General features: G+C 48.7%; 1 protein-coding gene across 1 annotated transcript; it reads right to left on the reverse strand.

Moving 5' to 3' along the window:
• Nucleotides 1-18284: 18284 nt before the first annotated feature.
• On the reverse strand, nt 18285-42039 carry LOC119954433 (C-X-C chemokine receptor type 5-like). Its single transcript, XM_038779642.1, is given in 4 exon segments — nt 18285-19469; nt 19472-20219; nt 21818-21832; nt 41919-42039. Coding segments are annotated over 4 exon segments (1125 nt in total). The 5' UTR covers nt 41955-42039; the 3' UTR covers nt 18285-19143.
• Between the last annotated feature and the right edge of the window lie 27647 nt (nt 42040-69686).

Raw genomic sequence — 69686 nt, forward strand, 5'->3', positions numbered from 1 at the left:
CAGTTCGTGCACACGCTGTCAGTTCGTGCACACGCTGTCAGTTCCTACACGCTGTCAGTTCGTGCACACGCTGTCAGTTCCTACACGCTGTCAGTTCCTACACGCTGTCAGTTCCTACACGCTGTCAGTTCCTACACGCTGTCAGTTCGTACACACACTGTCAGTTTGTGCACACGCTGTCAGTTCGTGCACACGCTGTCAGTTCGTACACACGCTGTCAGTTCGTGCACACGCTGTCAGTTCGTACACACGCTGTCAGTTCGTGCACACGCTGTCAGTTCGTACACACGCTGTCAGTTCGTACACACGCTGTCAGTTTGTGCACACGCTGTCAGTTCGTACACACGCTGTCAATTTGTGCACACGCTGTCAGTTCGTACACACGCTGTCAGTTTGTGCACACGCTGTCAGTTCGTACACACGCTGTCAGTTTGTGCACACGCTGTCAGTTCGTACACACACTGTCAGTTTGTGCACACGCTGTCAGTTCGTGCACACGCTGTCAGTTCGTACACACGCTGTCAGTTCGTGCACACGCTGTCAGTTCGTACACACGCTGTCAGTTCGTGCACACGCTGCCAGTTCGTACACACGCTGTCAGTTCGTACACACGCTGTCAGTTCGTACACACGCTGTCAGTTTGTGCACACGCTGTCAGTTCGTACACACGCTGTCAGTTCGTGCACACGCTGTCAGTTTGTGCACACGCTGTCAGTTCGTGCATACGCTGTCAGTTTGTGCACACGCTGTCAGTTTGTGCACACGCTGTCAGTTCGTGCATACGCTGTCAGTTTGTACACACGCTGTCAGTTCGTACACACGCTGTCAGTTTGTGCACACGCTGTCAGTTCGTGCACACGCTGTCAGTTCGTGCACACGCTGTCAGTTCGTACACACGCTGTCAGTTCGTGCACACGCTGTCAGTTCGTACACACGCTGTCAGTTCCTACACGCTGTCAGTTCGTACACACGCTGTCAGTTCCTACACGCTGTCAGTTCGTACACACGCTGTCAGTTCCTACACGCTGTCAGTTCGTACACACGCTGTCAGTTCCTTGTACAACAATTTCACCCATGCCACAAACTTAGGCCCAATCCCAAATTTCTCCAACACTGCAAACTGATTGCTCCACTCCACTCTGTCAAACGCCTTCTCCGCGTCTAATGTCACCACCACCTCCAGCTCCCTTCCTTCTGCCGGAGAAAGCACCACATTCAGCAGCAGCCACACAGCTGCCTGCCCTGGACGAACCCCGTCTATCCACCCCGACCACCTTCGGGAGGCCAACTTCCAACCTCGGCATCAGCACCTTCACCGATATCTTAGCATCCACGTTCAGTAGAGAAATGGGCCTGTACGACCCACACTCCACCGGATCCTTCTCCTTTTTAAGTAACAGTGAGCTGGATGCCTGCCCCATCGTCTATGGCAATACTCCCCTCGCCATCGCATCCTCAAACATGTCTACCATTTGCAGTGCCACTTATCCTTGCAGTGTCTATAAAATTCCACTGGGAACCCATCCGGCCCCGCGCCTTACCCGACTGCATCTTCCCTATCGCTGCCTGCGCTTCTTCTGAAATATTAATTCTGCTTCCACAGATGCTGCCTGGCCTGTGGAGCAGGGTCATACCGCACAGACGCTGCCTGGCCTGTGGAGCAGTCATACCGCACAGACGCTGCCTGGCCTGTGGGGCAGGGTCATACCGCACAGATGCTGCCTGGCCTGTGGAGCAGGGTCATACCGCACAGACGCTGCCTGGCCTGTGGGGCAGTCATACCGCACAGACGCTGCCTGGCCTGTGGAGCAGGGTCATACCGCACAGACGCTGCCTGGCCTGTGGGGCAGGGTCATACCGCACAGACGCTGCCTGGCCTGTGGGGCAGGGTCATACCGCACAGATGCTGCCTGGCCTGTGGAGCAGGGTCATACCGCACAGATGCTGCCTGGCCTGTGGAGCAGGGTCATACCGCACAGACGCTGCCTGGCCTGTGGGGCAGTCATACCGCACAGATGCTGCCTGGCCTGTGGGGCAGTCATACCGCACAGACGCTGCCTGGCCTGTGGAGCAGGGTCATACCGCACAGATGCTGCCTGGCCTGTGGGGCAGGGTCATACCGCACAGACGCTGCCTGGCCTGTGGAGCAGTCATACCGCACAGACGCTGCCTGGCCTGTGGGGCAGGGTCATACCGCACAGACGCTGCCTGGCCTATGGAGCAGGGTCATACCGCACAGACGCTGCCTGGCCTGTGGAGCAGGGTCATACCGCACAGACGCTGCCTGGCCTGTGGGGCAGGGTCATACCGCACAGACGCTGCCTGGCCTGTGGGGCAGTCATACCGCACAGATGCTGCCTGGCCTGTGGAGCAGGGTCATACCGCACAGATGCTGCCTGGCCTGTGGGGCAGTCATACCGCAAAGATGCTGCCTGGCCTGTGGAGCAGGGTCATACCGCACAGATGCTGCCTGGCCTGTGGAGCAGGGTCATACCGCACAGATGCTGCCTGGCCTGTGGGGCAGGGTCATACCGCACAGATGCTGCCTGGCCTGTGGGGCAGGGTCATACCGCACAGACGCTGCCTGGCCTGTGGGGCAGGGTCATACCGCACAGACGCTGCCTGGCCTGTGGAGCAGGGTCATACCGCACAGACGCTGCCTGGCCTGTGGAGCAGGGTCATACCGCACAGACGCTGCCTGGCCTGTGGAGCAGGGTCATACCGCACAGACGCTGCCTGGCCTATGGGGCAGGGTCATACCGCACAGACGCTGCCTGGCCTGTGGCAGGGTCATACCGCACAGACGCTGCCTGGCCTGTGGAGCAGGGTCATACCGCACAGACGCTGCCTGGCCTGTGGAGCAGGGTCATACCGCACAGACGCTGCCTGGCCTGTGGAGCAGGGTCATACCGCACAGACGCTGCCTGGCCTGTGGGGCAGGGTCATACCGCACAGATGCTGCCTGGCCTGTGGAGCAGGGTCATACCGCACAGACGCTGCCTGGCCTGTGGAGCAGGGTCATACCGCACAGACGCTGCCTGGCCTGTGGGGCAGGGTCATACCGCACAGACGCTGCCTGGCCTGTGGGGCAGGGTCATACCGCACAGACGCTGCCTGGCCTGTGGGGCAGTCATACCGCACAGACGCTGCCTGGCCTGTGGGGCAGTCATACCGCACAGATGCTGCCTGGCCTGTGGAGCAGGGTCATACCGCACAGACGCTGCCTGGCCTGTGGGGCAGTCATACCGCACAGACGCTGCCTGGCCTGTGGAGCAGGGTCATACCGCACAGACGCTGCCTGGCCTGTGGGGCAGGGTCATACCGCACAGACGCTGCCTGGCCTGTGGGGCAGGGTCATACCGCACAGATGCTGCCTGGCCTGTGGAGCAGGGTCATACCGCACAGACGCTGCCTGGCCTGTGGGGCAGTCATACCGCACAGACGCTGCCTGGCCTGTGGGGCAGTCATACCGCACAGACGCTGCCTGGCCTGTGGGGCAGTCATACCGCACAGACGCTGCCTGGCCTGTGGGGCAGTCATACCGCACAGACGCTGCCTGGCCTGTGGAGCAGGGTCATACCGCACAGACGCTGCCTGGCCTGTGGAGCAGGGTCATACCGCACAGATGCTGCCTGGCCTGTGGAGCAGGGTCATACCGCACAGATGCTGCCTGGCCTGTGGGGCAGGGTCATACCGCACAGACGCTGCCTGGCCTGTGGAGCAGGGTCATACCGCACAGACGCTGCCTGGCCTGTGGAGCAGGGTCATACCGCACAGACGCTGCCTGGCCTGTGGGGCAGGGTCATACCGCACAGACGCTGCCTGGCCTGTGGGGCAGTCATACCGCACAGACGCTGCCTGGCCTGTGGGGCAGGGTCATACCGCACAGACGCTGCCTGGCCTGTGGAGCAGGGTCATACCGCACAGACGCTGCCTGGCCTGTGGAGCAGGGTCATACCGCACAGACGCTGCCTGGCCTGTGGGGCAGGGTCATACCGCACAGACGCTGCCTGGCCTGTGGGGCAGGGTCATACCGCACAGACGCTGCCTGGCCTGTGGGGCAGTCATACCGCACAGACGCTGCCTGGCCTGTGGGGCAGGGTCATACCGCACAGACGCTGCCTGGCCTGTGGAGCAGGGTCATACCGCACAGACGCTGCCTGGCCTGTGGGGCAGGGTCATACCGCACAGACGCTGCCTGGCCTGTGGGGCAGGGTCATACCGCACAGACGCTGCCTGGCCTGTGGGGCAGTCATACCGCACAGATGCTGCCTGGCCTATGGAGCAGGGTCATACCGCACAGACGCTGCCTGGCCTGTGGGGCAGTCATACCGCACAGACGCTGCCTGGCCTGTGGAGCCGGGTCATACCGCACAGACGCTGCCTGGCCTGTGGAGCAGGGTCATACCGCACAGACGCTGCCTGGCCTGTGGAGCAGGGTCACACCGCACAGATGCTGCCTGGCCTGTGGAGCAGGGTCATACCGCACAGAACGAGGCTCTTCGGCCCATTGAGTAGGTCCAGCATTTTTCTGTTATTTCAGATTCCCAACAGCCGGCGTGATTTGATGTTTTTCTGTGTTTAATCCTTCCAATAGCACGATTTAACTCAAGGTGTAACTCCAGAAACTGTTGGAAATTTACCATGTTACTGGAGCACTGTGTGCAGTTCTGGCCGCCACATTATAGGAAGGATGTGATTGTACTGGAGGGGGTGCAGAGGAGATTCACCAAAATGTCGCCTGCGATGGAAGAATTAAGTTATGAAGAGAGGTTGGATAGGCTGGGGTTGTATTCGCTGGAGCAGAGGGGTGACCTGATCGAGGTGGACACGATTATGAGGGGCATGGACAGGGTGGATAGGGAGCAGTTGTTCCCCTTAGTTGAAGGGTCAGTTACGAGGGGGACACAAGTTCAAGGTGAGGGGCAGATGGTTTAGGGGGGATTTGAGGGAAAACATTTTTCCCCAGAGGGTGGTGACGGTCTGGAACGCACGGCCAGGGAGGGGGGTAGAGGCAGGTGCCTCACATCCTTTAAAAAGTACCTGGATCAGCACTTGGCACGGCCTAACATTCACGGCTATGGGCCAAGTGCTGGCAAACGAGATCAGGTCGGCAGGTCAGATATTTTTAATGTGTTGGTGCAGAGCAATGGGCCAAAAGGCCTCTTCTGCACTGTGTGATTCTCTGTTCTGTGATTCTCAGTCTATCTGAGATGTGAAATTACAGTTTCATGTTTGGGGGGAGAGAGTTCTGACAAAGGATCCAGGTTCCAGAACGTGAATCAATCTTTCTCCTTTGCTGATCAGGCTGTTTTGCCACAGTGCTAGCTGGCAAAGTGTCCACCACAGGGGGATATACAGATCTCACATCTATTGCATACAAACAGCAACTTTCATTTGTATAGAACCTTTAATGTACTGAACATGCCCCAGGCACATTCCTGGACCATTCTCCAACAAGGTGAGCAAAACCCCGTCCAGAGCGGTGAGATTTGAGAAGTGTGTTAAAGGAGAGCGAGCCAGAGAAGACTTTGGCAATTTCACAGCTGCTGTTGGCCAACAGTGGAAGGATTAAAATCAGAGATATACAAGAGGGCAGAATGAGAGAGACCGCAGATTGATCAGAGGTTTGTCGGGCTGGGGGAGATTAGCGAGATAGGGAGGGGGTGTGACCTTGGAGGGATTTGATAACAAGGCTGCAAATTCTAAATTGGCCACATTGCCAGCGTGCAGCTTGTGAGGACTTGGTGCGGTTTTAGAAAGCAGTTTCAATTGATGACGATGACTGACTTCACAACAATGATGTGTTGGGCAGGTTAGCTCGACATGGACTGCACTCGATGCGGGGAAGTTAGAAACAGACGTCTAACACTTGAGAAGATCCAACACTGTTTTATTCAACTATAGAACTGCTATACATATTCAGCTGTGGGTCGACACTATACTGATCAGACTGGAGACCTAGTAGTAGCCTGACCAGACTTACTAGCTACCGCATGGTGTTTGCATTGGCTAGCTTGTGGACTCTGACTGTCTCAGTAGCTGGGTGCAGAGAGAGCGGGAAACCTAGTGCCCTCTGGCTTTATAGTGGTAGTGTCCTGTCTGGTGATTGGCTGCACTGTGCTGTGTGCTTACTGGTCATCCTGTGTGTCAATCACTGCCTGTCTGCATCTCATTATATACATGAGTGGATATTATGAGAAACAACACAGACATAAACAAAGAGAGATCAGATTAACACGGATCAGAGCATTCACGTTTTGGAAATCCTGAAAATAAAGGCAAGTGCCCAGTGTAACAAACACCTTCCGTTAAGTGTGCCACTGGACGAGAATGAGTCACATGGTGCTGCAGCTCCTGAATTACTCATTTGTTCATCTAGATTGTGTACATTAACATAAAACAAACTTCAATGGAAATCAAAATTGGGAGGGATGTTAAACTGCGTGCGGACTCACTCATTTTATTCTATCAGCCAAATACAAAATCTTTTTAAAAAATAAATTTAAAGTGCCCCCAATTCTTTTTTCAATTAAGGGACAATTTAGCGTGGCCAATCCACCTACCCTGCACATCTTTGGGTTGTCATGGTGAAACCCACGCAGACACGGGGAGAATGGGCAAACTCCATACGGACAGTGATCCGGGGCCGGGTTTGAACCTGGGACCTCGGCGCCATGAGACAGCAGTGCTAACCACTGTGCCACTGTGCTGCCAGATTCCCAACACCGTGAGGTAGCGATGCTAATCACTATGCCACTGTGCTGCTCGGACAAATTCCAAATCTCACCACTTGTTTGCGATCAGTTCTAGTTCAAAGTAACCTTTTCAGCCATCTGGGGTGGCTACTTACAAAGGATCCCGGAAAATATGGCCACCTGCAAAGGACCATGGGAAATATGGTCAACCCAGGACTCAGACGCTCAGAGTTTATCCATATTGGCAACTCAGATAACTAGACGCTATCAAAACCCCCACCTACTTTGCATTCTAATAGCCAATTTCCCCAGAACAAAAGACCTGTACTCAGGTTACAGAAACTGCCTCATCGGCGCCATTCCCTTTGCTCAGGGAGCCCAAAAAGCCAAGGTCAATGATTGTTCAGGACACGCCCCGCCATCAAGGCACCCGCCCCTTTATTGGCCAAAATCGAAGGCAGTAATTGAAGCCTGTCGAGTTATTGGGTCCAAACCTAAGGACCGCCCAAAAGGGCGTGAAAACCCAGAAGGATAAAGAGAGACTCTGCCATGTGTTCAGTCTCTCTCGGCCCCGGCCTACACCTAAAACCAAGAGTAGCATCACGAGCAGAAGACAAGTTCAAGACCAATGATCAGATGAGCCCAGCAGAAACAAAGTCACTTCTCTAAACCCAGCCACACCAGATCCGAACAAAGGCCTTGTTCCTCTGCATAAAGCCGGGTGGCTGAAGTTAAGTACAGGTTGTTGTAGTGTTAGGTGTAATTTAGCTTGGAGTGTTTTATGTTGCATGTCGAAGTAATTCTTGTGTGTAAATAAACTATCACTGAACTTGAACTAACTAACTGGTTGTTTGGTCTTTAATTGATATCCGGTAAAACCTTGTGGTGGTTCCATTTGATACCTGGCGACTCTGAAAAACAATATAGTCATTAATAACTGTCATATCAGTGTCCAGTTAAAAAGAGCAACATTATTGGCGTCTCCGGTGCCGATTGGCAACACCTTCCATGTGGTGTAGCTTCACGTTTCTGTGTCCATAACCATTGCAGCTTCATCGTGAGGGGCTGTAGCCATCCCCCCCCCCCCCCCCCCCCCCCCCCCCCCCCCCCCCCCCCTCGCCCCATCCTGGATTACGCAGAGTTTATGGTTAGCGAGATCGCTGAGCATTTTTTCACGAGGCAAGTGTGTGCCTGGAAATATCAAGCTTCCCTCAATTTTTATTGGGTCATTTAGCACAAAACCTGTCCCAGTTGGGTTATTTGTCAGGTTAAGTTGCTGGTTAACTGCTCAAGTTAAAGGTTTACTGTTACCACCTCTAGTTGGCTGCTTTATTTTTAGGTCAGGTTAGTGAAATGACTATTTCAGGAAGTGCCGGTCCTGTCACTCTTCTCCTGTAGTTTTTGTTATTAACCGCACAGTAACCGCATCTCAAAGGATGCGCACTGGTTGTAAATGGGACTTTGGGTAGCGACGTGTAGGTGGAGGTCACATGTTGGATGACTCCTGCTAGAGCTTACATTTTTTGGCCCTTTTAACCCAGATTTGGGGGGAAGTTTTATTCAATTGATTGCCAGGAAAGTTGCGGCAACTAAAGGATGTCGAAAAACCAGAAGAAAAATACGGGTTGAAAAGGTGTGAGCGATGGTCCGTCTGAGAGCTTGGGTTCGGTGTGGAGTTCTGCGGGACGAAAAATGGCGTGAGCAAGCTCTCTGGGAAAGACATTGATGGCAGTGCGGGAGTAAGGGGGGAGTGTTGAAGGGGTGGAGCGGCACAGCGACCAGTTTATCTCGATGGGAGAGGAGCTGTGGAGGGTGGAGAAGAGCAACAAAGGGCTGACAGCCAATGGAGGACCTGGAGAACAGGTCACGGCGGCAGAATCAGCTGATTCTGAGACTGCCTGTGGGGCTGGAGGGCCGGAGGCCAATGGAGTACTTTGCAGAGATGTTCGTCAAGTTGTTGGGGGAGGGGGAGGACCCCCTCCCCTATGAGCGCGATAGGGCTCACCAGCCACTCCAGCTCAAGCTAAAGCTGAATGAACCACCAAGAGGTGTGATGGTCTGCTTAATAGCAACCAGCTCAAGGAGACGGAGAAAGTTTTGAGAAGGACGAAGCAGAATTGTGAGTTGAGGTAGGAATATTTGTATATGCTCGAATCTCACAGCGGAGCTGGCAAGGTGGCAACTGGCCTTTGGTAGGCCGAAGGCAGCATTGTACAAGAGCACCGAGCGGTTTGGGGCTGTCTACCCAGTGAAGTTAAGAGTTACTCAGAACTGCAGGGACTGTTACTCTGAGACAGCGGAGGAGACATTTGTGAGGACTGAAGGACTTCATTTTTCTTAAAGTTGTGGTTGGGAGGGGATGGATTTGGGACATTGGGGATGGATTTGGGACATTGGAGATGGATTTGGGACATTGGAGATGCATTTGGGGCATTGGCGATGGATTTGGGACATTGGGGATGGATTTGGGACATTGGGGATGGATTTGGGGCATTGGGGATGGATTTGGGACATTGGGGATGGATTTGGGACATTGGGGTAAGATGTTGGAATTTGTTTGGGGTCGAATACGTTGAGCTGGAAGGACTGGGTGTGGGGCAGCCATTTTGGGCATGTGGACGGAGGGGGCTCGGGAAGGGGCCACCTTCCTAACAAACACAAGTTGTCTGGTGAACAGGAGCGAGGTGGGGGGAGGGGCCATGACTGTCAGTCGGAACCTGTGTGGACAGGTTTCCATGGGTCTGGGGGGGTGTGAATGGTGGGGGAATGGGGAGTAAGCGGAGAGAAGTGGTTTAGTGAGGAGGTGGCTGGGGGGTTTCTGGGAAGGGGTGTGGGGAGAGGGGTAGCTGGCTGATGGTGACTAGGGGTAGGGTAGCCGGAAACAGCGACCATGACTGAAAGGAGGGGGCGGGTGAGAGACCCACGATCTAAATGGTAACGTGGAGCGTGCGGGGTTTGGGTGGACCGGTGAAGCGAGCGAACTGACGTGGTGATGTTCCAGGAGACTCGCTTCAGGGCGAAGGGCCGGGTCAGGCTTCAGAAGGGCTGAGTGATTCAGGTGTTCCACTCAGACTTCGATAGCAGGGCCCGGGGGGAGAGGGGGGGAGCGATACCGGTCGCTAAGACAGTGAGGTTTCAGCTGGAGAAGGTGGTTGTGGGGGAGGGGGGGGGGGTGCGGTGAAGGTGTTGCTGCATTTATGAAGGTGGGGGAAATATCCGTTGTGGTTTCTGCATCCGCGGGGGAGGATGTATTCCTTATTTTCGCCAGAGCATAATGTACACTCAAGGATCGACTTATTTATTATGGTTGAAGTTGTTGTTGTCGGGAGTGGGAAGGTGGAATACTCGCCGATTGTTATTTCGGACAATGCTCCATATTTGATGGACGTGGGCCTGGAGAAGGAGTCTGTACAGAGGCCAGGAAGGAGGTTCGGATGTGGGGCTGCTTCCAGACCCGAAGGTGGGGAAGGTGATTGATGACAATGTGGGTTCAACAGGAACGGGGCGGTCTCACCATCGGTGGTTTGGGAGAAGTTGAAGGCCGTGGGAAGGGGTGAGATCATCTCAATGAAGATTTAGCTGGGCAGAGAGGCAAGCGAGGAGCGGCAGGGGCTGGTAGAGGAAATCCTGGAGCTGGATGGGAAATATGCGGAGGGTCCCACTCCGGAACTTCTGGATTTTTAGGGCATAGAAAGGAACTGCAGTTGTGTTTTGACCTTTAGTCTACGTGGAAAGTGGCATTGAGGCGGGTGGCATTGAGGCGGGTGGCATTGAGGCAGGTGGCATTGAGGCGGGTGGCATTGAGGCGGGTGGCATTGAGGCGGGTGGCATTGAGGCGGATGGCATTGAGGCGGGTGGCATTGAGGCGGGTGGCATTGAGGCAGGTGGCATTGAGGCGGGTGGCATTGAGGCGGGTGGCATTCGGCGGGTGACATTGAGGCGGGTGGCATTGAGGCAGATGGCATTGAGGCGGGTGGCATTGAGGCGGGTGGCATTGAGGCGGGTGGCATTGAGGCGGGTGGCATTGCGGCGGTGGCATTGAGGCGGGTGGCATTGAGGCGGGTGGCATTGCGGCGGTGGCATTGAGGCGGGTGGCATTGAGGCGGATGGCATTGAGGGGGGTGGCATTGAGGCGGGTGGCATTGAGGCGGGTGGCATTGAGGCGGGTGGCATTGAGGCGGATGGCATTGAGGGGGGTGGCATTGAGGCGGGTGGCATTGAGGCGGGTGAAGCGGGCAGTATATGAGGATGGGGAGAAGGCCAGTCACTTGTTGGTGGACCAGCAGGCGCTTTGCGAGAGATTGTTCAGACCCGGGATGGGGCAGGGGAGCTGGTGATGGCGCTCGAGCAGATAAAGAAAGCTTTTGAGGAGTTTTATAAAGAGTTTATAGGTCGGAGACCCCGTTAGAGGAGTCGGATATGAGGGATTTATTTGGGGGGGGGGGGGGGGTTGAAGTGTCCTTGAGTAGGAGAGGAAGAGAGGGCAGGACTGGAAGTGCCAGTGGGGATTGAGGAGTTTCAGGCGATGATAGAGAAGATGCAAATGGATAAGGCACTGGGGCTCGATGGGTCCCCACTGGAGTTTTGTAAAAAGGTTTTGAATAGGCTGGCGCCGCTGTTGGTGGGGATGTTTGAAGATACTGTGGCTAAGTGGGTGCTCCCAGAGACGATGGGACAGGATTCCATTGGATTGGATTTGTTTATTGTCATGTGTACCAAGGTACAGTGAAAGGTATTTTTTTGCAAGCAGCTCAACAGATCATTAAGTACATGGGAAGAAAAAGGAATAAAAGAAAATACATAATAGGGCAACACAGAGTACACAATGTAACTACATAAGCACCGGCATCGGGTGAAGCATACAGGGTGTGGTGTTAATGAGGTCAGTCCATAAGAGGGTCATTGAGTTGGTCATTGGGTCATTTACAGATGCACCATAGAAAGCATCCTATCGGGCTGCATCACAGCCTGGTATGGCAACTGCTCGGCCCAGGACCGCAAGAAACTTCAGAGAGTCGTGAACACAGCCCAGTCCATCACACAAACCTGCCTCCCATCCATTGATTCCATCTACACCTCCCGCTGCCTGGGAAAAGCGGGCAGCATAATCAAGGATCCCTCCCACCCGGCTTACTCACTTTTCCAACTTCTTCCATCGGTCAGGAGATTCAGAAGTCTGAGAACACGCACGAACAGACTCAAAAACAGCTTCTTCCCCGCTGTCACCAGACTCCTAAACGACCCTCTTATGGACTGACCTCATTAACACTACACCCTGTATGCTTCACCCGATGCCGGTGCCTATGTAGTTACATTGTATATCTTGTGTTGCCCTATTATGTATTTTCTTTCTTCCCTTTTCTTTCCATGTACTTAATGATCTGTTGAGCTTCTCGCAGAAAAATACTTTTCACTGTACCTCAGTACACGTGACAATAAACAAATCCAATCCAATGTAGGAGTCTGGCAAAACCTTTTTTGCCGAAAAGGTTTTCTAAGGTTGACTTCCTCGTTTGTCTGGGCAGCTAAGATAGCAAAGATTCAGAAGGTGGATCTGTAGTAAGGTGACAGCCAGGGTGTCTGGCCCTCCCAAACCTGATGTACTACTACTGGGCGGCCATCGCTGAGAAGGTGCGGGGTTGGAGACGGAGGCTTTGTGGGTGGGAATGGAGCCGGGCTCTTGTAAGGGGTCGGGGTTGCAGGCGCTGGTAACTGCGCCGCTCCCGTCTGCCCCAGGGAAATATTCGGGGATTCGGTGGTGGTGGCCATGTTGAAGATATGGAGGTCTTTAGGTATATGTAGGTGCGGGATTTTGCGAAGCAGGTTTTCCTGACTTTTCCGGTGGCACCGCCCTCCTCATTAGCGGGGATGGGACTGGGGCGGGGGCGGGGGGGGGGCGGGGATGGGGCGGGGGCAGGGGCGGGGTGGGGGGCGGGGGCAGGGGGGAAATCTCGGCAATCTATGGGAGGATTTTGGAACAGGATATGGCGGCATTGGAGGGGGTTAAGGCTATTTGGGAGATGTTGCTGGGGATGGGGCTGGAGGAGGGGTTGTAGCAGGAGGTGCTGCGGAGGGTGAATACATCAACCTCGTGCGCGAGGCTGGGCTGATGCAGGTAAAGATGGTACACAGAGCGCACCTGACGAAGTTGAGAATGAGCCAGTTGTTTGAGGGGGTGGAGGACGTTTGTGAACGGTGTGGGAGGGGTCGGGCCAATCATGTACATGCGTTCTGGTCCTGCCCAAAGTTGGAGAGATTCTGGAGGTTGTTTCTCAGCACCATGTCGATGACCCTGCATGTGGATTTGGAGCCCAGTCCCTTGGGGGCCATATTTGGGGTGTGGGACTTGCAGGCAGGAGTAGGGTAACTGTTTTAGCCTTCACCTCGCTGATTGCTTGCAGGAAGGTCCTGTCGGGGTGGAGCCCTGTGCCTCAGTATGGCTGGGGGACTTGATGGAGTTCCTGTACTTGGAGAAGGTTAAGTTCATTTTGAGGGGGGCGTATCTTCTATAAGAGATACGGGCTGGATTCTCCAATTTTCAGCCTATGTCCGGAGGAAGTGTCTGGTTTTCCGAGGAAAAGATTGGCGAGGCCCCAGCACCGAGCCTCTGACCGGTGAGGGGCTAGCAGGTGCGCCATGTAAAGCGCATGGCCTTCACGGCCGGAGAATGGCCGGGTCCGTGATCGCACATGCGCACAGCGGCGACCTGCAGCGGGGGCGCCGTACAACATGGCGCCGGCCGCACTCGGACCCGACTTCCAGATAGTGCCCCCCTGGACACCCCCACACCACCCCAGGCCACACCGCACCAGTCCCCCAGCCCTTGCCGAAGCCTCCCCGGTCAGCGGGACAGCCCCCCCTCCCCGACTGTGGCGGTGTTGGACACAGTCTGCAGCCGCCGCGACAAGTTTTTTTTTTTTTTTATAAATTTAGTGTACCCAATCATTTTTCCAATTAAGGGGCAATTTAGCGTGGCCAATCCACCTAGCTTGCACGTTTTTTTGGGTTGTGGGGGCGAAACCCACGCAAACACGGGGAGAATGTGCAAACTCCACACGGACAGTGACCCAGAGCCGGGATCGAACCTGGGACCTCCGCGACAAGTTGACGAAAACTGAGAACACACGTCTCCCGCGCCGTCAGGAACTGGGGCCATCGGGGGCAGAGCATCAGGGGAGGGCCTTCAGGTAACATCCTGAGGCCATCACGACGGCGGGCGGCGTACTCCCCAATTACGCCATTTCAGAGGGGGCGGAGCATCGGAAAACAGGCGCCATCCCTGATTGGGTCATAAACAGGGATTCTCCGCCCCAACGTCAATTACGATATCGACGTGGGCAACGGAGAATCCCGCCCAGGGCCTGTTCATATTGAACTTTAACTGTGATGGATTTAGGTTATTCCGGACCTGATAATACTTTATTAATAACCCGTGCTTTAGGTTAACCCACCAAAAGAGGGAAACCTGTTTCTCTGCTGAGACTCAGAGTGGATCTCACAAAGGGAGAATACTTTTCCTGGTCTCAGACAGTTAAACAGGATCTCAGTTACTTTTTATGGGAAAAGTTCAGATACGTCACTCATAACTAAATCGTTACCTGTATCGTCGTGGGTCCTGGTCATTTAGATTTACTAAATGAGTGTCTAGGATTTTAAACTTTGAGAGTGAGTCTACACAGTATAATTTTAATCAAAGTATTTTTATTGTAAAAATACCCCCAAAAGATACACACAGAATTGCAGAGTTAAAATATAAATTGATTAACAGTCTTTAGTTATCTATTAATAATATAAAATCATTAACAGTCCTATGTTATCTGCTGACACACTAACTTCTCTAAATAGAATGAGATATCTGAAACATGGAAAATCCTAAAGTATCTCCTATCAATTTCTTGAAACATTTCTAAGAAGTCAGACTAAAAAAATACTTACAAAAGCTGAGGCTTTGTCTGACGAGGCAAGCTTTTAAGAACAGAACTAACTCACAATCCCAAAGGGGAGTCAGAAAGGGATAACTTTCTGCTAAAATGCCTCTTCTTTATATACATGAAAATTCCCTCATCGGTCAAGGACGGCATCTGTTATCCTGTCACTGATTGTTGGTTAATTACCTATAGCCAAATGGCTAATTGGATGTATTATCATTAATACATCTTTTAATGGTCGTAGGGTCTGTGTAAATGTCAGGTGCCCTAAGATATATTGGCAAGGGGGACTCGTATCGAGGCCTGTCGTCTTTCAGTGTTGTCATATTCTTTAGATACCAAAACAGACACTTTTTGTGAGGGTGTTATTCTAACTGTCAAGAGGTATAGTTAGGGAAAGAGTTGTGTATCTATTTATCTGGAGAATTCCCTGTCCTTGTGTTTTGAATACTGATAGGTGCAGGAAGTAATCCCAAAGAATTTATGGTCTGTCATAGAACAGCCTTTGTATTTGTTTGTATTAATGAGCCTTTGAATCCAGCTTCGAGTTTCTCCCATCCGGTGGTAACCTCTACCTGATCTTTAGCTGAAATAGTTTTATTCCACATTGAATTAAAATGCTGTTTGTATTAATGCTTTATTTTAAACCATATTTTGCGGCGAACGTTATATTCATCACATAACGAGCAAGTTATCATCAGTTGCTGAGGTGGAGGGGGGGATGGGGGCGTTAGTTGTGAATTACTCATGTATGAAGATTGGGGGGAGGTTTTTTTGTTGTTGTTTTACTTGGTTGTGTTGTATATTTTAAATGTTTTTTTTCCAATTAAGGGAGAATTTAGCGTGGCCAATCCATCTACCCTGCACGTCACTGGATTGTGGGGGGTGAGACCCACGCAGACACGGGGAGAATGTGCAAACTCCACACGGACGGTGACCCGGGGCCGGGATCGATCCCGGATCCTCGACGCCGTGCTAACCGCTGTGTCATTGTTCCACCTCATATATTTAAAATGTTAAAAATCAAATAAAAATATTTTCCAACAAAAAAAGGTGCAAATGCGAGTTTGTGGCCTCTGGTGTCCAAACAGTAGAGAAAGAAGACAGAATCAACCAGACTCAATGAGGGAGTGCACTCTTTTATTGTCAAGTTACAAACAAAATCCAGCAATAACATGGCAAGAGTAAGTGGTTGCGTTTAAGTCACAGGAATCTGAGCGTTTTCTAAATTGCCAGCTGTTTGCAGTCGCACCATATTGTTCTCAATATCTAAATGACATTGAAAGTCGGAAGAAAGCGGTATGTCTTGGAGAGTGTTTCAGTTTCTGGTGATTCCAGACAACATTTTTGCTGCGGGCCATTCACTAAAAACCCAGCCACAGGAGGGTCTGGAGCCAGAGGCTTGCGTTTAGCTGCAGGGGAAGCTTATTTTCCACCAGTCAGTGCAGTTCCCAAAGCCAGGCTCAATCTTCATCACGATAGCCAATCCGCTCTCTGCCGTGAACATGCTCACAGAGAACTTACTGAAGCTTCAACCATTTTGAATACATTTTGGTGCAGTAATTAATTGTGGTCTTAAAGGTATCAGTATGTTCTGTGCTTTTTATAGCAGTTTTGTTTTCTGTAATCATTTAACAAAAGAACTTTCCCTTCAAATAGTAGGGCAGCAGGGTAGCATGGTGGTTAGCATAAATGCTTCACAGCTCCAGGGTCCCAGGTTCGATTCCCGGCTGGGTCACTGTCTGTGTGGAGTCTGCACGTCCTCCCCCTGTGTGCGTGGGTTTCCTCCGGGTGCTCCGGTTTCCTCCCACAGTCCAAAGATGTGCGGGTTAGGTGGATTGGCCATTCTAAATTGCCCGTAGTGTCCTAATAAAAGTAAGGTTAAGGGGGGGTTGTTGGGTTACGGGTATAGAGTGGATACGTGGGTTTGAGTAGGGTGATCATGGCTCGGCACAACATTGAGGGCCGAAGGGCCTGTTCTGTGCTGTACTGTTCTATGTTCTATGTACTGTTCTATGTTCTATGTAAATAGAGACTTACATAAAGTTTTTCCAGAATTTTCGGAAGTGTTCACTCCTAGTACCTCAACCAACTGGTTGATCTTAAACCCTTTTTCAAAAATGTTTTCCAATTAAGGAGCAATTGAGCGTGGCCGATCCACCTACCCTGCACATCTTTGTGTTGTGAGGCTTGAGACCCACACAAACATAGGGAGAATGTGCAAACTCCACACAGACAGTGACCCAGAGCCAGGATAGAACCCCGGTCCTCAGCACCCTGAGGAGTTCTTAAAATCTGACACTTGTCAATGACTCTGAACAGGCTGTTCAGCTGCACAAGCATCACATATAAAACATTAAATAGAGCTCAAGCTAATCTAACACCCCCACCACAGCTATTCCTTGTCAGGATGGCTGTAATTGCATTCAATCAGAGAAGTATTACTGCCTAACTGCAGAAACGTGGAGAATTTGGACAGGTTTTCTCACACCCAGCCATCGCACGGTGTCATGTCTGGGTTGTACATTCAATCCATTCCTCCACCCTGTGCAGGTTTCCAGTTTTGGAGACTAAAAGTCTCTTGAAGGACATGTTAATCTGGGAGGGGCTGCAGTGCAGATTCACGCTGAAGCTGAAAGAGTTCAATTATATTTGCTTAGCCCAGATTTCTCTGTCATGGAACATTGAGGTTATGGGAGATCGAATTAACGTGTTTAGATCATTTCAGGAGCTGATAGGGAAGATCAAGAGAAGCATTTTCACTGGTGAGGAGATACCAGGACAAGAATCTTAAAATGAGAGTTGGGATATTCAGGGCTGATGTCAGAAGCATTTCCTCACACAGCGGGGAGTGGAAATCAGGAACCCTCTCTCCAAAAGCTGCTGAGACTAGGGGATCAACTAAACATTTCTAATTTGTCATTGATAGATTTGTTGGCTAAGGATATTAAGGGTTACAAAACCAAGGTATGTAGATGGGATCGAGATACAGAACAACCGTGATCTAATCAAATGGTGGGATAGACTCGAGGGGCTGAATGGTCTACTCCTGTTTGGTGGTCGTAAAGAGAAGGTGCAGTCACTCCTGGGTCCCACTTGCACATCCTCCATGACCAGCCCTGAACACCCTTACTCATTTTGGGTGCTCCCTACAAGAGGAAACATCTCAAATCTCCTCACAATTATAAAGATCTCTGTTAGGTCACCTTTTCAGAGCCCCAGTCTGTTCAGGCATAACTTCTCATCCTAAATGTTTTTGTACCTGCTCCAGCGCCTGCTTGTCATCTAGAAACTAAAACTGTTCACGGTACTCATGATGTGGTCTAACCAAGGCTCGATACCATGAGAAAGTTCCGGAAATGGCTGGAGAAAATGGGAAATTGGTGCATAACATCAAATGATACTTCAGTCATGTCACTAAAACAGAGGATGACCAGAGACAGCTACTAGGTGGAGCAGGAGAGAGAGTGGGAGAGAAATCAATGATATATAATGCCCTGATGTGGAGATGCCGGCGTTGGACTGGGGTGAGCACAGTAACAAGTCTTACAACACCAGGTTAAAGTTCAACATGTTTGTTTCAAACACTAGCTTTCGGAGCGCTGAATTCACCTGAGGAAGGAGCAGGCCTCCGAAAGCTAGTGTTTGAAACAAACCTCTTGGACTTTAACCTGGCGTTGTAAGACTTCTTAATATAATGCCCTGACATAGTTGATTGTTGCAGAATGTGTAACAACACCACAAGACAGCCAGGTGGGGATTCATTGCAGTCAACTGTTTGGGACAAGGATGGACAATCCCGCATTTCTATTCCAAATAGTTTCCGAATCTGTATCGCCAGATCTGCCTGTTCCACTGCCTCATTTAGGCACTTAATTTTCTTTTTTTTTAAATAAATTTAGAATTACCCAATTCTTTTTTCCAATTAAGGGGCAATTTAGTGTGGCCAAACCACCTACTCTGCACATCTTTTGGGTTGTGCGGGTGAGACCCACACAGACACGGAGAGAATGTGCAAACTCCACATGGACAGTGACCCAGAGCTGGGATTGAACCCAGGTCCTCGGCACCTTGAGGCAGCAGTGCTAACCACTGCGCCACCCTGGCACTTAATCTTCAAGGAATATATATTCCTTTTTTTTTAATTTAGAGTACCTAATTATTTTTTTCCAATTAAAGAGCAATTTAGCGTGGCCAATCTACCTAACCTGCACATCTTTGGGTTGTGGGGGTGAAACCCACGCAAACACGGGGAGAATGTGCAAACTCCACACGGACAGTGACCCAGGGCCGGGATTCGAACCCGGGTCCTCAGCGCTGCAGTCCCAGTGCTAACCACTGTGCCACATGCCACCCATCAGGAATATATATTCCTGACATCTGAATGCACCGCTTCACACTGACTTATATTGAAATTAATTTGCCTGTCACACACCCAATTTGACATCTATGCTTTGCACCTCTATTTTATCAAGATCCTGGTTCCTGTCAAACGCTGGCTGAAATTAGCTCCGTGTTTAAACAGTAGACCAGGAAGTGGTATTTTCAGAAAGTGAAGGGGGGTTTCCGTTCTTCCCAGCACGTTTCAGATGAAAGTGGCTGTCCATGGTGGCTTGACTAATGCAGCCCATCTCCCTAAGAAGTTTCAAGACATCATTTCTGAATTTGACCCCGATGAACACATAAAGGACTGGATTCAGACAACTGTGGCTGAATCCGACACATTCTGACACCACAATGGTAAATGTCAGCTTTCCGTAGAAACCACAATCGGTACTGATCACATCGAGCATGCCTAATGTCTTGATGAGTATAGCCACGTTGTAGGGGGACCAACAGATGAAAACATTGCCGTGACCATCAGCACAACTTTGACAGCTTTGTGCCTCTCAAAGTTGTGCGTCTTGCACAGGGTTTTGACCACCTGGCTGTAGCAATAACACATGACAGCAAGTGGTAAAGAAAAGCCAATCCCGTGGTACAAAATCTGCTCTGCGATCAGCCAGTTGTTGGCCCTGATGTCATCGGATGGGTAGGTGCATTTGGTCTCATTCTGGGGAAATTCTTTCACCAGTCTATAGAAGATCAGGTTCGGGATTTGGAGGATCAAGCCTGTCACCCAGACAGCTGAGCACACTAGGTGGACATACTTGGCTTTGCGTTTTTTGTAAGTCTGAACAGCATGGACAATGGCAAGGTACCGGTCAAAGCTGATACACCCCAACAGCAGACTGTTGCAGAAGAAGTTGAGCTTGTGGATGGAACCTATCAATTTGCAAAGGAAGAGACTGAAGTGCCACTCAAAAATACTTTCAATGGCAAGAAAAGGCAGGATCAGGACAAGGAGCAGGTCGGCTATTGCCAGGTGCAGTAGGTAGTTGTCAGTTGGAGTCCTCGAATGCCTGTAACGCAGCAGGATCAGCATCACCACAACATTCCCAAAGGTCCCAAACAAGAAGACTAAGAAATAAACTGCGGGTATAATGACTTTCTGGAAATACCAGGGAGTTTCATTGTCTTCAGGGCAGTACGTTTCTTCATAATCAGCCGTGGTAGTATCATTGCCGGCCATATAGTTCTCAGGCCAATAATCCTGAAACAAAATTTGCAAAGATCAAAATGGCTTCAGAAACATTTGACTCATTTAATTGAAAACATGTTGTGATAAAATGGACAGCAGCCTGAATTTTAGGCCCGATAAAATTGGGCACTCTAAATTAAGAATTGGACATTTCAAATCAAATCACAGTCAGCTGCAGCACAGGTCTGATGGGAATTCGAACTTGGCCACGTTTGAATACGCTGAACACAGACAGACTGGCAGGACATGTCTGGACCTGCCTGTCAATCATTCATCAGGAGGTAATCTGTTCTATTCATCTGGATCGATTGTTTTGGGTTGCCCAAATAGAGCTAGACATTCTGGCACCCAGTTTTCCCGCCAGCACCATGTATGGAGGGAGGTTATGTGCAAACAATATACCGAGGAATGGGGTTGGGTGCTTGGTATCCGGCAGAGTTGCAATCAGCAACTCCATTGAGTTTTGCGAACCATGCCTCGAGACCTGATTGGCCGAGGGCCAGAGGACTTCCTGGCCAGACGGGAAGAGGGATATAATGATTGACCCCAGTGAAGACTCGCAGAGGCAGCAGAGAAGATTGGACAACCGACGAGAGACGAAAAGGAGCAGCGTGTGAGACCCACCTTCCCACACGAAGGCCTGGAAGAATCGAGACTCAGAGAATCAGACCTGCGGCTCGACTAGTCTGTTGGCTCGGGTAATATTAAGAATCTTGGGATCATTATCGGGTGGCACGGTAGCACAGTGGATAGCACTGTTGTTTCACAGCGCCAGAGACCTGGGTTCGATTCCCAGCTTGGATCACTCTCTGTGCGGAGTCTGCACGTTCTCCCCGTGTCTGCGTGGATTTCCTCCGGGTGCTCCGGTTTCCTCCCACAAGTCCCGAAAGACGTGCTGTTAGGTAATTTGGACATTCTGAATTCTCCCTCTGTGTACCCAACAGGCGCCGGAGTGTGGCGACTAGGGGATTTTCACAGTAACTTCATTGCAGTGTTAATGTAAGCCTACTTGTGACATAATAAAGATTATTATTTTTGTTTTTGGATAGTTTAAAAAGGGTAGCTGTTTTTACTGTTTGATAAATAAATTTGGTTGAATCATACACTTTTATTTGTCCTTTGTTCATCTCAAAGAAAGGCACCTGGACAAAATGTTGAAACAATAAAACTGGTCGAAGTGTCTGAGTTTTTACAGATCACGTCAATCTCACTCTTCCCACAAACTGTCACACTCCCTGGTGTCTGACTAATTAACTATTGAAGCAGCATTGATTGTCAAATCAGATAGCCTCCGATCTCCACTGTGTTGTGTTTAAGGAGAGGGGCAGTTACCTAGATTTCCCAGCACTGTCTGCTACTGAAACCTGTGAATGTGGGGAGGGGGGTGGTTAAGGTGAGGATAATGTTCAAATCCCAAACTTTGTCAAATTGACTGGAACGCCGGGTCTCCCATCACTAACCAAAGCTTCTCAATCTCTAAAATCAACTCTTTATTTCTCTTGCACGAATGTTGATGCACAAGACATTCCTTGGTGATTACACTGTGTATGATTTGTGGGGAAACGTCATCATTTCAAGTAAATGAAAAAAAAAATGTTGGAAATACTCACATCGTAATTCAATATCTGTGGAGAGAGAAACAGAAGTTGATAAACTTTCATCAAAACTATAAATCTCAATTTAGAAATTTTTAATTGACCCACCCCAGTCTTCGCAGCTTTCAGAGGGAGAGTGTTCTGAATTTCCAGTCTATTGTTTGATGAAACGATTCCTAACATTACCCCCGGAATGGCTGAGCTTTCATTTTAAGGTTATGCTCCCTTGTTCTGAGTCTCCCACCACAACAGGGGATGGTTCCTCCCTACTTGCCTTATCAAATCCCATTTTTAAAAGCTCAATTAGATCACCCCTTAATCTTCAACAGTCAGGGGAGAAGACGGGTATGTGGGCAGTTATCAAGAAATTGTGTGGGGGATGTGGAATGAATTTAACTGCACACTGTGGCGGAGGTGATACCACAGATTTGCAGTTTTGCAGATAGCAGTCACTAAGAATTCACACTGAGAGATACACAGACCTGGTTATCATCTGCTGTCTGCTGTGGCCTCAAAGAAGGCAGAGCCTTTAGCACAGTCCCAGGAGACTGAAAACAAATGTGCTCCAAAATAAAATTGATCAAACCAGAACCGTGCTAATTTAGAGAGTTTATTTTGAGACAACTGTGTTTTTTATCGAGTGCTATTTACTTCCTCAACCACCATCATTCTCAGTTGTTGTAAAGTGCCTTTAATATTCATTCAGTAAAAAACACGTCGGCTTTTCTTGAGGCACAAAGCGTTTATGACATTTCTACACGTGCACTGATTCAATCAGCCCACTGCAATCGGTGATCAGAACACCGATATTTCAGCAAAAATTCAACACAGCTTCATCCCAAAAAGAGAGTGACAAGGGAGGTTGGAAACTGTTTTTGTTGGAGCAGAGTGCTTTTCCACGGGGAATGGTTGAGTTAGAAACCATTTCAGTCTTTTGAGGGAAAATTGAATGAAACCTTTGAAGCAAAGAATAATTTGGACTCTGGGGAATTAGGGAAGCAGTGGGGTTAGTTTGGGATTATACATGAACATGTGCGTTAGAAGCAGGTTTGGCCATTCAGCCCCTCGATCCTGTTCCGCCATTCACTAAGATCATGGCTGATCTGATTGTAACTTTATTTTTAATTTAGAGTACCTAATTATTGTTTTCCAATTGAGGGGCAATTTAGCGTGGCCAATCCACCTACCCTGCACATCTTTTTGGGTTGTGGGGGTGAGATCCACGTTGATATAGGGAGAATGTGCAAACTCCACCCTGACCCGGGGCCAGGATCGAACCTGGGACCTCGGTGCAGTGAGGCCTGATCTGATTGTAACTTCATCCCCACATTCCTGCTGACCCCCAAGAACTTTTCAACCCCCCTGGTTCTAGAGTCTCTGACAAGAGGAAACAATTTCTCCGCATCCACCTTGTCCACACCCCTCAGGATCTTAAAGGTTTTGATCAAGTCGCTTCTTAACTCTTCAAAACTCCAGTGGGTATAAACCTAACCTCTCCAACCTTTCCTCATCAGACAACCCGCCCATTCCAGATATTAGGCTAGCGAACCTTCTCGGAACTGTTTCTAAAGCGTTTACATCTTTCCTTAAATAAAGAGACCAATATTATAAACAATACTCCAGATGTGCCCTGGACAACTGAAGCAAAATCTCCCTACTTTTATAATCAATTCCCCTCACAATAAACACTAACATTATATTATCTTTACTAATTATGTGCTGTACCTGTACACCAGCCTTTTGTGCTTGGTGCACTAGGACACCCAGATCCCTCTGTACCTCAGAGCTCTGCAATCTCTCACCTTTTAGATAATAAACTTCCTTTTTACTCTTCCTGCCAAAATGGACAATTTCACATTTTCCCACATTGTGCTCCATTTTCCCACTCACTTAATCTATCAAAAGAGTCCCTTTGTAGTCTCTTTACATCCTCTTCATAATTTACTTTCCTACCTACCTATATGCAATCAGAAACCATAGCAACCATAGAATCCCTGCAGCACCGAAGGAGGCCATTGGTCCATCAAATATGCACTGACTCTCTGATTGAGCATCTTACCTAGGCCCAATCCCCCACCCAACCCCCGGATGCTGAGGGGCAATTTATCATGGCCAATCCACCTAACCTGCACGTCTTTGGACTGTGGGAGGGAACCGGAGCACCCGGAGGAAACCCACACAGACACAGGGAGAAAGTGCAAACTCCACACAGACATCACCCGAGGCAGGAATTGAACCCGAATCCCTGGAGCTGTGAGGCAGCAGTGCTAACCACTGTGCCACCTCTTCAGTCCTTTCATCCAAGTCTTTTATATAATTTTTTTTTTTTAAATTTAGTGTACCCAATCATTTTTCCAATTAAGGGGCAATTTAGTGTGGCCAATCCACCTAGCTTGCACGTTTTTGGGTTGTGGGGGCGAAACCCACGCAGACACGGGGAGAATGTGCAAACTCCACACGGATAGTGACCCAGAGCCGGGATCAAACCTGGGACCTCAGCGCCGTGAGGCGGTTGTGCTAACCACTAGGCCACCGTGCTGCCCGGTCTTTTATATAAATGATAAGAATTTGAGGTCCCAACACTGAACCCCGTGGGACACCACTCACCACATCCTGCCAACCAGAAAAAGACCCACTTGTGCCAACTCTCTGTTTCGGGTTAGCCAATTTTCTATCCATGCCAAGAACTTTTATTTTCTACAATAACATTTGACGTGGCACCTTATCAAATGCTTTCTGTAAATCTAAATGCATCCAATAATTCCCTTTTATCCACAGCACAGTCCTTCAAAGAACTCCAATGAATTGGTTACACATGATTTCTCTTTCACAAAACCATGTTGACTCTGCCCGGTTGTCTTGCAATTTTCCAAGTGCCCTGCTATAACATATTTAGTAATGGCTTCTTTGGGATTGATACAGAGCTTTATAGATGAGCTGGACAGTGGGATCAGTTTGTGGTTGATTCAGGGCTCTGGGGGCAGAGCAGGGCAGTTTGTAATGCTGGAGGAAGATACTGAGATATGAAGGGGAGAGGCCATGAAGGTCTTTGAAAATGAGGATAAGAATTTTAAAACTGGGGCATTACCAGACCAGGAGCTAATGTAGGTCTGTGAGCAAGGGGATGATAAGTAGGACCTGGTGTGAGTCACGATACGAGCAACAGAACTCTAGATGAGTTCAAGTTATGGAGGGTGGAAGATTGAAGACTCGACAGAATAGTTGTTTCGAGCGGTCACAAAGGTTTCCAGCATCATAGGAGCTGAGACAGGGAGAGACGGTAACAGTTGAGAAATACAAAGTCTTGGTGATGGAATAGACATGGGATGTGAAGCTCAGCTTCATGAAGTGGCACAGGAATTTTTTTTCTCCATTAGAAGTGCAGAATAGGGCAGCACGGTGGCGCAGTGGTTAGCATTGCTGCCTCACGACACCGCGGTCCCAGGTTCGATCCCGGCCCTGGGTCTCTGTCCGCATGGAGTTTGCACATTCTCCCCGTGTCTGCGTGGGTTTCACCCCCACAACCCAAAGACGTGCAGGGTAGGTGGACTGGCCACGCTAAATTGCCCCTTAATTGGAAAAACTATAATTGGTTACTCTAAATTTATTTTTAAAAAGTGCAGTTATAAATGCATCTGCTGCTAGTAAAAGAGGACAATTACTGCACAAACACACTTCTACTTATGTTAAATATCAGGAACAAGGGGCAGCATGATGGTGCAGTGGATAGCACTGCTGCTTCATGGCACCAAGGTCCAAGGTTCGATCCCGGCTCTGGGTCACTGTCCGTGTGGAGTTTGCACGTTCTCCCCGTGTCTGCGGGGTTTTCCTCCAGGTGCTCCGGTTTCCTCCCACAGTGCAAAGATGTGCAGGATCAGTGGATTAGCCATGCTACATTGCCCCTTAGTGTGTCCAAAGGTTACTTGGGGTCATGAGGATAGGGTGGGGGAGTGGACCTGGGAAGATGCTCTGTCAGAGAGTCAGTGCAGACTCGATGGGCCGAATGGGCTCCATCAGCGCTGCAGTGATTCTATGCCTCTATGATCCCACAGGCAATCGATCAGATCTAAGTTCCGCAGTCCTACAACATCGAATTGTGAATGGTGGTGGACAATTAACAGGAGGAAGCGCCACAATATCCCCATCCTCAGTATTGGAGGAGCCAAACAGATCAGTGAAAAGACAAGCCGAAAGCATTCACAACAATCTACAGCCAGAAGTGCCGAGTGGATGATCCATCTCGGTCTCCTCCGGAGGTCCCCAATATCACAGAATAATACAGTGCAGAAAAGGCCCTTCGGCCCATCGAGTCTGCACCGCCGCATGAACAGCACTTGATCTGCCAATCCTAATCCCATTTGCCAGCACTTGGCCCAAGGCCTTGAATGTTAAGACGTGCCAAGTGCTCATCCAGGTACTTTATAAAGTATGTGTCCCCAGCATCACAGATGTCAGTCTTCAGCCCATACGATTCACTCCACATGAGATCAAGAAACGGCTGAAGGCACTGGATGCTGCAAAGGCTATGGGCCCTGACAATATCCCAGCAATAGTACTGAAGACTTGTGCTCCAGAACTGACCGCACCCCTAGCCAAGCTGATCCAGTACAGCTCCAACACTGGCATCTACCCGGCAATGTGGAAACTTGCCCAGGTGCGGCCTGTACACAAGAAACAGGATAAATCCAACTTAGCCAATTAGCACCCTATCAGTCTACTCTCCATCATCAGCAAAGTGACGGAAGGATTTATCAACAGTTCTATCAAGCGGCACTTACTCAGCAATGACCTGCTCACGGAGGATCAGTTTGGGTTCCGCCAGGGTCACTCAGCTCCTGACCTCAATACAGCCTTGGCTCAAACATGGACAAAAGAGCTGAATGCCAGAGGTGTGGTGAGAGTGACTGCCCTTGACATCAAAGCAGCATTTGACCAAATAAGGCATCGATGAGCCCATACAAATCTGGTCAATAGGAATTGGAGGAAACACTCCACTGCGGTTGTTCCCCTCAATAACAGGTATACCGTTTTGGATACTGTTGGTGGTGGTGGGGGTGGGGGGTGGGGGGGGGGGGGGGGGGGGGGGGGGGAGAGAGACTTACCAGAGATAAGCCACAATGACCAGGTCTCTAGCACTGAGTCTGTCCCTGTGGCTCAGAAGAGAAGGGGGGATAGCAGGAGAGCATTAGTTATTGGAAACTCTATGGTTAGAGGTACAGATAGGCGGTTCTGTGGCAATGATAGAGGCTCACGGATGGTGTGTTGCCTCCCGGGTGCCAAGGTCCGTGACGTCTCTGATCGTGTTTTCAGGATCCTTAAGGGGGAGCAGCCACAAGTCGTGGTACACATCGTACCAATGACATAGGTAGGAAAAGGGTCGGGGATGTAAAACAGGAATTCAGGGAGCTAGGGTGGAAGCTGAGAGCCAGGGCAGACCATGTTGTCATCTCTGGTTTGCTGCCAGTGCCACGTGCTAGCGAGGGGAGGAACTGGGAGAGAGTGCAGTTAAACACGTGGCTACAGGGATGGTGTCGGAGGGAGGGTTTCAGTTACTTGGATAATTGGAGCACATTCTGGGGAAGGTGGGACCTGTACAAACAGGACAGGTTACACCTGAACCAGAGGGGCACCAATATCCTGGGAGGAAAATTTGCTACAGCTCTTCGGAGGCGGGGTTAAACTAATTTGGCCGTGGGATGGGAAACTGATTTGTTGTCCAGGAGATAGCGTTGCTGGAGTTCAGGAAGTTGAGGGTAGTGCAGTACTGAGGAAGGTACCAAGGTCACAAGAGTGGATCTGCAGGCATGAGGTGGTTTGAAGTGTGTCTACTTCAATGCGAGGAGCATCAGGAATAAGGTAGGTGAGCTTGGAGCATGGATTGGTACCTGGGACTACGATGTTGTGGCCATTACGGAGACATGGATAGAACAGGGGCAGGAATGGTTGTTGGAGGTTCCGGGGTTTAGATGTTTCAGTAAGATTAGGGAAGGTGGTAAAAGAGGTTGAGGAGTAGCATTGTTTTTTTTTTATAAATTTAGATTACCCAATTATTTTTTCCAATTAAGGGGCAATTTAGTGTGGCCAATCCACCTACTCTGCACATTTTTGGGTTGTGGGGGCGAAACCCACGCAGACAATGGGCAAACTCCACACAGCCAGTGACCCAGAGCCGGGATCGAACCTGGGACCTCAGCGCCGTGAGGCGGTTGTGCTAACCACTAGGCCACCGTGCTGCCTGAGGAGTAGCATTGTTAATCAAGAATAGTATAATGGCTGCAGAAAGGCAGTTTGAGGAGGATCTGTCTACTGAGGTAGTGTGGGCTGAAGTTAGAAATAGGAAAGGAGCGGTCACTTTGTTAGGAGTTTTCTATAGGCCCCCAACAGTAACAGAGATGTGGAGGGAAAGATTACAATGCAGATTTTGGATAGGTGCGGTAGTCACAGGGTAGTTGTCATGGGGTGACTTTCACTTTCCAAATATTGATTGGAGCCACTATAATTCGAATAGTTTGGATGGGGCTGTTTTTACCCAGTGTGTGCAGAAGGGTTTCCTCACACAATATGTGGATAGACCGACAAGAGGCGGGGCCACATTGGATTTGGTGCTGGGTAATGAACCAGGCCAAGTGTTAGATTTGGTTGTGGGAGAGCATTTTGGAGATAGTGACCACAATTCGGTGACTTTCACTATAGCAATGGAGAGGGATAGGGCCATACGGCAGGGCAAGGTTTATAACTGGGGGAAAGGTAATTACGATGCAATTTGGCAAGAATTGGGGAGCATAAGATGGAAACAGGAACTGTCAGGGAAAGGCACAATTGAGATGTGGAGCTTGTGCAAGGAGCAACTACTGCGTGTCCTTGATATGTATGTCCCTGTCAGGCAGGGAGGAAATGGTCGAGTGAGGGAACCATGGCTTACAAAAGAGGTTGAATGTCTTGTCAAGAGGAAGAAGGGGGCTTATGTGCGAGGTCTTGCACTTTGGAAAAAAGAATAGAGGCATGGACTATTTTCTAAACGGTGACAAAATTCATAATGCTAAAGTGCAAAGGGACTTGGGAGTCCTAGTCCAGGATTCTCTAAAGGTAAACTTGCAGGTTGAGTCCGTAATTAAGAAAGCAAATGTAATGTTGTCATTTATCTCAAGAGGCTTGGAATATAAAAGCAGGGATGTACTTCTGAGGTTTTATAAAGCACTAGTTAGGCCCCATTTAGAATACTGTGAGCAATTTTGGGCCCCACACCTCAGGAAGGACATACTGGCACTGGAGCGGGTCCAGCGGAGATTCACACGGATGATCCCAGGAATGGTAGGCCTAACATACGATGAACGTCTGAGGATCGTGGGATTATATTCATTGGAGTTTAGGAGGTTGAGGGGAGATCTAATAGAAACGTACAAGATAATGAATGGCTTGGATAGGATGGACGTAGGGAAGTTGTTTCCATTAGCAGGGGAGACTAGGACGCGGGGGCACAGCCTTAGAATAAAAGGGAGTCACTTTAGAACAGAGATGAGGAGAAATTTCTTCAGCCAGAGAGTGGTAGGTCTGTGGAATTCATTGCCACAGAGGGCGGTGGAGGCCGGGACATTGAGTGTCTTTAAGACAGAAATTGATAAATTCTTGATTTCTCGAGGAATTAAGGGCTATGGGGAGAGAGCGGGTAAATGGAGTTGAAATCAACCATGATTGAATGGTGGAGTGGACTCGATGGGCCGAATGGCCTTACTTCCACTCCTATGTCTTATGGTCTTATGGTCTTATGTAAGGACACTTGAGGGATACAAGACAGCTAGGAAGGAGCTTAAGAAAGGGTTTAGGAGAGCCAGGAGGGGGCATGAGAAGTCCTGGCGGGTAGGATCAAGGAAAACCCCAAAGCTTTTTACACTTATGTGAGGAATAAAAGAATAACCAAGGTGAAGTTAGGACCAGTCAAGGACAGTAGTGGGAACATGTGCATGGAGTCTGAAGATATAGGAGAGGCCCCAAATGAATACTTTCCTTCAGTATTCACAAAGGAGAGGGGCCATGTTGTTGAGGAGGTAGGCTGGAGGAAGTAGATATTCGGAAGGAAGATGTGTTAGAAATTTTAAGAAGCCTGAGGATCGATAAGTCCCTTGTGCCTGATGGGATATATCCTCGGATTCTTTGGGAGGCGAGGGATGAGATTGCAGAGCCTTTGGCTTTGATCTTTATGTCCTCACTGTCTACAGGAATAGTGCCAGAAGACTGGAGAGAGGCGAATGTTGTCCCCTTGTTCAAGAAAGGGAATAGGTATAACCCTGGGAATTATAGGCCAGTTAGTCTCACTTCGGTCACAGGTAAATTATTGGAAAGGGTCCCGAGGGATAGGATTTATGATCATTTGGAAAGATACAGCTTAATCCAGGATAGTCAACACGGATTTGTGAGGGGTAAGTCTTGCCTCACAAGTTTGATTGTATTCTTTGAGGAGGTAACTATGTGTGTAGATGAAGGTAGAGCAGTTGATGTTGTATACATGGATTTTAGTAAGGCATTTGATAAGGTGCCCCATGGTTGGCTAATGCAGAAAGTAAGGAGGTGTGGGATAGAGGGAAATTTGGCTGATTGGATAAGTAACTGGCTGTCACATAGAAGACAGAGGGCGGTGATAGATGGTAAATTTTCATCCTGGAGCCCAGTCACTAGCGGTGTACCACAGGGATCAGTGCTGGGACCTCTGCTATTTGTGATTTTTATCAATGACTTGGATGATGGAGTTGAAGGATGGGTTAGTAAATTTGCTGATGACACCAAGATTGGTGGAGTAGTGGATGAGGTGGAGGGCTGTTGTAGGCTGCAAAGAGACATTGATAGGATGCAGAGCTGGGCTGAAAAGTGGCAGATGGAGTTTAACCCTGATATGTGTGAGGTGATTCATTTTGGTAGGACAAATTTGAGTGCGGATTACAGGGTTAATGGCAGGGTTCTGAGGAATGTGGAGGAGCAGGGAGATCTCGGGGTTCATATCCACAGATGTCTGAAAGTTGCCACCCAAGTGGATAGAGCCGTGAAGAAAGCTTACAGTGTGTTAGCGTTTATTAACAGGGGGATTGAGTTTAAGAGCCGTGAGGTTGTGCTGAAACTGTACAAGACCTTGGTTAGACCACATTTGGAGTATTGTGTGCAGTTCTGGTCACCTCACTATAGGAAGGATGTGGAAGCATTGGAAAGGGTGCAAAGGAGATTTATCAGGATGCTGCCTGAATTAGAGGGTAGGTCTTATGAGGAAAGGTTGAGGGGGCTAGGGCTTTTCTCATTGGAGCGAAGGAGGATGAGAGGTATAATTGAGGTGTAGAAGATGGTGAGAGGGATAGATAGAGTGGACGTTCAGCGACTTTTTCCTCGGGTGGATGTAGCTGTTACAAGGGGGCATAACTATAAGGTTCAGGGTGGGAGATATAGGAGGGATGTCAGAGGTAGGTTCTTTACTCAGAGAGTGGTTGCGGCGTGGAACGCACTCCCAGCTATGGTAGTGGAGTCAGAAACTTTAGGAACTTTCAAGCGGTTATTGGATAGGCAGATGGAGTGCACCAGAATGATTGGGAGTAGGTTGATTTGATCTTAGTTTCAGACTGGTTCGGCACAACATTGTGGGCCGAAGGGCCTGTACTGTGCTGTACAGTTCCATGGTCTATGTTCTATCTTCTGTGGGTGTCATTATGTTCAATAATGTTCCTGTGAAACCCCTTGGAATACTTTATTACATTTAAGACAGGCTTAGTGAAAATGCAGGTTGTTGTTGGCCCTCAAAACAATCCCACATGATCTAATAATCCAGAAGACACAAATTCAATTCCTACTGTGGGCAGTTAGTGAATTTGAAGTTAGATTCTTTTGTAAATTTGGAAATAGAGACAATCCACGCCATAGACGAAAGGACCAGAGCCCAGGACAACAACGACCAGACTGTGAACTCCAGATAAAGGCCATATCTGCCCGGTACTTGCCAGTCACTTGGACGTTAAGGTCTTGTGTGTGTATTAGCTTATAGTTCAACTTGCATGTGTGTGCGATCGAGATAACTTAAACATTGTGTGCTGGCCAATAAATTATATTATTGTATGAAAAAAAGAGGAAAAGAAAGACAGAAATTTGGAAATAGAATTTAGCGGTTTGGATCAGTAATTGGCTAGCTGTAAGAAGACAGAGGGTGGCGGTTGATGGGAAATGTTCAGCCTGGAGTTCAGTTACTAGTGGTGTACCACGAGGATCTGTTTTGGGGCCACTGCTGTTTGTTATTTTTATAAATGACCTGGAGGAGGGTGTAGAAGGATGGGTGAGTAAATTTGCGGATGACACTAAAGTCGGTGGAGTTGTGGACAGTGCTGAAGGATGTTACAAGTTACAGAGGGACATAGATAAGCTGCAGAGCTGGGCTGACAGGTGGCAAATGGAGTTTAATGCAGAAAAGTGTGAGGTGATTCATTTTGGAAGGAGTAACAGGAATGCAGAGTACTGGGCTAATGGTAAGATTCTTGATTGTGTGGATGAGCAGAGATCTCGGTGTCCATGTACATAAATCCCTGAAAGTTGCCACCCAGGTTGATAGGGTTAGAACATAGAACATAGAACAGCACAGAACAGGCCCTTCGGCCCTCCATGTTGTGCCGAGCAATGATCACCCTACTCAAACCCACGTATCCACCCTATACCCGTAACCCAACAACCCCCCCCTTAACCTTACTTTTAGGACACTATGGGCAATTTAGCATGGCCAATCCACCTAACCCGCACATCTTTGGACTGTGGGAGGAAACCGGAGCACCCGGAGGAAACCCACGCACACACGGGGAGGACGTACAGGCTCCGCACAGACAGTGACCCAGCTGGGAACTGAACCTGGGACCCTGGAGCTGTGAAGCATTTATGCTAACCACCATGCTACCGTGCTGAAGAAGGCGTAGGGTGTGTTAGCTTTTATTGGTAGCGGGATTGAGTTTCGGAGCCACGAGGTCATGTTGCAGCTGTACAAAACACTGGTGCGGCCGCATTTGGAGTATTGCGTGCAATTCCGATCGCCGCATTATAGGAAGGATTTGGAAGCATTGGAAAGGGTCCAGGGGAGATTTACCAGAATGTTGCCTGGTATGGAGGGAAGATCTTATGAGGAAAGGCTGAGGGGCTTGAGGCTGTTTTCGTTATAGAGAAGAAGGTTAAGAGGTGACTTAATAGAGGCATACAAGATGATCAGAGGATTAGATAGGGAGGACAGCGAGAGCCTTTCTCCTCGGATGGTGATGGCTAGCACAAGGGGACATAGCTTTAAATTGAGGAGAGATAGATATAGGACAGATGTCAGAGGCAGGTTCTTTACTCAGAGTAGTAGGGATGTGGAATGCCCTGCCCGCAACAGTAGTGGACTCGCCAGCATTAAGGGCATTTAAATGGTCTTATGGATAGGCATATGGATGATAATGGAATAGTGTAAATGGGCTTTAGAGGGGTTTCACAGGTCGGCGCAACATCCCCTTTGGAAAGAAACTTTACCTCCTTCGGCAGCCTGACCGACACCTAACTCCAGTCCCACACCAGTGTGTTTGTCTTTGAAAAGCCCTCTGAATATCTCAGTAAGCCATTGGGTTCTAGCAAATCACTACAAAGGAGAAGGCACAGCTTCTCTGGATCGTTAGGAATGGGCAATAAGTGTGCCAGTGACACCACATCGTTAGAGTGAATTTAAAACGCAGTACGATGATGGCTCCAAAATAATAGAAAATAGAAATAGCAGCAAATGGTATCTGCTGATTAACAGAATGTTTGGGAACAGAGTTCATCATAAATCGAGTCAAAGTTGGGAGTTTTGTGCAGAGGGGAAGGAGGTACTCTTTCCTGGCACCTGAACCCCCCTCGCCCCCTGCCGACCCCTACCTTTTAGTTTAAAGCTCTGTCTACAGCTCTAATGATATAAAACAGCAATGACGAAGGATCCGGGCTCAGGAGAACAGGAACTAGGATTAATATAGGTGAAAATAAGAACAAAGAGACAGGAAACCGCTGTGCATAGTTGATCGGGCTGCATGCAGTAGTTATACTGTTCACATCTGTATTAATCAAGAAATTCGAGAAATATGGCAATACTGTAAACGTGGGAGACTTTAATTTTCATACAGGCTGGATAAACGAAATCAGCAAAAGTTTGAAGAATTAATTTGTGGAATGAATTTCAGCCAGTTTTATAGAAAAATACATTGGGAAACCAGCCAAAAATTAAACTATTTTAGATCTTGTTTTTTTTATGACAGAGGGTTAATTAGTAATTTCATCGTAAGGGAGCATCTGGGCAAGATTGGTCATAATACAATAGGGTAATACTTCAGCTTTAGACTTATCTGTTTCAAACTCGATGTGAAAGATCACTGCATTCAATAAAGGCAATGACATAAGTACGAGGAGACGCGAGAGATAGTGGTTACTGAACTTGCAATCCAGGGGCCCAGGTGAATTAACTTGTGAGATGGCTTTGAATCTCACCATGGCAACTGATTGGAATTTAATTTTAATTAATAAATCTGTAATGTTCATTGAAATTCATAAACACCCATCTGATTCATTAATGCCAGTTAGAGAAGGGAATCTGCTGTTATTATGACTCCAGGATCGCAGCAATGTAGGTATCTCTTACCTGGCCCTGAAATGACCCAACATCACTCAGTTCAAGGGGAATGGGCAGCAAATCCTGTCCTTGACAGTGACCCTCGCATCCCTCGAATAAGGTGTGAGGGGCAGATTGGGAAATTAGATTTAAATGTTTGATGGTAGAGGATGAATATTTGACGAAATATTTCAAAATTGTTCCAATTCTCTGCATCTCATAAATCTGTACCCCATTGGTGGAAAAAGCCTCCATGGACAAAGGGATCCACCTGTGGCTAACTGAAGAGGTTAAGGACAACATTAGTTAGGGCGGCACAGTGGCACAGTGGTTAGCACTGCTGCCTCACGGCGCCGAGGATCCGGGTTCAATCCCAGCCTTGCACGTTCTCCCCATCTCTGCGGAGGTCTCACCCCCACAACCCAAAAAGATGTGCAGGGTGGGTGAATTGGCCACGCTAAATTGTCCCTTAAAATTAAAATCGCTTATTGTCATGAGTAGGATTCAATGAAGTTACTGTGGAAAGCCCCTAGTCGCCACATTCCGGCACCTGTCCGGGGAGGCTGGTACGGGAATCGAACTGTGCTGCTGGCCTGTTTGGTCTGCTTTAAAAGCCAGTGATTTAGCTGAGTGAGCTAAACCAGCCCCTATTAAGTATGTGAAACCCCAAGAGATTAGCAAAAGTAAATTGTGGTCCCTTTGAGCATGAGACAGGAGAGCTGACAACAGGGAATAAGGAAATGGCAGAGATGTTGAACAATGTCTGTTCTCACAGTAGAAACTGCAGATAATAAACCAGAAAAGCCGAAGGGAAAAGTGCTGGAGAAATTAATTAATTTTTTTTAAAAATAATTTTTATTGGAATTTTTTACAGAAAATATAAAAATATAACAAGTATAGCAACAAGCAGTAATATGCAACTAACAGCCCCATAACACCCACAATTCCCCCCATACCGTAACCTCACATGTAAAACACTCCCCCCCCCCCCACCCCCCAACAAGAGAACTTAACCATAAATTAAAATTAAATAAATCAAATTTAAATAAAATAAGCAAACATAATCAACGTCCCCCCCACCCCCCCGGGTTGCTGCTGCTACTGTCCCAGTACCCTATTGTTGAGCCAGAAAGTCGAGGAAAGGTTGCCACCGTTTAAAGAACCCTTGCACCGATCCTCTCAGGGCAAATTTAACCTTCTCAAGCTTAATGAAACCCGCCATGTCATTGATCCAGGTCTCCACGCTTGGGGGCCTCACATCCTTCCATTGTAGCAAAATCCTTCGCCGGGCTACTAGGGACGCAAAGGCCAGCACACCGACCTCTTTCGCCTCCTGCACTCCCGGCTCCACCCCAACCCCAAAGATCGCGAGTCCCCTTCCTGGCTTGACCCTGGATCCCACCACCCTTGACACCGTCCTCGCCACCCCCTTCCAGAACTCCTCCAATGCCGGGCATGCCCAGAACATATGGGCATGGTTCGCTGGACTCCCCGAGCACCTGACACACCTATCTTCACCCCCAAAGAACCTACTCATCCTCGTCCCAGTCATGTGGTCCCTCTGCAGCACCTTGAATTGGATGAGGCTAAGCCACGCACACGAGGAGGAAGAATTTACCCTCTCCAGGGCATCAGCCCATGTCCCGTCTTCGATCTGTTCCCCCAGTTCCCCCTCCCACTTCGTTTTCAGCTCCTCTACTGACGCCTCTTCCACCCCCTGCATAAGCTTGTAGATATCGGATATCTTCCCCTCCCCGACCCAGACCCCCGAGAGCACCCTGTCACTCACCCCCTTCGCAGGGAGCGCAGGGAATCCCTCCACCTGCCGTCTAGCAAATGCCTTTACCTGCTGATATCTAAACATGTTTCCCGGCGGGAGCCCAAATTTCTCCTCCAACTCCCCCAGGCTCGCAAACCTTCCGTCGATAAACAGGTCCCTCAGCTGTCTAATGCCCGCTCTATACCATCCCCGAAATCCCCCATCCATGTTCCCTGGGACGAACCCATGGTTCCCCCTTAACGGAGCCTCCAACGAGCCCCCCACTTCTCCCCTATGTCGCCTCCACTGCCCCCAAATCTTGAGGGTAGCCGCCACCACCGGACTCGTAGGAGGGAGCGGCCACGGCGCCGTTACCAGGGCCCCCAGGCTTGTATCCCCACAGGACGCTCTCTCCATCCGTTTCCATGCTGCCCCCTCCCCCTCCATCACCCACTTACGCACCATCGACACGTTGGCCGCCCAGTAGTACCCCGAGAGGTTGGGCAACGCCAGCCCCCCCCCCCATCTCTACTCCGCTCCAAGAAGACCCTCTTCACCCTCGGGGTGCCATGCGCCCAAACAAATCCCATGATGCTGCTGGTCACCCTTTTAAAAAAGGCCCTAGGGATAAAGATGGGCAAGCACTGGAAGAGGAACAAGAACCTCGGGAGAACCGTCATTTTGACGGATTGCACTCTGCCCGCCAGCGATAGCGGCACCATGTCCCACCTTTTAAATTCCTCCTCCATTTGTTCCACTAGTCTGGTGAAGTTAAGCTTATGAAGAGCCCCCCAACTCCTGGCCACCTGCACCCCCAGGTACCTGAAACTCTTCACTGCCCTCCTGAAGGGGAGCCTCCCAATTCCCTCCTCCTGATCTCCCGGGTTCACTACAAATACCTCGCTCTTTCCTAAGTTCAGCTTATAGCCCGAGAAGCCCCCAAATTCCGCTAACAGCTCCATCACCCCCGGCATTCCCCCCTCTGGGTCCGCCACATACAACAGCAGGTCGTCCGCATACAGCGATACCCGGTGCTCCTCCCCACCCCACACCAGACCCCTCCACTTCCCTGACTCCCTCAACGCCATGGCCAGCGGTTCAATCGCCAGTGCAAAGAGCAGGGGGGACAGGGGACACCCCTGCCTGGTCCCACGATAAAGCCTAAAATACTCCGATCTCCTTCCATTTGTGACTACACTCGCCATCGGCGCCGCGTAAAGCAGCCTCACCCATTTGATGAATCCCTCCCCAAATCCAAACCTCTCCAGCACCTCCCACAGGTACACCCACTCAACTCTATCAAACGCTTTCTCTGCGTCCAGCGCCACCACTATCTCCGCCTCCCCCTCCACTGCTGGCATCATGATAACATTGAGCAGTCTCCGCACATTCGTGTTGAGCTGCCGCCCCTTGACAAATCCTGTCTGATCTTCATGAATTACCTCTGGCACACAATCCTCTATCCTGGTAGCCAGGATCTTCGCCAGCAACTTAGCGTCTACGTTAAGGAGCGAGAAAGGCCTATATGATCCGCACTGCAAGGGGTCCTTATGTGCTGGAGAAATTAATGAGACTCAAAGCTGAGAAATTCCCTGGACCGGATTTCCGATATCCTCAGGTTTGAAAAGAGGTGACAGCAGAGATAACCACCGGAATCTTCCAGCCATACATGCCAAATATTTCCGTCTTGCCGTCGCAACCCCGCCACAGGTTTCCTGACAGCGAGGAGTGCATTCACCCCCTTGACACGACGGGAGCAAGGGATCACGCCGTCGGCCAATGGATGGGTCACCTCCACCATCGGAGGTTGCGCGGAAAGTCCCACCCAGTGGATGCACTGCTGGTGATTGTCCAAAATTCCCTAGATTCTGAAACAATGCCAATGGATTGGAAGGTAGAAAATGTAACATGGCTATTTAAGAAAACAGGGTAGGAAGGGCAGCACGGTGGCCTAGTGGTTAGCACAACCGCCTCACGGCGCCGAGGTCCCAGGTTCGATCCTGGCTCTGGGTCACTGTCCGTGTGGAGTTTGCACATTCTCCCCGTGTCTGTGTGGGTTTCGCCCCCACAACCCAAAAATGTGCAGGTTAGGTGGATTGGCCACGCTAAATTGCCCCTTAATTGGAAAAAATAATTGGGTAATCTAAATTTTTAAAAAAAGAAAACAGGGTAGGTAAAGTACTAAGTCAAGTGGTGTAAGCGACCACAGTCTTCCAAACGTCCCAAACAATGGCTGTCCTTGTTGTTGAAATTCTGGTCGACTAATTTTTATTTATTTTTTATTTTTATAAATTTAGAGTATCCAATTAATTTTTTCCAATTAAGGGGCAATTTTTACGTGGCCAATCCTCCTACCCTGCACATCTTTGGGTTGTGGGGGTGAAACCCACGCAAACACGGGGAGAATGTGCAAACTCCACACGGACAGTGACCCAGAGCCAGGATCGAACCTGGGACCTCGGCGCCGTGAGGCAGCAGTGCTAACCACTGCGCCACAGTGCTGCCCGTCGACTAATTTTTAATGGTGTCCAGCAGCTTCCTTCATTAATCACCTCCTGCTTTTCTTTTGTTAATCCTGATGGTGAATAAACTTGCCAACATGTCCAAAGAACTTCAATGTGTCTTCTTTTGATATTATTGAAGAGTTCATTCTTCCGGCTTCATTTAGCATTTCTTTGCTCGTTCTTTTCTTCACCGAGCTTGTCCTTCGGATTTTTCATAAGCCCCGCAATTCAAATCTGTCGATATTCTTTTTCTTTCCCAATGCTCCAAGCTTCACATTTTATTAATTCATTACCCACCAGACAGAATACTTTCACTCTTAGCAAAATGCAAGAATCCAATATTAGGGAAATGGTAACAAGGTCATTAGAAAATCATATCAATGGGCAGCATGGTAGCGCAGTGGTTAGCACTGCTGCCTCACGGTGCCAAGGTCCCAGGTTCGAACCTGGCTCTGGGTCACTGTCCGTGTGGAGTTTGCACATTCTCCCCATGTCTGCGTGGGTCTCACCCCCACAACCCACGATATGCAGGGTAGGTGGATTGGCCACGCAAAATTGCCCCTTAATTAGAAAAAATGAATCGAGTACTCTAAATTTATATTTAAAAAAAAAGAAGTGGTTGTTCATAGCCAGCAACCAATAGGCACGGGGAGAGGGTGAGGGTGAGGGGGGAGGGGTGTGAGGTACAGGTGAGCTGCAAAATGCAAAGGAAAGTGGAGGGGGGGGGGGAAGGGAGAAGAAGGGGGAGGCGTAAAACCCAAAGTGGGGACCACGGGATACAGGCGGCATAGCTGCGGAGGATGGCCCTGAGGACAAGAGGGAGAAACAGGGACAGCAGCTGCATAATGGGCAATACATGCCATGGCCAACATCGGGATCCCAACCTGGGCAGAATGGCCAGATATTGTCCACAGCCACGAGAGGGGGGGGGGGGGGGGGGGGGGGGGGACATGTCATAGTCACAAGGCTCCTTGTTTGAATATGTATATTTTTTTCTCTCTGTTTTGTGTCTCTCCACTCGCCTTTCCGAGGGAGCTCTGTAAATATGAAAGCATTTATTTTCAGCGATTGTTGGACGATGTACCATAAAAATATGAAAATCAATAAAAACATTTAATAAATAAGGTTTGAAGTGGGGATGGTCGCAGATGACTGCACAATGTTCAGCACCATTCGCGACTCTTCAGATACTGAAGCAATCAGGGTAGCACGGTGGCGCAGTGGTTAGCACTGCTGCCTCACGGCGCCGAGGTCCCAGGTTCCATCCTGGCCCTGGGTCACTGTCCGTGTGGAGTTTGCACATTCTCCCCGTGTCTGCGTGGGTTTCACCCCCACAACCCAAAAAGATGTGCAGGTTAGGTGGATTGGCCACGCTAAATTGTCCCTTAATTGGCAAAAATGAATTGGGTACTCCTAAAAAAAAATTTTAATTTCAAAAATGTTTTCATTTTTTTAAAATTTAGAATACCCAATTAATTTTATCCAATTAAGAGGCAATTTAGCGTGGCCAATCCACCTACCCTGCACACCTTTTGGGTTGTGGGGGCGAAACCCACACAGACACGGGGAGAATGTGCAAACTCCACACGGACAGTGACCCAGAGCCGGGATCGAACCTGGGACCTTGGCACCCTGAGGCATCAGGGCCTCTGCGTCACCGTGCTGCCCTCTTAAAAATGTTTTTATGAACAATTTGGGGTGTGCAATCAATGTTGGCCTAGTCAGCAAACCCACATTTCTTAGATGAATTTTGAAAAGGCAATGACCCAACTCCAGGAAGAGAGAATCAAACCATTTCCCCTTGACATTCAACGGCATTACCATCACTGAAATCCCTGGGGGTTACTATTGGTTCAACCTCTACCCTCTCAAGGGTAATTAGAGATGGACAACAAATGCAAAATATCTATCCCATTAATGGGGGAAAAACATGGGGATTTTGGCAGTAAGAATGAAATGAGATGAAAATCGCTTATTATCACAAGTAGGCTTCAAATGAAGTTACTGTGAAAAGCCCCTAGTCGCCACATTCCGACGCCTGTTTGGGGCGGCTGGTACGGGAATTGAACCGTGCTGCTGGCCTGCCTTGGTCTGTTTTAAAAGCCAGCTATTTAGCCCAGTGTGCTAAACCAGCCCCTGAACAGAAAAAGAGAATATTTTTAAGTGGTGAGAAACTATTAAATGTTGGTGTCGAGACGGATTGGGTACAAGAAACGCAGATAGCTATCATTTAGATACAGCAAGTAATTAGAAAGACAAACGGTAAGTTGTAGTACAAGAATCAGAAAGTCTTGCTGTTTGATGCAGGGGGGACCTGGCAGACTGTGTACACTCCCTTACCAAAGAAGGAGATTCTTGCCTTAGAGAGGCTGCAACAAAGTTTTGCTGGATTAATCCCTGGATTAAGAGGGTTGGCTAAGAGGACGGATTGAGTTGAATGGGCCCAAACTCTCTGAAGTTTAGAAGAATAAGAGATGATTCCATTGAAACATACAATGGCTCTGAGAGGATGCAATATGTTTCTTGATGAGAGGCTGTTTCCACTGCTTTTATTTTTATTCATTTTTACAGGATGTGGGTATCGCTGGTTAGGCCATTATTTATTGCCCATCCCTAGTTGCCCTTCAGAAGCTGGCAGTAAACTGCCTTATTGGACGGTCTAGAACTAGTGGCAATCTATCACCCTTTATCTTGAATAGATTAAATGACGGAGAAGCCACAGCCCTCAGCGTAGAGAATTCCAAAGTTTCTCAATACTCTGAGAAGTGGCAGGTTTTTAACTACCTCACGGCGCCGAGGTCCCAGGTTCGATCTGAGCCTGGGTCACTGTCCGTGTGGAGTTTGCACCTTCTCACTGTGTCTGCGTGGGTCTCGCCCCCACACCCCAAAGATGTGCAGGTTAGGTGGATTGGCCACGGTAAATTGGCCCTTAATTGGAATTCTTTTTAAATATTAAAAAAGAATAGTAAATGGAACAGCAACCAAATGGAACTGACACTGATCAGAACGAATATTGGAACACAGGAAAGGTTATCTAACCCACGTTGCTCTGTGCAAAATCTAAAAGCTGCACCATGCAAATAATTACAGCCAGAAGCTTCATTTCCCCAGCTCATTCCACAGACAAGATCAAAGTTTCTGAAAGATGATTTAAGAGGGCAGCCACAACAATCCTGACATATTATTCCCAAAGCCCCTTTCACAACTCAAAAATGAAGAATCAGGAATACTTACACCTAGGACTTCTAGGTTGAACCTCATCTTGGACATTTGCACCCAGGTAGTAAACTTCACGGTTACGTTGATGAGTCGCCTGTGAGTTTCACCAATACATTGCTGTCACCTTTGAAGATGCAGAACTGCAGCTACTCAACGATAAAGTCTGGTCTGCAAAGTGTTTTTAAATGACTTACGCTCCTCCTGTCTGACAAATTTAAATAAAGGGGAGGATCAGGTGTCTGCTGGAAATGTTCCCTTTTATTCCTTGATTTGCATAATTAATCTACATCAGTCAATGAGGTGGCATGGTAGCACAGTGGTTAGCTTCACAGCTCCAGGGTCCCAGGTTCGATTCCCGGCTTGGGTCACTGTGCGGAGTCTGCATGTTCTCCCCGTGTCTGCGTGGGTTTCCTCCGGGCGCTCCGGTTTCCTCCCATAAGTCCCGTAAGACGTGCTGTTAGGTGAATTGGACCTTCTGAATTCTCCCTCTGTGTACCCGAACAGGTGCCGGAATGTGGCGACTAGGGGTTTTCACAGTAACTTCATTGCAGTGTTAATGTAAGCCTACTTGCGACAATAAAGATTATTAAAAATTAGACAGTGAGCATCTGCTTAGAGTAGATAAAGGAATGACGTGCATTTATATAGCACCTATCTGATCTCGAAGCACTTCACAGTCAATCAAATAATTCTAAAGTGTCATCAATACTGTGAAGACCTATATACTGTATTGCTAAACCCCCAATCATCCATTTTCCTGAATACAAAATGAGGGAAGAAATAGCGACACTGAAGAAGGAAATGACTTGGTGACTAATTAACGGAGAACAGAACAATTTGATCAGGAGAAAAAAGACCAAACGCATTTGGCAGGAAAGCAGGATGTTTAAGAGGTTTTGGAGACAAGGCAGAGAGGCATGAAATTAAAGAGTTACAGAGATAGTGACAGATGGAACAGATATCAATAGTTTGGTGGAGGGAATGGGGGCAAACAACAAGCCAGAATGCAAAGAGCAGAAGGGATGAGCTGGGTGATAAACCCAGAGAAGATTACTGATAATAATAATCTTCATTAGTGTCACAAGTAGGCTTACATTTCCCCCCCTTCCTCTACTTCAACACACACTCCAAATTCACTTCCCCTGAGCCTAGCAATCCTTCCCTCTCCCTCAGCCTTTCACTCCACCTTTCCTCGAGCCTTCCACTCCTTCCCACCACCCCAGCTCCCCCTTGCGAGGGTCCTCCCAGCATCCCACAAAATGTTGGCCCTGGGTTGGCGGTATCAGTGGGTCTTGCCCACAGGACGGAGGATGATGACGACTCGCTATGAGATGAGCTCTGCTGCTCCTCATTGTCTGATAAAGTCTGACTCTTGGCTTTATGATAACGTTCCACTGTCCATCGGGATGATCCGGGCACGTGTGCTGGCAATTCCTTCTCACGGACCCACGGGAGGTTCCGGGAGATGGTGAATGGTTACGGCTCACTCACTGGGGGGTGCTGTCCTGCAAGGTGGGCTCACGCTACTGCCCGCATCCCTACCACCTCTGGCTGAGGGTGCCACCAGGTGGGACATTCATGTGTCATGAATGCCCATCCCCTGAAGGTGACTGGTCTCCTCCAGCTGTTCTTGCAGGAACTGGAAAGTTGCTGTCACCCCCCCCCCCCCCCCTCCCCCCTGTAAATCCTGGCCCTGCTTCTGCATCTGCAGCAGTGATGGGATCATCTTTTCCAGTAGCACGATACTGGTCCGGTGTTCCCTGGAATTGGGCGGCCCTCTGACCATCCGTTCCCTCGGGAGTCCCTGCCTCCACCTGATGTGCCACAGCGTGTGTGGGGCATTCCCCAGAGGGTGACCCAGGATCATGGTCACGAACATTACCCACCAAGGTGATACTCTCTGCGATGGTGCAGGTGAAAGCAGTGGTGAGACGTCGGTGTGTTCCCTGGAATCACGCTCTGGGACGTTCCGAGGGTCCGGTATCACAATCCCAGACCTCATCAGTGTCTAGGATACTGGACAGAAACCCCAATATTTCATTTTAATTTTGCAAGACTGTGAGGAAAGTATTCCTCACTCCGGGAGTGATTTCACAAAGAAATAGAGATATGTGGCTTATTAAAACAAACTTTATTACTAACACAAGATTAAAATATCTTTAACATCACAGCAGAAAATAGTTTGCAATTAACCCTTAAGCAATACTTTAGTGGGGCACGGTAGCCCAGTGGTTAGCACAGTTGCTTCACAGCTCCAGGGTCCCAGGTTCGATTCCCGGCTGGGTCACTGTCTGTGTGGAGTCTGCACGTTCTCCCCGTGTCTGCGTGGATTTCCTCCGGGTGCTCCGGTTACCTCCCACAGTCCAAAGATGTGCAGGTTAGGTGGATTGGCTATGATCAACTGTCCTTAGGTTAGGTGGGGTTATGGGTGGCATGCGGCGCAGTCGTTAGCACTGGGACTGCGGTGCTGAGGACCCGGGTTTGAATCCCGGCCCTGGGTCACTGTCCGTGTGGAGTTTCCACATTCTCCCCGTGTCTGCGTGGGTTTCACCCCCACAACCCAAAGATGTGCAGGTTCGGTGGATTGGCCACGCTAAACTGCCCCTTAATTGGAAAAAAAATAATTGGGTACTCTAAATTTAAAAAAAGATTAGGTGGGGTTAATGGTTTTTGGGGATAGGCTGGAGGTATGGGCTTAAGTGGGGTGCTCTTTCCAAGGGCCGGTGCAGACTCGATGGGCTGAACGACCTCCTTCTGCACTGTAAATAAATATAGCAGCACAGTGGGCTAAACAGCTGGGTTGTAATGCAGAACAAATCCAGCAGTGTGGGTTCAATTCCTGTACCTGCCTCCCAGAACAGGCGCCGGAATGTGGCGACGAGGGGCTTTTCACAGTAACTTCATTGAAGCCGACTTGTGACAATAAGTTATTATTATTAAGTATGTAAAGATTGGTTCCTGCTCTATCCTTCACCAATTAGCTTATGGGGCAGCAGGGTAGCATGGTGGTTAGCATAAATGCTTCACAGCTCCAGGGTCCCAGGTTTGATTCCCGGCTGGGTCACTGTCTGTGTGGAGTCTGCACGTCCTCCCCCTGTGTGCGTGGGTTTCCTCCGGGTGCTCCGGTTTCCTCCCACAGTCCAAAGATGTGCGGGTTAGGTGGATTGGCCATGCTAAATTGTCCGTAGTGTCCTAATAAAAAAGTAAGGTTAAGGGGGGGTTGTTGGGTTACGGGTATAGGGTGGATACGTGGGTTTGAGTAGGGTGATCATGGCTCGGCACAACATTGAGGGCCGAAGGGCCTGTTCTGTGCTGTGCTGTACTGTTCTATGTTCTATGTAACTCTATGAATATTACTCAATACAGTGAATACAATACCCTTAATTGCTATTTTTATTTCCACTTTAGCACAAGGAAATAAACCATCTCAGCTCTCAATTCACATTTAGTGCCAATGGCATAGACAATTATTTGCTTTACAGAGTTATTCTTTCAGAAAGAGATCTTTTAACTGCTTTACAGAAAAAATCTGACTCCTGACAGAGATCCCGGCTGTATGTCTTCAAAAGCTGTTTCAGCTGGCTTGTTTCAGCTCCCCCTCCCTTGCCATCAGACAACTCTGCACTACTTTAAAGACTGTTCATCTCTTTTAACTAAACTGCAAAGAGCAAAGCCTGCCTTGCGGTCCTATCTTCATCCAGAACAGGACTGAACTTAAAATGTTTTCTCAAAAAGCCTGATTCCTTAGCTCCATCCAGCAATGACATCATCTCAACAAGTCACACGGACAGAGACCCAGACCAGGATCGAACCTGGGACCTTGGCGCCATGAGGCAGCAATGCTAACCACTGCACCACCCTGCTGCCCTATCCAAAGCAATCAGTATAATAATAACCTTTATTGTCACAAGGAGGCTTACATTAACACTGCAATGAGGTTACTGTGAAAAGCCCCTAGTCACCACACTCCGGCACCTGCTCGGGTACACAGAATGGGAATTCAGAATGTCCAAATTACCTAACAGCACGTCTTTCGGGACTTGTGGGAGGAAACTGGAGCACCCGGAAGAAACCCACGCAGACACGGGGAGAACGTGCAGACTCCGCACAAACCGGGAATCGAACCCGGGTCCCTGGCACTGGGAAGCCGCAGTGCTAACCACTGTGCTACCGTGCTGCCCAGATCAGATTGTCTAATACCACCCTGGATAATGAGGGAAATCTACAGTTAATTTCCTAACTTGACCTGCCCAACGGAAGCTTGACCAAACCATCAAAACTATCAGCAACCTTGGAAAAATCAAACACCCAGCCTGCCAAATGTCTGCCAAATTCTTCCTCACAGTCACCTGGCCAATGTTTATTCTTCAACCAATATCATCAAAACAGATTATCTGGCCGTGTATCACATTATAGTCTGTGGCACCTTGCTGTAACTGTCTGTCTGTGTGGAGTTTGCATATTCTCCCCGTGTCTACGTGGCTCTCATCCCCGCAACCCAAAGATTTTTTTCTTTTTTTAAATAATTTTTATTCAAATTTTCACATTTTCACAAAAAATACAACAATAACAGAAAATACTAAGAACAAAAAGAACAGAACCCCCCCCCCCGTATATACAAAAGAGAAAAAATAAATTAACGCCCGTCATTGTCAAAGAACAAATATTCAACCCAAAACAAAACAGAGAGACCCCCCCCCCCCCCCCCCCCCCCGGGTTGCTGCTGCTGACCTTCTGTTTTTACCGTTCTGCCAGGAGATCTAGGAATGGTTGCCATCTCCTGAAAAACCCCTGCACTGACCCCCTTAGGGCAAATTTCACCCTCTCCAATTTAATAAACCCCGCCATATCGTTGACCCAGGCCTCCACGCTTGGGGGCCTCGTATCCTTCCACTGAAGAAGAATCCTCCACCGGGCTACCAGGGACGCAAAGGCCAGAATGCCGGCCTCTTTCGCCTCCTGCACTCCCGGCTCCTCTGCAACCCCAAATATTGCGGGTCCCCAGCCTGGATTGACCCATGATCCCACCACCCTCTATACCGTCCTTGCTTCACCCTTCCAAAATTCCCCCAGCGCTGGGCATGCCCAGAACATGTGGACATGGTTTGCTGGGCTCCCTGAGTACCTAATACACCTGTCCTCGGTCCCAAAAAACCAGCTCATCCTTGTCCCGGTCATATGAACCCTATGCAGCACCTTAAACTGTATGAGGCCAAGCCTCGCACAAGAGGAGGAGGAGTTCACCCTTTCCAGGGCATCCGCCCACGTCCCCTCCTCAATCTCCTCACCCAGCTCCTCCTCCCATTTACCTTTCAGCTCCTCCACCGAGGCCTCGTCTACCTCCTGCATCACCTGGTACGCTTCCGAGATCCTCCCCTCTCCAACCCATACCCCCGAGAGCACCCTGTCCTGAACCCCACGCGGCGGCAGCAGAGGGAACCCCGCCACCTGCCGCCTGACAAACGCTCTTACTTGCATGTACCTAAAGGTGTTCCCCGGGGGGAGCCCAAACTTCCCTTCCAGCTCACCCAGGCTCGCGAACTTCCCGTCTATGAACAGGTCCCCCAGCCTCCTGACACCTGCCCTGTGCCAACTCAGGAACCCGCCATCAATTCTCCCCGGAACAAACCGGTGGTTCCCCCGTATCGGGCCCACAACCCAAAGATGTGCTGGTTAGGTGGCTTGGCCACGCTAAATTGCGCCTTAATTGGAAAAAAAATTACTATATTTTTTTTAAAGTACTTCATTAACTGTCAAGCTTTAGTCATGAAATATACCATAAAAATACAAGTTATTTCTGTTAGAATAGATGAAGTTAAATTATAATTTAGTAAAGGTGTTAAAAATAATGAAGAAGTGGTACAAAACAAACTAGAAAGAAATTGACTGCTCCTCTTACTCGACGAATAATAACCTGGATTTTTATTAGGCTGTTTACATCCCTGGAACTTGTAACCAGGTCCCGCCCTCAAATGGGATAATAAAGACCCTAATCACCTGAAAGAGATGGATTTGCGTTGTCATTAAAGGGATGGTGTAATACCAATTTGGCCTAGAATCACTAATCTGGCTAAGGACATTGGGAAGTTTAAAGGGATAAAAATCAGCATTTATATAGCTTCATTCATGAGGGCAGCCACAGTGGTGCAGTGGTTAGCACTGCTGCCTCACGGCGCTGAGGACCCGGGTTTAGTCCTGGCCCCGAGTTACTGTCCGCATGGAGTTTGCACATAGAATCATAGAATTTACAATGCAGAAGGAGGCCATTCAGCCCATCGAGTTTGCACCAGCCCATTGTCCCCGTGTCTGCATGGGTCTCACCTCCACAACTCAAAGATGTGCAGGTTCGCTGAATTGGCCACACTAAATTGGGCCACACTAATTGGTAAAAAAAGAATTGGGCTCTCTAAATTTAAAAAAAATATAGCCTCATTCAAACTGATTTACAACCAATGAGGTACTTTTCGAAGTGTAAAGAAGGCTCAATTAGATTTTATAGCGCGTTACTCGAACAAAATGTGATAAAAATAAACAACCCCAATAATAGCAACAGCAGCAGGCCATTCAGCCCCTTGAACCTGCTGTCATTCAGTTAGGTCATGCCTGATGTGTGCCCCTCACGTTCATTTTCACAGTTTTGCTCCTGAATATCTTTACACAACAAGAAACTGATTATCTCAGATGTGCTCCCTAATTTCACATCCCAACTCACCCGGCTCCATTCTGAAGTTTAGTGTTTCCTGTCCGGTACTTCCCCCAGCAGGAGGAAATACATTTTCTCCATTTATCATATCACCTGATTGAATCCTACTAATATTATAAAAAACATTGAAACCTTCTAAACTCAGGAGTAAAATCCAATTTTTGCAACCTGCCCTCATAATTCAACCCTTGAAGTTCCTATTTGTTTGACTAAACACCAAACTAGAGTTCAGGAAATGGTACATAAACCATTTTATACAGAATGTGGTGACGACATAGAACAGTCTGGCCAGGACACTGGAGGCTAAAATCAATGACAAACTCAAAAGGGAATTGGCTAAATAGTCAGCTGACAGGGACTGGGTGATGCCTTGAGCGAGGTGAGCAGACACAGCCATATGCTCCTGGAGAACCCTTCTTACTCTCCAGCATCTCAGTGTTTATGTGTACACTACGTCACCCGAACTCAGGAAAGTGGCGGTATTTAAATGTAATTTTGCGTTTCCTGGATGATAGGTTCTTCAGAGCTGAGAGGACTGGAGCGACAGAACACCTACAGTTTGCATCAGGGCTCCCTGGTATGTACTAAAAAAGACCATCACTCACTATGCGATCTTAGACAATGAGTGTCACTGGGCCACTTGACCATGAAGCAGTACAATCAGGCCTGATGCTTGTTCAAATGCAGGTTCAAGAGGGCAGCACGGTAGCACAGTGGTTAGCACTGTTGCTTCACAGCACCAGGGTACCAGGTTCGATTCCCGGCTAGGGTTGCTATCTGTGTGGAGTCTGCACGTTCCCCACATGTCTGCGTGGGTTTCCTCTGGGTGCTCCCGTTTCCTCCCACAAGTCCTGAAAGACGTGCTCTTAGGTGAATTGGACCTTCTGAATTCTCCTTCTGTGTACCCGAACAGGCGCCGGAATGTGGCGACATGGGGATTTTCACAGTAATAGGGGCTGGTTTAGCATCGGGCTAAATCACTGGCTTTGAAAGCAGACGGCAGGCCAGCAGCACGGTTGAATTCCCGTACCAGCCTCCCCGAACAGACGCCGGAATGTGGCGACTAGGGGCTTTTCACAGTAACTTCATTTGAAGGCTACTTGTGAGAATAAGCGATTTTCTTTTTTTTTTCATTTCATAACTTCATTGCTGTGTTAATGTAAGCCTACTTGTGACACTAATAAAGAATAAAGATAATAAAGCATAATAATAAAGATAAATAGTAGGGTAGCCAATAAGGTGCTCAATACAACAACAATGTACAATTATCCAGCACCTTTAAATAGTAAAATGTCCCAAGGAGCAATTAACAATTTGTCACAAAGCCACAAAAGAGAATATTACAACAGGTCACAGAAAAAGCAAGGTCACTGAATTAGGTTTTCGGGGGTGTCTTAAGAGAGGCATTTCCGCTGCCTCAGATGAGATTGGGCATCTCCTGGCAAGACTGACTGCCAGGATAGCCAGCATGTTCATCCCCTTCAGCCAGCGGGGACTCCATTGGTTGGGTAATATGTGCTGAATGGATGATGGTCACACCCTCAAAGACATGCTCAATGGCAAACTTGCTATTGGCACAGGACCAACACCACAGGTTGACCGGAATCGAAGACGATTCATGGGAGGTCTTCACTGCTGACCAGAGACAAACAGTCAGAGAACGTGTGGAAAAAAGCAAAGGACAAAGGAAATGACCAGATGTGGGAAACAAGACTCCATGTGAAGTAGAGAAAAATCAGTCAGCCTCAGCCCAACACTGTGGAAGGTACTGCCACTTATGAATAGCCTCTACGGCCACAAGAGACGCTGTTCAATATAGAAGTGGCAAACAGTCCGTCATCTCCTGAGGCAGACAGATACCAATAGGGGAGGAGACAGACACAGGGAAAGATGTAGGGAAGGAACTCCACTGCTTAGGGCAAAGGTATTTTGCAGCAGTGAAATTGGAGGTGCTGAGTAGGACAGAATTGGAAGAGCACAGAGAGATCTTGGAGGGTTGGAGGAAGTTACAAAGGAAGGGAAAGGTTGATGACGGAAAGGGATTTGAAAACAAGAAGGAAAATTTTAAAATCAAGACAGTGCTCGACTGGGTCAGTGAGAGTATTGTAAAGAATGAGGTTGGAACCTCAGAACTGCTAATGGCGGAGTGACTTTGTGTTGGAAATGTAATCATAGCGACACTCACACCCCCTGGTGGAGACACAATCAGTGATTTCACAGCTACTGGGAGATTCAGCACTCATTGTCTCCATTCTCGTTAAAATATAGAAATGTTGAACGGTTATTCCTCGTGCATGTGTTCATTCTATTCTTCTCTCTTTGTTTCAGACTTTATTTCCAATGAAGGGCCAATTTAGCGCAGCCAATCCACCTACCTTACACATCTTTGGGTTGTGGGGGTGAGACCCACACAGACACGGGGCGAATGTGCAAACTCCACACAGACAGTGACCCGGGGCCAGGATCGAATCTGGGACCTCGGCACCATGAGGCAGCAGTGCTAACCACTGCGCCACCGTTCTGCCCTCGGCGTGTCGCCCAACTTTGGTTCAGACTTGAGCATTCATATGGATTATACAGAGAGTGAAATGGAGAGACTTTTCTCCAATCCGGTGCTTGAATTACAGTAACCAATTTAAGTGTACACTACCAGAGTATTTACCTAAGAACAGAAGTAGATACACATGTTCATAGGCCCTCACTGCGCATAATGATCTGAACTGATTTCCTCTGATGGGTTTCCGCCTGTTAAGTCTTTACCCGTGCACATGTACATTATTCTTCCTGTGAGCCCAGTGCACACTGGCAAACTATTCAACTATGAACGCATCACAGCCAGACCTGCTCCTCTGTCATCCGCACATCCACAAACTACTGAAAACGTCTATGATGGGAGGCCCAAACCACATTCAATTCTATCCAGTCGCAGAAAGTTAAGGTTACCTCCTCGCTGCGATTTTCATTTAGTTTAATTTCTTGAATAAGGCTGAATAGGTACCAGGCAACTTTTGTGGCGCTCGCCACACTATTCCACCTGACTCCTCTTCTCAGTGAGGCAACCAGCCCTCGCCTCACTGAACATGTGCAGGTTCCACCCTGCCCCTGAATCCCAGCTCGGAGCTCATGTTATTTCACCCCCGCCCCCCCACATGAAGAATGTTGGGAGAAGATTTAATTAAAATTTCTATGTTCATCAAAGTAAGGGCTGTTGGTGCAGCACTGAAGAATGGAACTGGCTCCATTGAAGAATGGTGCAGCACTGAAGAATGGAACTGGCTCCATTGAAGAATGGTGCAGCACTGAAGAATGGAACTGGCTCCATTGAAGAATGGTGCAGCACTGAAGAATGGAACTGGCTCCATTGAAACACTCCCAGTTGGAACACAGCCAGATTCAGAGCAAAGCCCCCTCTTCTCCAGAAGATCCTTTTCTGTTGCACCAATGTAATATCCTGCCATTTCTCACACCAGCAACAAGCACCAAGTTGCCTTTCAGGGCGAGACTCCCAATTGTTGATACATGTGGAACACTTTGGTGTTGTGGGGCAGTGGTCCCTGGGGTAGCTAGAGACTTTCAGGATTGGGGGTGCGGGGATGTTGAGGGGGAAGCGGGGGTGAAATAACATGAGCTCCGAGCTGGGATTCAGGGGCAGGGTGGAACCTGCACATGTTCAGTGAGGCGAGGGCTGGTTGCCTCACCTAGAAGAGGAGTCAGGTGGAATAGTGTGGCGAGCGCCACAAAAGTTGCCTGGTACCTATTCAGCCTTATTCAAGAAATGAAATGAAATGAAAATTGCTTATTGTCACAAGTAGGCTTCAAATGAAGTTAAAGCCCCTAGTCGCCACATTCTAGCGCCTGTTCGGAGAGGCTGGTACGGGAATTGAACCGTGCTGCTGGCCCGTCTTGGTCTGCTTTCAAAGCCAGCGATTTAGCCCAGTGTGCTAAACCAGCCCAGATGGGGAATCTTAAAACATATAGGTAAGCACTACACACTCGAGAGTGAGAGGCAGACACACAACCCGCTGATATCGAAATAAATCCGGGTTTCTTGGATTCATTTTTTAAAACCTCTTTACATGCAGCATCTTTCTTTTAAGAGTATTATACAATACAATAATTTAGATGGTGATCCATTTGTTGAGAGGTCCTTTAACCAAAACATTTGTGCCTGCTGTCCCATTAGTTGGTACTGAGATTGCCGTTGTACCTGAGCTGTTGAGGAACCGGAATCTCGATCACCTTGCCTGGGTCCTGTTGCTGGTAGTCACGGATTTTGCTGAGTTGAACTATATAGATTCAACAGGCACTACTGGTACCATGTTGTGTTATGCACTCTGGGATAACACAGGCTGCAACTCGATGCAGCTTTGACCAAAAGATACTCCAGACTTTGAAGTAAGTTCAATGCGATTTATTGAACCATTAGCACAGTTCTTTATGAGTTTGACTCTCCTGGTAATCTTGTTATAGTAACTCAGTCTAACTAACCAGTCTGCTCTAAGCCACGTGGTGGGTGTGATGCTTTTGATCTGCCCCTGTCCTACTCTCAAAGTGTCGCCTGTGGAAAAAGACAGAGCATGTGCGCCCTGTCCTTATATATGGGTTGTGTAATGCCCCCTTGTGGTTGTGTCACCTCTGGGTGTCTTGACTGCCCATTGGTCGTGTCCTATTCTATGTGTTCATTAGCTGTATGTCTGCATGTCATGGCATCTCTGGTGCTCCCTCTAGTGTTTACTTAGATGTAGTGTATTTACATTAACCCCTTGTGTATTTACATTGATGCATATCACCACACATTTAACATCGGGCCCTTCAAACCAGAACATAGAGGAAAACAATCATCATATTGCTGGTAACTGATTCCAATATCCCTGTAATCATTTGGTGGAACCTTTTGGGGGACATAAAATGTTGCGTTTGAAACTGAAAGAAATCTTCATTCTGCAGCAGGTTGCTGCCGTCTGGGGAGCATTGCCTACAGAATCCACCCTCCCTCTAATTCACACCAATCAAAACGTTCAGTAAGAAAGCGGAAGAAATAATTATTAGGCCTGGATTTTCTACTCAGTCTGTGCCTAGTTCCCATTCACCCCCCGAACTGCTATCTTTCCCATTTTTCCCTTTACCCACAATCCCATGAAAACTTCCCAAACACCACACACACACACTGATTGGTAAACTGGGGAGGGAATTGAGCGTGAGCCTGCTCCTGTCAGCTTGGATTGCTATGTCTCCCTTGTGGGGACCATGAATTGGAATCAATTTGAATTGTTTTTTGGAGCAGGCAAGGAGCTGGATTAGGGGTTTGCCCCTGACAACACTCTCAGCTCTGGCTTTGCAACTCTGAGAAAGGAATTTAAAAAACGGAAATTGGGGAGGTGTGAGCCAGCCACCTTCACGATTGCCCAGTTTCCACCCCTTCGATCTGATGAACAATGTGTTTGAAGATGTTCTGAAGAGGTAGCGGCACAGATCAGGATGTGGAGCCAATCGATGCAGTCAAGGTTTCTTTTTTCAAAGATATGCTTTATTAATAACATTTGTAAAAGTATATTCCAAAACATTTCAAATTGAATATTACAGAAAGTGCAATAAAACCCAAACCTTTCTCCACACAGCATGTTCCAGTCTGATATTTACAATGTGTGTTGCATGTTAGTGATGCAGCCTACAGGCTGTATAACCAACACAGTGTCCAGTCCTTCTGTGCACTAGGCTGTAAGGGTCTAGATGGTAACCTTTCCCATTGCACCTCTGCAGGGCTGTCCCAAGTGTGTGTCAGGGCAAGACAACCTTGCAGAATGGCCAAGTCACACCGGCACTCGTGAACCGCGTTTATATGGGCAATTCGTGCTGGGAGAGACAAGGAGCCACCCACATTCTGGTGGCCAGAATGGCTCCTAATTACTGTTAAGGAACAGGCAAAATAATACTTGCATTAGAAAAATATCTTCATTTGAGTACTGTGCCAGATTCTACAAACCGCACTCTGTCCACTCCCTCTCCCATCCAGCATTGCCGCCAACAGATAATAGTCCCCCCGTTTTCTCTTGGCCATCAAACCATCTCTTTTTCCCTATTTTTTTGGACTCTTTCCTCAGTTTTCTGCCGAGAGTCATCTTTAGCTATATTTGCTCTTGGGATGTGGGTTTTAAATGAATCCAGCATTTATCGCCCAACCCTTCTTGTTTTAGAGCAGGGGTGGGCAAACTACGGCCCACGGGCCGCATGCGGCCCGACAAAGGTTTTTATGCGGCCCGCCAATGAGGTGCCCGGAATCATAACCGGCATTTTTGAAAAGCCGCCGGGGAAAAGCCGCTGAAGTAAATGCGCTTATTGAATAAGCGCATTTACTTCAGCGGCTTTTCCCCGGCGGCTTTTCAAAAATGCCGGTTATGATTCCGGGCACCTCATTGGCGGGCCGCATAAAAACGCGCGTAGTGGGGTGGATGAGTGGGGCTGTCTCATTGGTCGGTTTAGTTGGGTGTGCGACCAATAGGAGTCCAGGTTACAAACAATAAGCCTTATTATTGTTTGTAACCTGGACTCCTATTGGTCGCACACCCAACTAAACCGACCAATAAGGCAGTCCCACTCATCCACCCCACTACGCGCGTTTTTATCGTTGACTCGGCTAGGCTGTGCTTCTGTCAGTGTTAAGGATCAGCACAAGCAACTTGACACCTGATTTCAACAAACTGGTAAATGACTGCAGTCAGATGCATCATTCTCATTGACATTGTTCTGTTACTTACTGAGTTACTTTGTTTTTCAAATAAATGTGCTTTTTTTTCTTTAAAGACCTTTTATTTTGGCTATTTAAAATATTAATTATTTTACTTAATATACTATGCGGCCCTTTAAAATTGTGAATTTCTGAATGTGGCCCTTGCACGGAAAAGTTTGCCCACCCCTGGTTTAGAGTATTCAAAGTCAACTATGTAAACGGGAGCAACGTGAATGTTGTGTTCTGCTGCTTCAGATAACACTGGCTGCTACTTGATGCAGTCTTAACTAAAGGATGCTCCAGGCTCTGAAATGAGTTCAACGTGTTTATTGAACTATTAACACAGTTCTCAAATGAGTTCGACTCTCTGCTAATCTAACTGTAGTAACTCAGTCTAACTGTACCAGCTTGCTCTAAGCCACGTGCTGGGGTGTTGTTGCTGATTAACCCTGTCTAACTCTCTAGATGTCTGTCTGTGGACAGAGGCAGGGTGTGAGTGACTCATCCACCTCTGAGTGTCCTGACTGCCCATTGGTTGTGTCCTATTCTGAGTGTTCATTGGTTGCATGTTTGCATATCATGACAGTGAAGGTGGCAAATTCTCATCCCTGAGGGATTTTCCCAGTTTATTGTGGAAAGGTTGGCAGGAAGTTGCATGTTTGCATATCATGACATCTCCCCTTTTTTTTTAGATGTATATACATGTGAATGTGTCTGTCTAATGTGACTGACTGAGGAATACAGAACAGAACAAACAAAACAAATGCTCATAAATCCAATCTCTGAGGCTTGCGTCTGATCCTCGCCGACCGCCGGAGAGGTGGTGGAGGGAATGACGGTGTCTTGACAGGCGAGTGGGAGGCACGACTGGTGGCCTTGTGGAAATGGAGGGGCAAGTGGTTGAGGGCAAGCAACGTTTCGCAGTGCCCTTTGATTCCTTCGCACAATGGAGCCATCAGCCATACGTATGACATGGGATCTGGGCACGGCCTGTCGAACAACAACAGCCGGAGCAGACCACCCACCATCTGGTATCTTGATCCTGACCGTGTCGGCCGGGGATAGCACGTCCAGATCGGTGGCATGTGCTTCATAGCCCTGCTTCTGGCTGTCGCAAAGCTGCTGCATCGTCTGCAGCACCGGGAGGTGATCAAGGTTGGGCAGGTGTATGGCTGGAAGCGCTTCCGCAGGTCTCTGTTCATCAGGAGTTGAGCTGGCGACATGCCAGTGGACAAGGGAGTCGCCCGGTACGCAGGTAGTGCAAGGTGTATGTCGGAAGCAGAGTCCGAGGTTTTGCGGATGAGCTGCTTAACAATGTGCATCCCTTTTTCGACTTTTCCATTGGACTGCGGATAGTGCGGGCTGGAGGTGACATGCCCGAAATTGTAGCTCTTGGCAAACGTGGACTATTCCCGACTGTGGAAGCGCGGGCCATTGTCGCTCATGACGGTGTTTGGGATGCCATACCGTGAGAATGTCTCTTTACACGCTTTGATGACGGTCCGTGAGGTGAGGTCTGGCAGCTTCAGCACCTCAGGATAGTTCGAAAAGTAATCAATGATTAAGATATAGTCGCGACCATTCGCGTGGAATAGGTCAATGCCAACCTTGGATCACGGAGAGGTCTCCAGGTCATGTGATTGGAGCGTCTCCTTGCTCTGTGCTGGTTGGAACCTTTGACAGGTTTCACAGTTCAGGACCATGTCCGTGATGTCCTGGTTGATGCCAGGCAGTAGACAGCTTGCCAAGCCCTGCATCTGCACTTTCTACGCCAAGGTGTCCCTCATAAATCTGCCGCAGCACCAAGCTCTGGAGACGTATCGGGATGACTATCCTGTCCAACTTGAGCAGGATGCCGTCGGTCAGCGTTAGGTCGTCCTTGAAGAATTGAGGGCATTGCCCTTTCTGCCAGCCATTGCTGAGGTTGTGGATAACTCGCTGCAACAGGGGGGTCTTTGGCCGTCTCTTGTCGGATGAGAACAATCTTCTCATCTGTTTCCGGGAGACTGCTTGCACACAGTTGTACCGGCAATTCAAAGTGCTGGATGATCTCCAGTGGTTCACTGGGTGAGGTGACGGAGGGGGACAATGCATCGGCGATGATGAGCTCCTTGCCAGATGTGTACACCAAATTGAAATCATACCTCCGGAGTTTGAGCAAACGAAGCGTCATGTCGTTCATGTCCTTTTGGATAATGTGTACAGAGGCCTATGATCCGTCTCAACAGTAAATGTTGGCACGCCATAGACATAATCATGAAATTTGAGGATGCCGGTGAGAAGACCTAAACACTCCTCAATCTGCGCATATCTGGTCTCAGTGGGTGTCATTGCCTGTAACGCGTATGCAACTGGTACCCAGGATGATGTGTTGTCTCTTTGAAGCAACACCGCCCCAATGCCATCCTGACTCGCATCTGTGGATATCTTGGTCTCTCGGTCTGGGTCAAAGAATGCAAGGACGGGTGCAGTGGTGAGCTTGGCTTTCAGCTCCAGCCATTCTGTTCGGTGCTCCGCCTTCCACTCAAAGGCGGTTGATTTTTTCACCAGGTTGCGTAGGGCCATGGTGAGTGTGGCCAAATTCGGGATGAACTTTCCAAGGAAATTGAACATTCCCAGGAAGCGCAGTACTGCCTTCTTGTCCTCGGGGGCTTTCATTGCCTCAATGGCTTTAATTTGTCTCTGTTCCGGCGCACACCATTTCGCGAACTCTGATCGCCCAGGAACTTCAGCGTGGATGTCCCACCACAGCACTTGGACCTGTTTAGCTTGAGACAATGTTCATGTATGCATCGGAATACTTTCTTGAGTCACGACACATGTTCCTCTGGAGTTGTGGACCAGATTATGATATTGTCAACGTAGACACAAACCCCTTCTATTCCCTCCATCATCTGTTCCATGATGCGATGGAAAATCTCTGATGCCGAGATGATGCCATATGGCATTCGGTTGTAGCAGAACCTGCCAAAAGGCGTGTTGTAGGTGCAGAGCCTTCTGCTGGATTCTTCAAGTTGGATTTACCAAAATCCTTGGGATGCGTCCAATTTTGTGAAGAAGCGCGCGTGTGCCATCTCACTCGTATTTTCTTCCCTCTTCGGGATGGGGTAATGTTCCCGCATAATGTTTTTGTTTAGATCCTTGGGGTCAATGCAGATGCTTAGGTCCCCCGAAGGCTTCTTTACGCACACCATCGAGCTGACCCAGTCGGTTGGTTCAGTGACCTTGGAGATAATGCCTTTTTGTTGTAGACTCGTGAGCTCTGCCTTCAGGCGCTCGCTCAGTGGAGCAGGGACTCGTCGTGGTGCGTGGATCACTGGCTTGGCATCAGGCCGCAATAGAATCTTGTACTCATACGGCAGCGTGCCCATCCCGCTAAATACACCTGGGTACTGGGTTAGGATGTCGTCGATGCTGGCCTGAAGATCCGAATGGGACGGCGTCGTGGTGTAGACCCTTTGAATGAGGTTCAGTTGCTTTGCAGGCGTGTGCACCGAGCAGGGACGCCCTGTCTGGTTTAACAATCTCGAAGCGTAAGCTTGTGTGTGTCGGCTGGACACCTGCAGGTGGCAGGACCCCACGGCCTTGATTGTGTTTCCATTGTAGTCCAGGGGTTTGCAGGCAGCTGGAAGGATTGTGGGGGCTTCTTGATTCTCTTGAAGTCCACCTGGGAAAGCAGGTTGGCGGAGGCACCTGTGTCCAGTTTGAACTGGATGGGGCAGTGGTTGACCTTCAGCACTGCATGCCATTCGTCCTCGGAATCCACGGCCAGGATTGATTGGACTTGCGATGTGTCCGGTGTGGCGTATTCGCACTTCGTAATAATTCCCACTCGGTAAGTGTTGTCCAGATATTCATCATCTGGATCGGTCGCACTGCCCGGATCAGAGTCATGCCTTCGGTGTTGCACATTTCTGATGTGCCGCTGTCGGAATTGGGAACGCTGGCTCCTGACTGGTGGAGCAGATATGCACAGGGCTGCATAGTGGTTTGGTTTCCCACAGTATAAACAGTGTTTGCCTCTTGCAGGGCAGTTTTTTAAAAAATGGGCGGTGCCGCAGTTCGTTCACATCATGACGTCGCTCAGTGCGTTGTTGCGTATGCGCGGTGTGGTTCTAGAACGTCTGCACCTGCGCAGCGCAGTTTTCAGCTGTTTTGTGTTCCCGATCGCATTGCACATGCGTCAGGCCCTGGGAAGAGCGCGCAAAATGGCCACTTTCGTCAATGTGGAGACGCTGCATCTGGGAGATGGCCTGAACACTCTCCACCTCGTGGGGGGTTTGTTTTTCACTTTCTGCCGTTTTGTACTGTGAATAGCGATTTTTAGAGTGCTCATGCACAGTACACGTTTCAATGGCGACTGGCAGGGTCATGTGCCTGATTTTCATGAATTGCCCTCGCAGAGGATCAGAGTGGACTCCAAAAACGATTTGGTCTCTGATCACGGAGTCAGTGATAGCACCGAAGTTGCAGGATCGCGCTCGCAGTCTGAGGTTAGTTAGATAGGAGGTGAAGGATTCGCCTTTACCCTGCATCCTCTGCTTGAAGATGTAGCGCTCGAAGATTTTGTTGGTGTCCTCCTCGCAGTGGCTGTCGAATTTGTCCAGGATGGTTTTGTACTTTGTTTTGTCCTGCCCTTCGGGAAAGTGAAAGGAGTTGAAGATCTCTATCGCATGGCCACCCGCAGTGGTGAGTAGAAGAGCTATCTTCCACGCATCAGTCGCGCCATTGAGGTCGGATACTTCCATGTATAGTTGGAATTTTTCCTTGAATGATCGCCAGTTGGCACTAAGATTGCCGGTGGTCCTGAGCTGATGAGGAGCCTGAATCTTGTCCATTGTGCCAGTATTCAGTAGCTGGTTGTCACGGATCTTGCTGAGTTGAATTTAATAGATTGAACAGTCACTTCTGGTATCATGTTGTGTTCTGCTGCTTCGGATAACACTGGCTGCTACTTGATGCAGTCTTAACTAAAGGATGCTCCAGACTCTGAAATGAGTTCAACGTGTTTACTGAACTATTAACTCAGTTCTCAACTGAGTTCGACTCTTTGCTAATCTAACTGTAGTAACTCAGTCTAACTGTACCAGCTTGCTCTAAGCCACGTGCTGGGGTGTGATGCTGCTGATCAACCCTGTCTAACTCTCTAGGTGTCTGTCTGTGGAAAGAGGCAGGGTGTGAGTGCCTCATCCCTTTTATGGTGTTTATGTCATGCCCCCTTGTGGTGATGCCACCTCTGAGTGTCCTGGCTGCCCATTGGTTGTGTCCTATTCTGAGTGTTCATTGGTTGCATGTTGCATATCATGACAGTGAAGGTGGCAAATTCTCATCCCTGAGGGATTTTCCCAGTTTATTGTGGAAAGGGTGGCAGGAAGTGTGAATGGAGGGTGTTTTAATATCGTAGTTGCTGAAATCTGATTTCAGCCAGTGTGGCACAGACACCAGCGTAACTGAAGCATTTCTATTTTGTTGCATTTTGAAAAGTCGCATTTTGCAGACTTTTTGAAACAAAACATTAACACCCATTTCCCTGCAGTCATTTGCATAATGACACACAGGTGCACCCCCAAGTGTGACTGTGATCTGAGAACCCTCAGCCACATCCAGATGTGTTCCTCATTTCTTGTGATATTTTGAATGTGCTGTGGAGAAATATTGAGGCCAGGTGGCTAATTGCAACCATCAGAGCACAAACCAGCAAGAAAAGTAACAAGAGTCTAATCTTAAAATTAGTCTCTTAAGTGCTGCCAAGGTAGGGGGTGGAACAGAGTCAGTAGCTCCTAAAGCTGCACTTCTACCATCTCCCCCTGCCCCCCCCCCCCCACCCCACACACACTAATTTGGGGGGCTGAAATGCCCACCCAGTCGAGAACTCACACAAAAGACCAGCAACCAGTGATCTGCTCAGCTAGATTTCCACAAGAGTGGGCAGGTTACAGACGGTATCCAACGGGTAGCTATTTCTCCCATTAATCAGAAGGTCATGGGTCAATACCCCACTGCAGAAACCTGAGTACCGAGGGAGTGCTGCACAGTCAGAGGTGCAGCCTTTTGTATTGAGACGTTAAATCAAGGTCCCTTCGTGATTCCTGGGTTGACGTACAGCGAGTGTTTCCTGGAACTATTTGAAACAAGAGCACAAGGGAGTTCTCCCCGACAACCGTGCCAAATTTTAGCCCTCAACCACCATTGCAAAAAATAATTTGGTTGTTAAATCATTCCTATTTTTGGGATCTTGCTGTGTATAAATTGGATGGCACTACATTTCAACAGTGACTAGATTTTAAAAGTATTTCAATGACTGTAGAGTCCTTTGGGACATGCTGAGGTTAGAAAGTGGAGTCATCCAGGAGTCAGGACCTTGAAGGTGAAATTTGTTTATTTGTCACTCATAAAGCAAAGCCACCACCGTGACAAACACCAACAGGCTGCAGCCCGGGGATACCACGTTAGCCAGCCCAGGTTCGGGCCGGCATTTAAAGGGGTGAATTGACGAGTCCCAGATGGACCCACTTCCGCCCGTTACCAGAGAAACTTGTACTCCGCAAGCCCCACAGGGAGATCTATTATTAATCCCCTGTGGTCCCCGTGGGGGCTATCACAGAAAGGTTCTGTACAAATGCAACATTTCCGGCAGCGCGGTGGCACAGTGGTTAGCACTGCTGCCTCACAGCTCCAGGAACCCGCGATCAATTCTGGCCTCGGGTAACTGTCTGTGTGGAGTCTGCACGTTCTCCCTGTGTCTGCGTGGGTTTCCTCCGGGTGCTCCGGTTTCCTCCCACAGTCCAAAAGATGTGCAGGTTAGGTGGATTGGCCGTGCTAAATTGCCCCTTAATGTCCAAAAAGTTAGGTAGGGTTACTGGGTTACGGGTATAAGGTGGAGGCGTGGGTTTAAGTACGGTGTTCTTTCCAAGGACCAGTGCAGACTTGATGGGCTGAATGGCTTTTTCTGCATTGCAAATTAAACGATTCTGTAAATTCTATGATTTCTATCCCAGTAATTATTACTTAACGAATGACCCTCAAGAGTCGAATGAACTATGAAACCTACATTAAATTCTAGGTCGCCGTTAGTTAGCTGCACTTCATGAGGAGCAGGAGGTCACAATACAGGCGACATGGTGACACAGTGGTTATTAGCACTGTTACTTCCCACGCCAGGGACCCGGGTTCGAATTGAGTCACCGTCTGTGTGGAGTCTGCGCGTTCTCCCCCTGTCTGCATGGGTTTCCTCCAGGTGCTCCGGTTTCCTCCCACAAGTCCCGAAAGACGTGCTGTTAGGTGAATTGGGCATTCTGAATTCTCCCTCTGTGTACCCAAACAGGTGCTGCAATGTGGCGACGAGGGGATTTTCACAGAAACGCAGTGTTAATGCAAGCCGACTTGTGACACTGATATAGATTATTATTAATAAATATCAGCCAAGTTTCTTGCTTCTGAGCGACGTCTAGTGGATTCTGCGTGAATCTGCAATGGTTTGTGAGTATGGCTGCTGGTTGAAAACAAGGTCAGACTTTCACTCAGGAGTGTCAAGACTCACTAAAGTAGAATGGTCACTTGTGTGAGGGTATTGGCATATGAACAATGTCTGTGAAACTCTGTCTTAATTAGCACAACTCATACTTCCAGCAGGTGGTGATAAAATATTGAACAATTTCAAAAAATATTTTATATATTTCGTGAAAGTAGATTTTCCTCCCACTTTGAGCCTCTCTACATGAGCTATCATTCTCTTTTTAAAAATAAATTTAGAGTACCCAATTATTTTTTCTTTTCCAATTAAGGGGCAATTTAGCGTGGCCAATCTACCTACCCTGCACATCTTTGGGTGGTGGGGGTGAAACCCACGCAGACACGGGGAGAATGTGCAAACTCCACACGGACAGTGACCCAGGGCTGGGATTCAAACCCGGGTCCTCAGTGCCGCAGAACCAGTGCTAACCACTGCGCCACATGCTGCCACGTAGGTATCATTCTCAAAGTGGATAACCAGCCAGGACTCCACCAAGAATACTGTAACCTCTCTGATTATATTTCACCATTCAAATCCCTCCCCATTTCTGGAACATCCTCCAGTCCTACAACCTTCCAGGATTTCTGCATTCCTGCAACACAGGCATCCCAGATTCATCACTTGCTTCTCGACACCACAGAATCACAGAATTGTTACAATCCAGAATGAGGCCATGAGGCCCATCGTGTCTGCACCGGCAAACAATCATCATTTTCATTTTAAAAAATTTAGAGAACCCAATTATTTTTTTCCAATTAAGGACAAATTAACGTGGCCAAACCACCTACACAACACCTTTTTTTTGGGTTGTATGGGTGAGACAACACGGGTCAGAGACGGGACAATGTCCCGGGGCCGGAATCGAACCTGGGCCTCGGTGCTGAAAGGCAGCAGTGCTTTTTTAAAAATTTGTTCATGGGATGTGGGCATCGCTGGCTGGGCCAGCATTTATTGCTCATCCCTGATTTGCCCTTGAGGGGGCAGTTAAGAGTCAACCACATTGCTGTGGGTCTGGAGTCACATGTAGGACAGACCAGGTAAGGACGGCAGATTTCCTTCCCTAAAGGACATTAGTGAACCTGATGGGTTTTTACGACAATCTGCTATGGTTTCATGGTCTTCATTAGACTTTTAATTCCAGATATTTTTATTGAATTCAAATTCTACCATCTGCCATGGCGCGATTTGAACCAGGGTCCCCAGAGCAATACTTTGGGTCTCTTGATTTCTAGACCAATGACAATATTACTACACCACTGCCTCCCCAAACAACCACTGTACCACCCAAACAAGCATCATGACTTAGTGTCGCTCCCCTGCCTTTTCCCCATACCCCTGCACACTGTTTCCATTCAAATAATCATCTAATATCCTACTGAATTCATACCTCTCCAGCCACCTGAGGAAGGAGCTGCGCTCCGAAAGCTCGTGTTTGAAACAAACCTGTTGGACTTTAACCTGGTGTTGCAAGATTTCTTACTGTGCCCACCCCAGTCCAACGCCGGCATCTCCACATCATTATTAAAGATGTTATAGTAGGGCACTTGGAAAAAAAATCAAGGCAATCAGGCAGAGTCAGCACGGCTTTGTAAATGGGGAAATCATGACCAGAATGATCAAATGGGCACCCACCCACCCCAGAAGCACGTGAAATCACACGAGAAGTCGTCACTGCGCTCCCACACAACGTTACAGTCGGTGGGCACAGAAGGGAGTCTGAAGCGCACCCACCAACAATTACGTTGGCAATTAAGCTAATTAAGAAGGCAATTGGTGGCGATTTAGCCCAGTGAGCTAAACCAGCCCCTTTAGCATGGTTAGTCCATTTAAACAGCTGCCAATCGAGCCAACAGTCCGGGAGTCTTCACGTTTTGAAACAAACACGCTCCAAGACAGGATAAACATCCTGGCTGATATAAAATAAAAGAAGATATTCGCTAGCTGAGGTCCCAATAGGTCTGCTGTCAGGTGTTGGAAATTGCAGTGTAGATGCAGTTTGCGACATTGCTTTGAGCTGATTTCATTTCTGCAGAACTGCAGCTCCCTGAGACAGCACCCTCTATAACAGCTGTCAGCCTTCAGGGAGCTCAATGGAAATGTAGCCTTTCTCCTGCACCTCGCTCGACACCTGCCTTCTTCCCAGCCTCACCCCCCGGAACACTGAGCCTTTTTCAGTTAATTGGCTGGCCAGCGTGAAATCGCAGTCAGGGTCCGATCGCGGAAGGAAGCACATATTGTGCATGCCCAAAAGCCCTAGATTCAGGCCCGTATTTAACAAATTTATTGGAGTTCGTTGAAGGAATCATGTGTGCTGTGGATGAACAGTTATACAGGGCATTGGAGTATTGCGTACAGTATTGGTCTCCTTATTTAAGGAAAGATACTCCAGCACGGTAGCACAAGTGGCTAGCACTGTGGCTTCACAGCGCCAGGGACCCAGGTTCGATTTCCCGCTGGGTCACTGTCTGTGCGGAGTCTGCACGTCCTCTCCGTGTCTGCGTGGGTTTCCTCCGGTTTCCTCCCACAGTCCAAAGACGTGCAGGTTAGGTGGATTGGCCATACTAAATTGCACTTAGTGACCAAAAAGGTTAGGAGGGGTTATTGGGTTACGGGATAGGGTGGAAGAGAGGGCTTAAGTGGGTGGGTGCAGACTCGATGGGCCGAATGGCCTCCTTCTGCGCTGTATGTTCTATGTTCAGGATGTAAATGCGTTAGAAACAGTTCAGAGAAAAGTTACTGGGCTAATGTCAGGAATGGGAGGGTGGTTTTGAGGATAGGTTGGACAAGCTGGGCTTATATCCGCCGGAGTTTAGACGAGTAAGTGGCAACTTGAATGAAACATATGAGATCTTGAGGGATATTGACAGAATGGATGTGGAGAGGACATTTCTTCTTGTGGGGGAATCTAGAACTAGGGGTCACTGTTTAAAAAAAAGATTAGGAGAAATGTTTTCTCTCAGTAGGCCCTGAATCTCTGGAAGTCTCGCAACACTTCAAACCGCAACTTAATGCCTCCACTAAAAAAACAATGCAAAACTCCACATTCCTGCCCAAACCTTAACCAGTTCAACTCAAACCTCCTCAGAGTTGCTACCCTTAAACTATCCTTGAACCCCAACCCCAATATTCCTCGGATCTGGCTGATACTTTCAACTCCCCACGTGGTTGATCATTCCAGTGCAATCTGTAGGTTCATGAATCAGATTGACCCTTGCTGAAGATACAAGCAAATTACTGCTGAAATCTGAGACAAAAACAGAAAATACTGGACAATCTCAGCAGCTCTGGCAGCGTCTGTGACGAGAGAAGGGAGCGAACTCTAAGAGTCACCCAGACTCGAAACGTTTGCTTCCTTCTCTCTCCACAGAGGCTGTCAGTCCTGCTGAGATTGTCCAGCATTTTCTGTTTTGAAGTGACCCATCCTGAATCTCCTTGGTGACTGCAATGCCAGACCTTACGGGCTTACCCCTTTTATTACAAACTTTGTCGAAAACATCGCAGCCTATTTCCTGGAGACATCCTGTTTGGGTGGTGGGTGCTTAGCACCTTTATAGTTTCTTTAGCCTGGTTGCTGGCTTGGTCCAGCCAAACCCATTCAGTACGATGGTGTTTGCACAACCAACACAATGGACCCCATTGAGGTGCGGTGTCTCTGGCTTCCACGTTGATATATTTGTGATAAAGCCCATTTCCTTGGCCGTTGTTGATGTTTGTTTGTATACTGGCTGTTGTCTGAGGCCATCAACTCTGAGGTGGCATGGTGGCACAGTGGTTAGCACTGCTGCCTCACACCGCCGAGGACCCGGGTTTGATCCCGGCCCCGGGTCACTGTCCGTGTGGAGTTTGCACATTCTCCCCGTGTCTGCGTGGGACTCACCCCCCACAACCCAAAGATGTGCAGGGCAGGTGGATTGGCCAAGACAAGGGTAACAGACATATGGGAACACCGCCGTCATCAATTCCCCCTCCAGTTCGCACAGCATCCTGACTTGAAACTATGGACAGGAACTACTGGTCACGCTGTGCTCGAAAAGCACCGCAACGCAATGCAACATGGCCGGTAAAAGACACGAGACCCAGTTCTCGGAATCTACCTGGCTCACTACACCTCGGAAGGTCTCACCCAATCTTGTGACATACGTTGCGATGTGAAGCCTGCCTATTGTGGGCGGGACTGCCTTTTAGCAAATCTGCATATTAGAGCGAGACAGCTAGTCTAACTGTAATATGCAGTTCCCTGAGGTAACCAAGGAGTTGGGATGCCTTTGCCTTGGAGACCTCTGACAAGTGCTGTTTAGTACTGGTCTCCACAAATGAGGTGGAGATGCCGGCGTTGGACTGGGGTGAGCACAGTAAGAAGTCTTACAACACCAGGTTAAAGTCCAACAGGTTTGATTCAAACACGAGCTTTCGGAGCGCAGTGCTCCGAAAGCTCGTGTTTGAATCAAACCTGTTGGACTTTAACCTGGTGCTGTGAGACTTCTTACTGTCCACAACTGAGGACCAGAGGGAATAGCACTTGAGGGAGTCTCCCAGAGGATTGGAAGTCCCCAGCTGCTTGCCTTCTGGGCAGGGTGGTGACCCGGCATGCCAGCGTGCCAGGCTGGCATTTTTCATGGGGCAGTGGTCAGATTTGGGGGTGGGTCAGCAGGTTAGCAGGTCAGCAGGGAGATTGCAGAAAGCGAGGATGACTGTGGTCTTGGGAATGTGATTCCTGCTAAGGCCCTATATCTAACCGGAAGGGCGTTAGATAGCGGGTGTTTCGTGGTGTTGCCATTTGGGTTAGATTGGGCCCTATATCACTGTTCCTGGGCCAAAGATCTGGACCTCCCTTCCCAACAGTACTGTGGGTGTACCTCTACCAGAGGGACTGCAGAGGTTCAAGACGGCAGCTCACTTCTACCTTCTCAGGAGCAATTAGGAATGGGCAAAAAGATACTCATATCCTATGAAAGAATAAAAACAAAATGATCACATTGCTGTTTGTGGAATTTGCTTTGTGCAAATTGGCTGCCGTGTTTCCTACATTAAGAGTCAGTTACTGCATTAAAAAAAATACTTCATTGGCTGGATTGGATTGGATTTGTTTATTGTCACGTGTACCAAGGTACAGTGAAAAGTATTTTTCTGCAAGCAGCTCAACAGATCATTCAGTACATGGGAAGAAAAGGGAATTAAACAAAATTTCAAGAAAATACATAAAGGGCAACACAAGATATACAATGTAACTACATAAACATTGGCATCGGATGAAGCATACAGGGTGTAGTGTTAATGAGGGCAGTCAATAAGAGGGTCATTTAGGAGTCTGGTGACAGTGGGGAAGAAGCTGTTTTTGAGTCTGTTCGTGCGTGTTCTCAGACTTCTGTATCTCCTGCCCGATGGAAGAAGTTGGAAAAGTGAGTAAGCTGGGTGGGAGGGATCCTTGATTACGCTTTCCCCAGGCAGTGGGAGGTGTAGATGGAGTCCATGGATGGGAGGCAGGTTCGTGTGATGGACTGGGCGGTATTCACGTCTCTCTGAAGTTCCTTGCGGTCCTGGGCCGAGCAGTTGCCATACCAGGCTGTGATGCAGCCAGATAGGATGCTTTCTATAGTGCATCTGTAAAAGTTGGTAAGGGTTAATGTGGACACGCCGAATTTCCTTCGTTTCCTGAGGAAGTATAGGCGTTGTTGTGCTTTCTTGGTGATAGCGTCAACGTGAGTGGACCAGGACAGAGTTTTGGTGATGTGCACTCCTAGGAATTTGAAACTGCTAACCATCTCCACCTCGGCCCCGTTGATGCTGACAGGGGTGTGTACAGTACTTTGCTTCCTGAAGTCAATGCTGTAAATCTCTGAAATATTTGGTGGTCATGGTAGGTGCTGGATAAACGTAGATCTTTTTTTAAAAAAAAATTTAGAGTACCCAATTCATTTTTTTCAATTACGGAGCAATTTAGCGTGGCCAATCCACCTACCCGGCACATCTTTGGGTTGTGGGGGCAAAACCCACGCAGACACGGGAGAATGTGCAAGCTCCACACGGACAGTGACCCAGAGCCAGGATCAAACCTGGGACCTCGGTGCTGTGAGGCAGCAGGGCTAACCCACTGTGCCGCCGTGCAACAAAGATCTTTTTGACTGTGATGATAGAAGTTGGTTAACTCAGTTGGCTAGATGGCAAGAGTGTAGTGCAGAAGGACAGCAGGGTAGCATGGTGGTTAGCATCAATGCTTCACAGCTCCAGGGTCCCAGGTTCGATTCCCGGCTGGGTCACTGTCTGTGTGGAGTCTGCACGTCCTCCCCCTGTGTGCGTGGGTTTCCTCCGGGTGCTCCGGTTTCCTCCCACAGTCCAAAGATGTGCGGGTTAGGTGGATTGGCCATGCTAAATTGCCCGTAGTGTCCTAAAAAGTAAGGTTAAGGGGGGGGGGGGGGTTGTTGGGTTACGGGTATAGGGTGGATACGTGGGTTTGAGTAGGGTGATCATGGCTCGGCACAACATCGAGGGCCGAAGGGCCTGTTCTGTGCTGTACTGTTCTATGTTCTATGTTCTAAGGAGGCCATTCGTGTCTGCACAGACACCCTGAAAGAGCACCTAACCTAGGCCTATTCCTCCACCCTATCCCCGTAACCCCATCTAACTTGCACGTCCTCCCCGTGTGTGCGTGGGTTTCCTCCGGGTGCTCCGGTTTCCTCCCACAGTCCAAAGATGTGCGGGTTAGGTGGATTGGCCATGCTAAATTGCCCGTAGTGTCCTAATAGTAAGGTTAAGGGGGGGAGTTGTTGGGTTACGGGTATAGGGTGGATGCGTGGGTTTGGGTAGGGTGATCATTGCTCGGCACAACATCGAGGGACCGAA

Source organism: Scyliorhinus canicula, chromosome 19, assembly GCF_902713615.1.
Source record: "Scyliorhinus canicula chromosome 19, sScyCan1.1, whole genome shotgun sequence".
NCBI lineage: Eukaryota > Metazoa > Chordata > Chondrichthyes > Carcharhiniformes > Scyliorhinidae > Scyliorhinus > Scyliorhinus canicula.